General features: G+C 50.9%; 2 protein-coding genes and 1 pseudogene across 2 annotated transcripts; 2 read left to right on the top strand and 1 right to left on the bottom strand.

Annotated features, from left to right (window-relative positions):
* Positions 1-14,732: 14,732 nt before the first annotated feature.
* LOC131091663 (translocon-associated protein subunit beta-like) lies at positions 14,733-16,030 on the top strand. The gene is given in 4 exon segments (XM_058037849.1): positions 14,733-14,754; positions 14,855-14,970; positions 15,127-15,204; positions 15,890-16,030. Coding segments are annotated over 4 exon segments (327 nt in total). The 3' UTR covers positions 16,001-16,030.
* A 5,335-nt stretch (positions 16,031-21,365) lies between these two features.
* Positions 21,366-24,994, top strand: LOC131091486 (cilia- and flagella-associated protein 45-like). Its single transcript, XM_058037585.1, is given in 12 exon segments — positions 21,366-21,517; positions 21,519-21,630; positions 21,632-21,780; positions 22,098-22,239; positions 22,589-22,759; positions 22,907-23,085; positions 23,220-23,349; positions 23,584-23,730; positions 23,856-23,969; positions 24,174-24,367; positions 24,521-24,745; positions 24,916-24,994. Coding segments are annotated over 12 exon segments (1,794 nt in total).
* Positions 24,995-29,511: 4,517 nt separating this feature from the next.
* Positions 29,512-68,995, bottom strand: LOC131091662 (Fc receptor-like protein 4; annotated as a pseudogene).
* Positions 68,996-71,271: the final 2,276 nt, after the last annotated feature.

Here is a 71,271-nt window from a genome sequence, read left to right as displayed (position 1 = left end):
GATACAATCTGCTCACTGTTCCCTGGAACAGAGGCTATTTCTATTCAATGGTTTGCTTAGTGTAAACAAAACTGAATGCTGAAAATCCTCTACCTACCTTACATAACTTGTTTCTTGTCGTTGTTGACGCGGTCATGACAGAAAGCAGAGACCACAAGCAGTCTCAGTTGGCAACTCTTTATTATTGAACATGGCTGACCTTTTATACACTTTCCAATTGTTTATGCTTCTTCTACCCTAACTATTGGCCACAATAAATCAATATAACACTATTGGTGAAAAGTTAGAGTGGCTTCAACTAACTTTCTAAAAATACTTCACTGTTGCTTTTCTTTCTCTCCCGGCTGATTTATGACCGGAGATAGCTCAGGGACGCCACTTGTCGGTTTCTCGGCTGTTTAGGTGGCCTGGAAAGGCCCAGGTTGGCCTTGGACAGCCCGCGCTTCAAAGGACGAGAAGAGACTTCTGATCTTTTCTCGGTCTCGGTGTTTATTAATTGTTTATCTAAAAGATTTTCTTTCAGCCCAACAGAGGTCTGCACAGCAAGCCAGCCATAAGCACACTGCGAGCCCCCGGGGCGGTCACCTATCTTTATACCCGAAGTTACGTATACAATATTTATAATTTTTCCCCAATACCTTCTACCCTTATTAACCGGTGCACTTCTAGTAATGACCAATCCCAAAGTGCCACCATCACCACAGAAGATGGAGGCCAAGAAGAAGAAGAAGAAGGACAGGACACGCCCCAATTCCTCCATCTTACTTCTTTAGACCCCCCTGTACAGAAATCCTAAACCCTGTGTTTTATACTCTAATTAACTTATCCCTTCACCATTCACCCCAATGAAATCCCCCCATCCTCATACAGGTGTCGTCTCCTGTGTAGGATCAAAGTCCAGCCACCAGACACTGCTGGCAAATTCCAGGACTCCCGAGCCCCCCAAGGGTGGTCTCGGCCACTCTGCACCTCCGTCCTGAGGTGCTGAGATCCCACACTTCACCCAGATGCAAAGTTCTCTTCTTATCTTTCTTCAATTCCTCGCTTCTCTTGGTCTCCTTGGTTACAGCCTTGTAGAGAGCTCCTTATCAGTTTCTTCTTGCTTCTCAGCTTCTTCTCGCCCCTTTAGCCAACAGGCCCACTGTTAGCCCCTTCCACAGTTTCCTTCCCTAGTTACTGCATCACTTGGCTTATAATTAGGTTGCATTTGAAATGCCTAATTCAGTTTCCTTCGTACAGCTAAAACTTTATTATTTTCAATCAACCTCACTCTATATATCTTTAAACATGATATTTGCTTTATTCCCCCCTTGCTTTTTATTTCTCATTGGGAGCTGCTAAGTAACTACCTCAGCCTAGAATCCTTTAAAAAAACCAACAATTGCTTCAGAGACATGGTAAAAACTGTGATCTGAGTTGTCTGCATGTCTTTCACATGGTTTTTCCCTTCACTTCAAGAAGGATGAGCCCAGAAGCTTCAGGTCAAACATTGTGCAGTGGTTCTGTACAATCACAGCTTGGGCTGGACTAGTGCAAGATACTCAACTTGCCATAGCAATGTCTGGGCATGGAGTGGCAGGAAAGATCACTGCTGCTTGAAGTATGGGAGATTCTGATTAAGGAAAAAAGTGTTTCACTCAAAGGTAATTAACCATGTTGCCCAAAGAGCTTCCAGGATTTTTTTCTTTGCAGATTTTCGAGATCCAACTGAATAAAGCATGCTGGTTCATTTGCTCCTCTGAGTTGATGTCAACCTAACAGCTGCTCCAGCAGGTGCTGAGCATAAACCACAGGGATACACTAATTTTAAAGTGGTGGACAAAGAACCCAATGTGCAGAGTGAATGAGGATGTTTAGAGAACAGAGTTATGTAATTAATCTGTTTGGGGGATCAACTATCCCCCAAGTTCTGGAAAAGGTAACTGGGTTGGGCTATTTATAGTCTACTCCTGCAGTTACAGCAGAACAACAGAGCAACATTCAGCTCAAGCCACCTTCTCTGTGCCACAGGTGAATTTATACATCACAAATGTCTACAGATCTCTCAGATACAAAGAGATTCAGGAGTTCAGGATGCACTCCCACCTCAGCATCTGTTGGCACATTAGCATGCTCTATTTCCTATCAGCTTCTGACCATGCCTTGGCTTTTCAAGTCATTTGTATTACAGACACACACAAAGATCCCTTTCAGGTCTCCTGATGTAGGAAAGAGGAGAAGGGATACAAATCTTGGGAAAAGTAATGCAGCAATGGCCTGAATTATTCTGCTCTGTAATTTCAAAAGGCTGCTAGGGAAGCTGGCTTAGGATCCTTCCTTCACATGATTCTCTGTTTCTAAGATGCATTTATAGGATCACCGCAAAAGTATGAAGCCCGCTGTTACTGCTACAGGATGATAATTGTGCAGAATTAATGAAAAACTACAATCTGTACTCAGAGTCCTCAAACTTGAAGTCATACAAAATTGTACAAATTACAAGAAAAGAAGGAACAGTTTATAGAAGGATTTCATAGGCTTGGACAGCTTCTTACGGATTCTGTTTTTTAGATATAAATATTTGTGTATATATAGTAATTGTTATCTTTTCTTAAATGTTGAGAAGCAGCCATTTGTTTAGGTAGTGGGCAGTGAGAAAAGGGCAGAGGAGACAATATGAGGAAAGTTATCAGGGTAATGGTGAAAAGCCTGTTCCTAAGAGAGATTTACCCAGAAAAAAATAATATAAGGACTGGATTTCATAGGGTTCACCATTGTAATAATGACTGGGAACCATGGAAAATGAAGTGATTGCTTGGGCAGAATTGGTTAATTCTTACCCTCACTAGTCTATCCCATGAGACAGGGAGATCACCATGAAAAGAAAAGAATAACAGAAAATGAAGACAGAAATATAGGGTTAGGTCCTCAATTACCCATCACTCTTGTTTGTCATTCATGCCCAGTGCAAGCTATGCAAATTTTGATTTTTACCTAGTTCAAACTGCAGAGATTAAACTGACAATGTGCAGTGCATGCAAAAGGTGATCTAGGCCTGTTAGAAAAAGCAGAGAAAATTAAGATGAAGAGCCTGAATGTCATATGGAAGGAGCCACAACCTATGAATAGATTTCAGTGGAGGTTAAGCAAAGAAAAAAGAGTTAAAGATGAAAACTTTAAAATTGAGATAGTCTGTATATCATTCATATAAGGTGCTATACTTCTTGGTGAACTAGATTGTCAGAATTACTGTGATATTTTCATGTTAGTACTGATATTTCAGGGGATGCTAGGAAAAAAAATTAGTTTTGAGAAAATTTCTGATCAACACAGGAATATTTTTTAAAAATATAATGACAATGATATGCCTGGATTTAAAATTAAGAAAATTATTAGTTCAAGAATTTGACTTTGACAAATATTAATAGTCAAGGCAATAATTTAGTGAAAAGACTGTATTAAATAAAGCAGGGAAAATACAGAAAATGTGTTATTCCTCAAGCAAATAATGCAAATGGGTGTAAAAGTACATTAAGTGATTATCACGAAGAAACTTCAGGACAACATATATATCATGTAGTTAATTTTTGATAATTATTCACCTAGAAGTTTTCATTTAAAGGGGTTTATTTCTGGAACAAGGTCCTTAATATATAAAATAAAGCATTTTATTTGCTGTAATTTATTGCTCAAATAATGAAAAGCTTTGCATTAAATACAATATATTTTTCATTTTTACTATCACCTATTAGAGGGTCTGCATCTCCTTGTATCTCCTGCATAGCACAGCATTTTCTTTCAAAACCCAAACAATGATTTATGCCAGTTCTGTATGTCTATGAATTTTTCAGCAGCCTGTGGACTAAGATTTTTTCAGGATAGTCACTGGATTGCAGGAAAGGTCTGAAATGTCATCTTTCTTTTGTGAATTGCACTCGTCATTCCTATCAGATTTTATCGGGCTCAAGACTGCTTGCTTGGGTTCTATCTGCTCATCTGCAGTGGCTGCAAAAATTGGGAAATATGAACTTGAGCTATCTTTTCAGAAGGAAGGACAGAAAAATACACAGCTACCTGCATAAAACCTGCAGACCTTCTCTGTTTTATCCTGTATCTTCTTGAGTCTTCATGGTTCTTTTATACATAGCTGGCACAATCATTCTTACACTAGTTTTGGTAGGTCAAACCTGACACTTGCAGGTATCTGCTGTTCCTAATATGAACTACTCAAACCTTTTTTAGTAGATGTCCTAAATGCTTTTTAAATGTTGATTTTTATAGGATGTGCATGTATGTGATTGTGTGTACAGATTTTTACTTAAGAATTTTTACAGATTTTTCACTTCCTGAATCCCAAAGGCTTGAGTGAAGTGCTTGAGACTGGCCAAGGAATGGGAGTGGATTTTAAACTCATCCCTGTTTCAATATTAGATGCATTTCCCTCTGGGATTACTTGTGCTCCAAGATGTGCTGTCCTTGTGTGGCTTGTCAGGAATGCCATGGTGGGTTCAGGGATGACACAAAAGAACCTGAGCCCTCATTAGAGCTCCGAGTGCCCTGCATGGCACTGGAAGGGAACTCAGGCCTGCCCAAAGCACTCAGCGCCAGCAAGGGCCTGGAAATATTCTGGCCTATATATAGATATGTGTGAGTATGCATGTGCATAATCCAGTTTGGTATTGTTATGTACGCCCAATTATCCCATCATTAAAAAAAACAAACAATATTAAAGGTAGTAGCAATTTTAATTGAATAGTTAAAATAAAAAAAAATAAAATAAAAAAATATAATTTGATTAAAATAAGGGTTAATTTGGTTCCAATAATAGCGCATAAGGAAAAGATAACCGTGAGGTATGGAGTGCAGGGTTCTTGGACCCGTGCCACCTCACGTACAAGCTTGCCAAGTGAAGATTCCCCCCTTATATGCCATGTGTCAATGCCATCTCCTCCCATTTTCAATTCGTCACACCTCTACCTCCGCCCTCAACACCACCTTTACCACGCATGCACCAACACTCATTTTGGTGGTCACCCAAGTCTTTGGGGGTCGTCATTGATGAAGATTTGTAGTCTTCCCTTTGTCCTTTAATTCACCTTTGGGTTACATGTGCGCTTCAAGCCAGTACAATGTAAGCCAAGACTAACATATTTCTACATCTAAATATCAAGGCAATACATCCCTTATAATTAGCATTTTCCTGGGACCCAACCAGATTGTTCCTTCTTTCTGTTCATTTTTAGTAACCACATCTTCGGCTTCTTCCTCCTGTCCTTGAACATCTGCCGGGAGGGGGGATGGAGCCCCTCCTCTCCCTTTCTTCTTTGGCATTACAACTTTTAACTGTTTTATTATTCCCAAATATTAATTACTGTATCAATATTGATTACTCTTTCAATTTTATCAGCACAAATCATACCTATTTACCAGAGTATTATCCCTAAAATCCAATGATCCAACAGCAGTTTTGAGTATTGTACCAGCTTCCTGTCTACTGGAAAAGGTCATAAAGTACTGTATTGTTCATTATAGCATTGCATTCAGCAGAGCATTTGATAGCATGGTGTTTCAGTGTCATGAGGGCCAACATTTATTGATTACTGACTGTAAAATAAATTACCAGAACTTTAAAATCCAAATCAAAACCTACACTTACACTGAAAATTCTATAAATACTTAAATATTTAGTGTACAATTCACTAATATAACTTTTAAAATGTGCCAATACGTACTTGTTGAAACTAACCATGGCTTTTCTTATTGTTTAGGATGCTCAACAGCATTTTTGTTACTGACCAGTGAAATACATAGATGGTAGCTCTCCCTCATGGCTTCCCTGGACAGTCATTTTAGCATTCCTTCAGACTGCTCTGGGCTGCTTCACCAAGCTTCAGATTCTTCTCATGAGAGACAGATGAGATAAACAGGACCTTCCATCTGGTCTTCAAAAGATCCATGTAATGCTCTGTGACATTCTACGCAGCCATCATACAGGGTGGCATGCAGACAGCAAGTGCACTCCTGCATTCCTGATCCCACCAGAAAAGCCTGTCATGCACATGAGAAGTCAATAGGGAAATTCTGGAATAAACTGGACATGACTGAGTTACACTGAGGGCAAAAGGAAGTGTCCATTCATTGCATGTGTTCCACTGAATTATCTAACTCTAGAAATAATTTGGGTCACAGCTATCATGACAGTGCTCAGTCCATCTCCCCAGGTAAGTGAACTTGAATTCAGGTGACTGGAACTAGAATCTACCAGCTTCTGTTCCCTCTATGATCTTTCTCTCAGTGATGTTAGCAATTAATCCATCTTTGTCTAAATGTCTATAGCCTAGAAATAAAGTATTATATATTAAAGTATATACTTTAATCAGAAAGAAAACAGGGAGATTTGGGAACACTGTGATTCTCAAGTGAAAGATTTTATGTAACTGGAGAAAAGACATACTGGTAAGCAATTATGTCCAAATGCACAGTTGCCAGTAGCTGCTAAAACCAAAATGTATGGACACAAATTAGAACTGTGATAGGTGATCTTTTGAGAAATCCTTGTGCTGTTTTTTATCCAGTTGGAAACAGTCATGGGCTTGAAGCTTCATCTGGCTGCATGAACCCAAATCCCACCTGAAGATGCCCAACATTGCTTACATAAATTACTGAACATGCTGCTGTAGTATTTGAAAAGCCACAAATCTTGTCAATCAAATGAAGTTCTAATGAGTTTACTGATTCTCACTTCTAGTCATTTTCCAAAACACAAACTGTTTATTTCATCTCTCAATTTAGTCCCCAGACCTCTAAAAAGCCAAAACCGTTAAAGGCCCTAGCTGTTTTCACAGATGGCTCTGGGAACTCACACAAATCTGTCTCTACATGGAAAGACCCCACAACCCAAAAATGCGACTCAGATATTGAACTGGTTTATGGGTCTCTCCAAATTGCTGAAGTCGCTGCAGTCATTAGGGCCTTCTCCAAATTCAAAGAGCCTATTAATTTGATTACTGATTCGGCATATGTCTATGGTGTACTACAGCGGGCCGAAAATTCAATTTTAAGAGACATTTCTAATCCCCAACTAGATGATTTACTTTCCCATTTAATTTATCTTTTGTCCCACAGACAACACCCGTACTATATCATGCACACAAGACCTCATACCACCCTTGCTGGATTTATAGCAGATGGGAATGCTAGAGCAGATGCCCTAGTGATGGTTGTCCAAAACACCCTACCTAATGTTTTTGACCAGGCTAGGATCAGCAGCCAATTCTACCATCAAAATGTTCCTGCACTAGTCAGGATGTTTAAAATTACTTGAGACCAGGCAAGATCCATTGTAGCCACCTGCCCAAATTGTCAGGAACATGCCCTTCTTCTGTCAGAGCTGGAGTCAATCCAAGAGGACTACAGAGTCTCCAGGTCTGGCAGTCAGACATCACATACTATGCTCCTTTTGGGGGACTAAAATACACCCATGTCTCATCGACACCTTTTCTGGTGCAGTTTTTGCCTCTGCCCATGCTGGCAAAAAAATTAAAAGATACTATAAAACATTACTTTTTAGCCGTTTTCACCTTAGGAGTTCCACAGGAAATTTAAACTGATAATGGGTCTGCTTATACCTCCCAACGATTCCAACAATTTTCTGACCAGTAGGGTATAAAACATGTCACAGGCATACCACACTCTGCCACAGGACAGTCCATCGTCGAGACAGTCCACCATTCCATCAAAAGGATCCTTGATCAACAGAAAGGGGGAGTCCAGATATTATCTCTCATTGAGAGCCAACTCCCTCAATCATCAGGCATTTTACTAATTCTACTGCAGCCCAATTAAAAGAAAAGCCACCTGTGTTGATTGAAGAGCCTGAATCTAAACAAATTATGGGCTCTTTCCTATTAATTACTTGGGGAAGAGGATATGCTTGTGTCTTTACAGCAGCAGGCCCAAGATGGATTCCAGCAAAAAACATAAAACCGTTTCTGGGAACAGCAAGGCAAACACCAGAGCGTCAATCAGAAGAACAGAATGAAAGCCTAAGAGAGACAGCAGCAGCCTGGAAAAGAAGAAGGAGAAGGACAGAACAAGATCTCCTAAGCAGCATGGACCACACAAACCAAGACCAAGATAGCTCAGACATCACTAACCAAGAAACATGACTTAGCATTTGTAAAAACTATGTTTTAGCATTGATACGTTTCTTCTAATAAGCTGTGTTCAAACCCTTGGCTTACAAAAGAGAAAGTTTAGTGGGACCAGAATTTAAGTTTCACCTGTTAATCTCTTTATTTGTTTACTTTTAGGCCACCCAAGCCTCCCGATACTAAATTAGCTACAGTCAAAGCATGTCGTCGTTTGTTGCCACTGCAGCAGGAATCTGTACACTCCTCACTGTGCTGCATGCCTTCAGCTGGGTGGTTCCACAGCCAAGCCACAATTTCTTGCCCACAGCCATGTCTATGGCTGTCTGACATTTGAAGGCATGTGTTTTTCCAGCCTGTTGTTGCAAAGCGAGTGAATACAACAGAGCAACCAGCTACTAAAAGACTGAGTAAATAAGATCAAGACTGAAGGCAACGACTAGCTCACTGGACTTTTCAAAGACTGGGGGATGAAAGGCTGGCTTTCATCTTTGGTTAAAACTGTTTCGTAGACTTGGTTTAATGCATTCATTGCATTGGTTATTTTATCCATTTTTGTTAAATTCCTGCAATAAACTAGAGCAGAAGCCTTCTTTTTTAGAAAACAAAAAGAGGGGAGTTGTGGAGGCCCAGGGGCCTACTGTTGGAACTTTAACCTCAGGGCAAAAAGAGACAACTGTCTGAATGTAACAGTCTTGCCCACGGGCATTTGCAGACTCATGTTGATGCAGTAGGTTTTGTTGGTGCAGAACAAAACTGGGTGCACAGTGGATACACCCAGTTCAACTGCAGTTATTACCTTATATGTACTCCCCCTAGAATGTTCTCCCCCCTCTTGTCCCCTATTTGTCCTGGCTTAGTGGATCGTTCTGCCCCTTTTTCCCCCCATAAAGAAGCCAGTGTTCTCAGCCCCATTCTGTCTCTTTCCCCAGACCCCCTCGAGTGCAATTAACAGCATTTGGAGTTCCACACAAAGACTCGACTCTCGCCTCATTCATCAGCAGTTTAAGCCAGAGTACTCTGGGCTAATGAAGTGCAGGTCGCTCAGAGATACTAGTAGCTGACATGCTGCAACACTAGGGAAATGACTTCTTTTTCCCATGGAAAATGGCCTCCACTTGCAGCCACTCCACAGGCAGACCGTCTGGGGCCAAGCTAGAAATTTGCAAACTTTGCAGGATTTCTCCAAAACTAAAGCAGCCAGCAACAAGGACCCTGCAAGTCCTTAGAGCCGCAAAGGCCACCTTTAATCTAATACTCAGACTGGTTGAACAAAAATTCTGCTAATTTTTTTTTTGAGAAAAAGGTTACCACTGTTGCTGCTGGGGTGCTGCTTGTGTGTTATGGTAATTATGGGTCGTTGTCGTTAATAGTTGTTTTTGTATCAGTAAAAGCCTAACTGGGGCCGAGTTAATGGCTCTTCTCTGAGACAGTGAAGGGTGGGACCTCCCCAAACAGTGAGGAGAAGAGACTTGGGGGAGGGGGATATGCAAAATAACTCCAAGACCAGGATGCCATAAGAAACTACTGCTTCTAGCTTGCTAAAAAAGACCCCAAAACAACGAGCCAACTAAGAGTTGAGAGATTAGAGTGATATCTGGACGTCAGGAATGGAGTGCTGAGCCTGCAGAGATGCTGAACACCTTTGTAGTCCCTCTCAGCCTGAGCACGGGAGTCGTCCCGACACCGGGAGTGGGCCAAGAGAGGCGGCAGATGTGACATCCGAAGCGGTCACCACGCCCTAAACGCTCCCACGAGGACCGGACCCCCAGCTCTGCCCCTAGTGGACAAAGCTGTGCATATCCTCCTCCTCCTCCTCCTCATCACCCTGACCGAGACGACGGGAAGCTGCAGACCCATCCAAGCTGCCCAATCCTGAGCTGATCACTTGAAATAAAGGCATCAAAAGGAGAAAAAGTCTCCTGCCCTGTTTATTTCACAGACCTTGGGGAAAGGACTTCTTTTTCCATGGAATATGGACTTCGTTTGCAGTCACTTGCACTTGCAGATCATGTGGTGCCGGGAGAAATTTGCAAATTTTATTGGATTGCTCCAAAACTAAAGCTGTCAGCAACTAGGACACTGCAAGTCCTTAGAGCCCCAAATGCCAGCTCTTATCTGGTACACAGACCCTGGTGAAATGACTTCATTTTCCACTGGAAAATGGCCTCTGTTTGTTGCCAGTCGCCCTGGCAGATAATGGGGTGCCAAGCTAGAAATTTGCAAACATTACTAGATTTCTCCAAAACTAAAGCTGCCGGCAACCAGGACCCTGCAAGTCCTTAGAGCCCCAAACACCACCGCTTATCTGACCCCCATACCCTGGGGAAATGACTTCTTTTTCCCATGGAAAATGGCCTCCGTTTGTGAATGCTTGCACTGGCTGATAGTAGAGTGCCAACCTTAAAATTTGCTAACTTTTCTGGATTTTTCCAAAATTAAAGCTTACGGGAACTAGGAGCAAGCATTTCCTTAGAGCCCCACATGCTACCTTTGAAGTGATATCTAGACCCTGGAGAAATGACTTTTTCCCAGAAGTAAAATGGCCTCTGTGACCACTCACACTGGCTGGTAACGGGCTGCAAGGTGAAAAATTTCACAAACTTTGCTGGATTTCTGCAAAACTAAAATTAGAGGGCAGACAGAATAAAGGGAATAGAAATTTATATATTTATCGAAGGGTCTTCACATACATTAAGGGCAGATGAAGCCTCCCCAAGGGGCTACATCTAAAATTGAGGACAGCCAAAAATTTTTCAACAGATATAAGTTTGGTCTATTTATATATCAGTGGTTAATCCTCCAAACACAGGTTCAGGTAATGAAGTCATATACCCCCAGTTCCACATGTGAGGAGCAAAATCTGTACAGAGGAGGATCCTGAGGCCTTTCTCCCACTTGAGGTAATCTGCTTGATAGATACAGGCACAGGGGAACTCTCAGGGATTCCTGCAGGGCTGCAAACACCAAAAGCTGCTGGCTTTGCACTAGGGAGGTCAGGACACCTCTTGTTCCACGGCAGCAGAAGACTGCAGATTGTCTTCGGGCAGTGAGTCAAGCAAGGAGTACTGATTGCATGAAAGGAGACCCTGGGGTTCTGTGCACCCGATTCTTGGGGAATTTAGCCCTACTCCTTCTCCTTCACTCCTTCCTCACTACTCTACACATTCCCCGCGGACCTGGGCAGGCTGCTCGCGTGGCCAGAGCTACTTGTCGTGCCGAGATACATCTGCTGCTCTTCTACAGAGCCTTCCCACGAGAGCCCGGCCCAGCGCGGCACGGCGCGCGGCCTGCCACTACTTCTGCCACTGAGGGCAATGGGCAGCACAGGAAATGTGCCCTGCGCAGGCGCGGAGTCCCTTCGTGTTCACGAGCCTAGACTCCGTTTCCCAGGAGGCATAGGGCTTTCCTGTGTCACCGTTCGTGTGCGTTATTTCCGCCGCGGTTGCGCTGATTCGTCTTTGCAGCGTTGGTGGCGGGAGAGACGATGAGGGGTGGGAGGCTCAGGGCAGCTGGAGTCTGTGTCCTCGGTCCTCGGGACGAGTCAGTAGGAGAGGATCGCTCATGAGCTCTGAGGGGCCAGGAAGGACCAGCCGGTTTCTGGAGCTGGAACGTCAGAGCCGGGGTCTTCCGCGGGCAGTGTGGGTGAAACCCGACGATTTCCTGTTGGGAGGTGTCCTTGAGGCCCTCTGGGCCTCTGGGCTTCGTGAGTGGGCAGGAGCAACCTGGGCTGCATGCGCTGCTGTGCGGCTGCAGCAGGGCACGACTGGGGGGAAGGAAGGGGCTTCTGGCACCCACGCTGGGACGGGCTGGGCAGGCGGGTCCGTGCCAAGCCCGGGAGGTTCAGCGAGGCCAAGGGCAGGTGTTGCACCTGCATTAGGGCAACCCGAAACACAAATAGGCTGGGGGAGAATGGATGGAGAGCAGCCTTGGGAAGGATGTGGGGGCATGGGACATTGACAAGAAGCTCAGCACGCTGTGGCAACGTGCATTGGGAGCCCAGAAAGCCAACACTCTCCTGGGCACATCCCCAACAGCGTGGGCAGCGAGTGAGGGGGCGATTCTGCCCCTCTGCTCTGCTGAGACCCTGCCCTGCAGAGCTGCCTCCAGCTCTGGGCTCCCCAGCATAGGGAGGACAATGAGCTGCTGCAGTGAGTCCCGGGGAGGCCACAGAGATGATCCAGGGGCTGCAGCCCCTCTGCTCTGGACACAGGCTGGGAGAGCTGGGGGTGTTGAGTCTGGAGAGGATTCCAGGGGGACCCTAGAGCCCCTTCCAGGGCCTACAGGGCTTCCAAGAGAATTGGAGAGGGACTTTGGACAAGGGCCTGGAGTGACAAAACAAGGCTTCCCACTGCCAGACGGCAGAGTTAGATGGGATGTTGGAAAGAAATTGGTGCCTGTGAGGGAGGTGAGTCACTGGCACAAGTTGTCCAGAGAAGCTGTGGCTGCCCCATCTGTGGAAGCATCGAAGGCCAGGTTGGATGGGGCTTGGAGCGGCCTGGGCTAGTGGAAGGTGTCCTTGCCCATGACAGGGGGATGCAATTGCATGGTCTTTACAGTCCTGTCCAATCCCAGCCACCCTGTGACTGTGGAAGGCAGAGGCCCTGATATTGAAGCAGTTTTTGCTTCACAATTTTTGAAAGCCCCATCAAGTGTCCTCACTGGTCACATCTGTAGTGTTCCCGTTGTCTCCTTGTCCTCTCAGCAGAGTGGCTGCAGAGGCAATGTGTTTGGATAAGTCAGACCACGTGGCCTGAAGCAGGGACATGTGCAGAGGATCATAAAAGCCACTGGAGGGAGTTGGTGGTTCTCAGTGGCTGGAAATAGGGAAGAATAATGTTGGAAGTGAGGAGCTGTGCTTTCTAAAAACTAATTCTGTTGTGTAAGACAGCACTGGAAAGTTGCCAGGCTTTCCAAGGGCAATTAACTGTTAGTTGCTAAAACTGATGAAAGTAGTAACTGATGAAAGCTTTTGCTCTGGAAGTTACTAGAAGAGGCTTAGTGATTGGAAAGCTTTGCCCGTTAGTGAGATGTGCAGGGACAGGGCTTGGACTTGATGATCCTTTTGGGTGCCTTTCAACTCAGGATGTTTCAGGATTCTGTCAAAGGGAGTGGTACTGGCAGGGCTTTGAAAGGGGACAAGACCGTGAACTTTTCTTCCATGGCTGTAGATTTGGGACAGTGCTGTGTCTCACAGGCAAGTGTTCAGAGATTTCAAATGATCAGTGACATTCCATTTATTTGTGTTTCTAGATGAAGCTCCCACTTCTTGCTATGTTTGCTCTGGTGTCTGTGGCTCACTGTGAGGATGGTGCCAGGCTCCTGGCCTCCAAATCCCTGTTAAACAGATATGCAGTGGAGAGCAAGGACTTGACTTTGCAGTACAGCATCTGCAATGTTGGCTCCAGGTAAGCCCTGTCCAGGCTTCAGTACTGACCACGAGCAAATGTTCTCTGTGTGGCTGCAGGGTTGGCAAGGCAATTTCTGAGCTCCATGATGTGCTATTGCTTTTTGCTCCCTCTAACTCTGAGCTTTCGAGCACTGCCTGAAGGATTGACCCTGAAATTTGCCTATTCCTTCCTCTTCCCTGCTTTCACCTCATGGCTGCTGAAGCTGTCAGTCCAGCATGATATAGTTCCTGTGGTGTCCTGTGACACTCTGTTCCCCACGCATGCAGCTCTTTCTTGGCTTTGTAAGCTGTTTTTCACATTTATTCTTTTTAATGAAAATTCCTTTTTGCTATCAGGATTAACTCAGGACCTGTCAAAGATAAAACAGAACTTCCACCATGCTGGTAAAAAGCGTCATTTGCAGAATGAAAAGCTGACTGAAAAAATGCAGGACACTATTAAAGGGCTTTGAGATTTTGGTTTTTGATATTTTTTTTAAGGCAGAATAATGCATACTGAGTGCAGTACTGCTAACAGAAGAATATATGGTGCTGTAATGTTGAATTGATACAACACTAATGAGATCCTGTAATTTTATATGTGGGATTTGGTTATTATTTAGGCCAGCATGTGTATCCATAGGATGGTATCTGAAGTTCAGCAAACTGCCAAATTGTGTTGTGGAAAAAATGGTGGTTTTCCTGTCCTTGTGTTTGTTTCTCTCAGCTTTGCCTTCCTCCCTCTGCAGTCTCCCTGTATGATACCTCAACTCTCCTCCCTATCTTCTACTGGTGACATTTTATCTCTGAAAAACCAATTCTTCGATTTGGTCAAGATGGAAGTGTGAGTGCGCTTTGCTGCAGAGCCTATGAGCAGATGGCAAAGCTTAAGATTCCTGTCTCATCCTTCTCTTTGTTGTGTTCAGTGCTGCCCTGGGGGGATGATTCTTTCCCCCCAGAAGGTTGTGGCATTGTCTCTGGCATGCTCAGCGTCAAGTGGGACAGAATTGCTCCATATCTTTTCATGTTTTGAAATTTCTTCCCACTCTCTTTCTTGCCCCTGAGTATCCTGCAGCTTCATCCTATCTTCATCTGCTGTCCCTGAAATTCCTTCCAGAGCCTGGAAAGTTCCTTGCAGACAGGACCAGGTCCCGGGGCAGTTCCTCTGCCTGTGGAGGAGCAACTGGGTCAGCCTTGGGTGGGTCTGGCTGTCAATGACCACGAGCACTCAGATCTGTTAGCAGCACTGACTTGTTCACCTGGCTCCTGGTTGCTCGTTCACATCTCCTCACTTTTCTTCCTGGGCTGAAATATCACAGTGTTCCTTAACGTCCAGCTCCCAGAGCCAGCAACGTGTCCCACACCGTGATTCTACGGCCTCTCAAGGCTGGGTACTTCAACTTCACCTCTGCCACCATCACGCACCTGGCACAGGAGGGTGCCCAGGTGGTGGTAAGTGGCTGATTTATGGGATCCCTGCAGACACACCTGACCATGCTCCCAGAGCTGCACGGTTGCAGCGATGCATGTCTGTGTTGCTCTCACCCTGGCCAGTTCTGGAGCGAGCAGGAAAGGTGGCAAAGCCTGTCTTTTCGATGCCTTTTCCAGGTTGGCTTCACCAGTGCTCCTGGGCAGGGAGGAATCCTGGCCTAGCGTGACTTCGACAGGAGGTTCTCCCCTCACTTTGTGAGTACCTTTCAATTGACAGTGGAAAAGTGCATCACGGCAGCTGCAGCCCAGTGTGGTGGCTTCCTGCTTGCACATCGTGTCTGTGGCTTGCCCTGCAGTCACCTGGAGAGCTCCAGAGGGGGCTGGAGTTGGTTCCTGTCAGTTCTCCAGAGAACTGTCACAGAAGTGGCTGAGTTTCCATCCCAGCTCCCTGTGTGAAGGAGCTGCACTGTGGCATTTGAGGCAGAAAATCTGAGAGTAGACTCTTAGAATCTCCTGTGCTGGAAGGGACCCACAAGGATTGTGGAGTCCAACTCCTGGCCCTGCAGAGGACAACCCCAGGAATCCCAACCATGTGCCTGTCAGCCCTATCCAAACTCCTTTAGCTCGTGTCAAGCTCGGTGCTGTGACCACTTTCCTGGGGAGCCTCTTGCAGTGCCTGGGAGAGCATCCTCTGGGAGAAAGAGCCTTTTCTTAATATCCAGCCTTAATGTCGGCTGTTCTGACACAACTGCAGGCACTCCCTTGGGTCCTGTCACTGGTCACTGAGGGCAGACGTCAGTGCCTGCCCCTCTGCTTCCCCATGTGAGGAAACTGCAGAGAGTGTGAGGTCTCTCCTGCCTCTCCTCCTCTGACCTCATTGCTTTAAGACTCCCCTGGCCTGGATTGTTTTGACTTTTCTCTTAACAATTTCTCCCTCTAGCTGAATTGGGTGGCATTTGGCGTGATGACCCTGCCCTCCATCGGGATCCCTCTGCTGCTCTGGTACTCGAGCAAGAGGAAGTATGACGCCCCCAAGAGCAAAAAGAACTGAGCAGAGTCCAATGCCAGCAGCAGCCCAGAGCTCGGGAAAGGACACCCCGGAACCCCCAAGAAGAGCATCTGGGTTGGGATGGCCCGTCCCCTGCGAGGTGCTGCCTGCATCGTGCTTCAGCCCTCTGGGCAAAGGATTCAGTGGCTGCAGCAGCAGCTGTGAGGTGTCCTCTGTGTTTGAATGGAGAAACAAGCAAACAGAAAAAAGAACAACCAGAAGTCCCAAACTGCCTTGTCCAACCCCTTTGAAGGCAGAACCTCTCTCTCCTCTGCAGCTGCAGCAATCCGAGCAGCGAAGCATGTTAGTGCCCAGAGGGGCCTGTCTGTGGGGCTCTGCCCCCTGTGCTGCCTCCAGCACCCATTTGCCTGCTGCAGTTATCTGCAGGGTGTCATATCTCAGGGTTCCCTCCAGGTGCTGCCTGCCCTGTGGGACAGATATTGCTCTGGTGACACCACAAACCTGATTTGATAGAGGATGTCACAGCTGCTGCTTTTTCCTGTTGATACTGTTCTCTGACCCACCAGCCTGCCCAGGTCCATGGTGGGCTTGTAAAGCCATGAGGGTGGAGTGCAGGGAGGAGGATCAGGGTTAAGTTCCAGAAGAATCAGGTGCACAGGTTGGGAAACTCTCCCTGCACTGGGAGAGTTAACTACTCTGCTTAACTACACCCACCCACAGCCCCATCCACATGACAGGCTCCAGCTTTCAGGGGATCAGGACATGTTCTCTGCCATCAGGTCTTTTCCTGTGCCATTCTCTGACCCTCTGTCCCTTTGGATGACACTGAACCACCTGGGACACAAAATGGCCGTTGGTGGCTGAGGAGGGCTAAGGGCCCTGCTAAGAGGGGACACTGGAGTCCGGGGCATGGGCTCAGTTGGTTCCAGCAGCAGCTGGATCCAGCATTCCCAGTCTGCAGGAGGGGACTTTGCTGAGGCACAGAGCCGGGGTGCGGAGCTGAACCACAGCAGCCTCACCAAGCCTTGCTGTGTCTTGAGCCACTACAAGGCCTTGGGGGGCTCTCCCTTCTTATTTTCCATAATTCCCAGGCCTGGTGGACATGCCGTATTGTCTCTTAAATTCTTGTGGCTGTGTCAGGGGTCTTCCCACTGCAAGACTGAAGACCTCATGTTTGCGGACAACCCTTCTGGAATTCTTCTGCCAGTCCTGGCAGCACGGTGTCACCGTGTCCCCCTCCAGCAGTGCCTGTACCAGCCTCTGCAGCACCAGCCAGTCTGAGGGACATTGGACCTGTCACACCTGATGTGACCAGTGACCACCCATTGGATAGCATCCAGCACATGGATGCTCTGGGATGTCCCCAGAGCAGGGGACAGGCTCTGGTCACACCAGGGGGGTGACCCATGAAGCTGAGCCTACCCAGAACCCTCAGCGTCCCCACGGGTGCCAGGCTGGGGACACAAATGCCCCTCACCATCTGAGACTCACAGGGAGGCTGACCACTTCCAGGTCTGTCACACATGTAGGTGTCACTCTCAGTGACAGTGAAGTTGTCATGTCCCTCCTGCCCCCAGCACTACCCATCCTTGTACCAAGTGGTGGCACCAGTGAGCCCTGGCAGGTCAGTGTCACCGGGTCCCACAGCACTGGCGTCCAGGGAGGCTCCACCAGGAGCTGGGTGGTCTGCCTGCCTGTGGGTGACAGGGGACAGCAGCCTGCCAGAGCCAGAGTGGGGCTGGGACAGCGGGATGGAGACATGGCATCCCCTGAGGACTCACCAGCGAGGCCGAGGGTCTGGGCTGGAAGGGAGAAGGGACAGGGCTGGGTGGGGGTGGCACTGTGGGGACAGAGGCAGAAGGGCATGGGGGGTGGTGGCTGTCCACAATCTGTCCTTGTGTGGCTCGGACCCCTCGGAGACAGGGACACTGTGGCCACCCCTAGTGAGACAGGGCATGGGGATGCTGTGGACACCCCCAAAATGGGGACACCATGACCACGCCGTACTGTCACAGGTCACCCCCACCAGCCCCCTGATGCCTCCCCGAATCCCTGTCCCACCATTAATGTCCTCATCTTCCTGCCCCTATGACCCCGGTCACCTCACGCACAGGCTCTGCTGGCATTGGGGACTTAAGGGAACCCTGCAGTCCCCCTGTGCCAAGTCCCCTCCCTATCCCAGGGGGGCGAAGCCCATGCCCAGGGTTCTCACCCCACAGGAGCAGCGCCACCTTCCCGACCATCCCGGTGTCCCCAGCCATGTGCACTGGCTGTCACTCGCTGCTGTGGCCACTGCTCCACTGGCTCTTCAGATGAAGAGGAAGGAAGCAAGGTCACCTCTTTGTCCCCACGTGTAGGTGGCCCTTGGTGAGGGCAGGGTGGGGACCTTGTCGGACATGGGGGTGATGGTGGTACATGGTGGGGACATGGTGTTGCCTGAATTTGGAGGCTGAGGTGGTGTGGGGAGCCAGCGATGGGTGTCCAGGGGAATGGGGTACCCAGGGATGGGGGTCCCAAGGGTTGGGTGGACTCAGACATGGGGATGAGGGTCCCAGAACAACGTGACCTCCAGGGATTTCTGATCATGGGGTGGGGGCTGAGGGATGGAGATGCCAGGGGAAAGGATGGACCCCTGTGATAATGGGGGTCCTGGGGGAATCAAGGGAAGGGGTGTCCCAGGGTCTGGAATTACCAGGAGGGGGTTCCTTGTGAATGGATATCCTGAGGAATTGCAGTCCAGGATTGGGGGCCCCAGGGAAGGGGAGACAGAAGGAAATGAGGTTCCATGGTTGGGTTCCCAGGGGAATGGGGATGCCAGGGATGGGCAGTGGCTGGGTGGGCCCATGGGTCACAGCTTCTTCCTTGGGTGCCTCAGATTTTGGGCATGACCCAGGGCCTAGCATTGCCTCCCTGGGGTGCTTGTTTCCTGTGCATGCATCACATGGGGGTCCTGGGTAGCTCTGCCTCTGTGCCCTCCCCTGCCCTTTTCTTCTCTTTCTTTCTCTTTTTAAATTTTTCCTCATTTTTGTGCCATGTTCCCTCACCCCCAGTTCCTGGCTCAGCAATCCCGGGGAGCACCTGAGCAGGGAACAGGCTGGGGGGACGCAGGGGAGGGGGAAAATGGGGAGAGGTGGTGCAGAGAAGAGTGGGGAGGCCATGGGGGATGGACGTGTTTGGCTGTGCCCTCTCAACAATTTCTTTTTCCTGGACAAGAAGGAAGAGGCTGTTTGTGCTGAGAGTAAGATGGGAAAGGGGAGCAGTCCTGGGAGGCACATCTAGGGGAGTCCTGTCCTGGGAGGTCCCTGTTCTGGGGTTCACCTGGGGGAAACCAGTCCAGGGGTTGACACATCATGGCGTGGAGGGTCCTGTCCCTGGGGGTGGTGGTGCCACCTGTTGAAGGGATGGCATATCTTCTGGACCCCTGTCAGTGTAAGGGTGGGGCCCAGCCATGGCCCAGCCCCACTGCACAGGGATGGCCATTGCCCAGCCCCAGGTGGCAGCCAGGACCTGAGGGTTCCCCCTGCCCCCTTGGCTTTGATTCTGGCAGCTTTAGAGCTGCTGCAGAGGTGAGAATTCTGTGGGGGAAAATGGCCTGCGTGTGGTTTGCTCAGTCTTGCAAGAAGCACAAACCCCAAAGGGAGCCCAGGCCGTGGCTCTGTGAGGGCCTTTGGTGGTTTTCAGAGCAGGGCTGGCTGGAAAGCCCCCATGCAAGGGCAGCTGTGAGGGAACCAGTCCAGAAATGCAACAATTGATCATTTGTTCCCTCTTGCCAAGGGACTGAGAGAACCACAAAACTACTGAAATCCCACAACAATCTGTTCAACAACCTCACCTGGACCCTCCTTCCTGCCAGATGCCCTGCACCCACCACAGCCGTTCTCTCACTGCCCTCCACACCTGGATGGGGAGAGAAAATTGAACAAAAGGTTCCTGGTTTGAGACAAGGACCAGGAGAGATCACTCATCAAATCCTGTCACGGGAAATGCAGGCTCAGAATTAACAACATGAATTGAATATCTGCTGACAAAATCAGAGCAGGATAAGGAAAAGTCAAATAAACCCTTCAAAAAACCTTCCCCCCCACCCCAAACTCCTTCCTGGGCTCTCCCTCCTCCCTCCAGCAGCACAGGGAAATGGGAAGGGAGGCCCCAGGCAGTTCAGCACAGGTTGTTTCTGCTGCTGCTCAGCCAGAGTAGTTGCAGTCCTTGCCCTCCTCCACCAAACTGGGGTTCCTGCCTTCCACAGGAGTCTTCTCCAGCGATTTCTGCAGCCGGAGTCCTTCCTGCGGGCTGCAGCTCTGCCCCAGCTGCTCCAGGCTGAGGCCCTTCCTTGCCCATGCTCAGTGCCCCGGGAACTGCTCAAGCAGGGGCTTCCCACGGGCTCACAGCTTCCTTCGGGCATCCTCTGCTTGGCCGGGGCTCCTGCAGGGTTGCAGCAGGGTGTCTGCTGTCTGGGGACCCCCACAGGCTTTGGGCGAATCCCTGGAGACCCTCATGCCCCTCCTTCCTTCCTGCAGGGCTGTTCCTCTCGCAACCTCAGAGTGAAAACCACGTTCACTCTCCTGTGAAAATTTAAAAAGTTTAATAAAGGACAATAGGAGACAAGGACCCTAGAGCAAAGGTTGGCACTCAGCCAAGAGCACACTGTTCTCTTTGGGGATACCCCTTAAATATCTTTTCCCTTATATCAATCAGCCTTTCGCGTAGTAAACTTTTCCCCCAAATTAGTTTACATGTTCCAAGAACTGTTCAGCATATCTCCTCCTTGGATCCACCTTTTTAGAGGATGCATATTCCTGGGTTGTTCTTTTAGTCCTTTTTTATCATCGTCTTCAGTTTTGGGCCTTGGTCCACACTGTCTTCAGAGGATGGGTGTTGATAGTTGGCATATCTGTAGCAGGTGTCTTCATCCTGCGTTCACTGGATGTTATGCAATACAAGCAGGCATTTTAATACAAGCATACTTATATCAGCTATTTCAATACTATGTCTAAGATTAATTAATACTAGAAATAAAAATGATATCTTTATAACAAAGCTACTTTCACATCGCACATATAAAATCCATTTTAATATTTGCAAAAAGCCAATATTATAATATGTATCTATAACACTCGGGTTCCTCTTGGCTGCCGCAATTCCATCTCTGCCTTCCCTTGGATTTGCCCTTCTCAGCTCTCGGAGCTTTCACACCAACATACCCGTCCCCCATCTGCTCTAGGACATCCTGTGAGTCCCGGAAGCTGTTGGGGGCGCTGCCATGGCAACAGTCGGTCCCGACATGTCTCGACAGTGGCTTTGGGCTCTTTGTCACAGTCGGTTCAGACACGTCCCAACCGCTGGTCCCATCACATTGGAATGTCGGCTCCAGGACATTGTCACACCTCCCGCACTCTATGAGAGTGCCATGGCAGCCGCGACTACCGGCTCAGGATCTCAGTCCCTCTGTCCGGGAGACTCCTCCCGGGGATCCCTCCTCCCGCGCCGTCGGCAGCTTCGCCCACCAGGATTTCAGTCCCTCCTTCCCAAGGTCTGCCCCCGGTCTTCGCCTCACCCCCAGCCCCTCCGGCCCCTTTCGGTCGTGCCCCTGAGGGCACGTCCCGACTGAGGGTCCAGAGCTCCTCCCAGGATCAGTTGGTGTCCAGGGAGCACTGTGTGGGGATTTCGGATCCCTCACATCGTCCTTTCCCACAGGTCACGGGCTCCAGCAGCCCCATTGTGATCCTTCAGGATGTGCCCAAACCGCCTGAATCACAGCTCTCTGTCAGATACAAACCAAAGACCACCAGAATCATCACCAGGGACCTGATCCGGGACCTCGTGTAAGGCTGTGCCCGAGTCCTGAGCGGTTTTGGGGGAATAGGTGTCAGTGCAGCATCCCAAAATCTCTAGGGAGCAGGGACTGGCAGTGTGCCCTGGCCACCCCCGGGGATCCTGCCCCCTGCATCCCTGCCTGGTGCCATTTTCACCACACTTTCCCTTCCTGCCTCACCCCAAAACAAGAGAGCCAGGTCTCCACGGCTTCCCCAGCACTTCCCATATTGATCTGGGCTGACATGGTGGCTGAGTGGGCAGCTCAGGGAGCACAGGGACCTGTTGGGGTCACCATGCCACTAAGCTCTCTCCCTGTGCTCCCCAGCATTCCCCAGGAGAAGCCCCAGCCATGTCTCATCATTGGAGAAAAGGAATATGAGAAACTTAAGGAATCAGCTCGAGCCCTGACTGAGGTGGAGCGTTGGGACAGGCTGAAGACGCTGAGAGCCAGACAGGACGCTGCTTTTGTAGGCATTTCCCTTTCTGCTTCCCCCTTTTCCTGCTCCACAGTTGGGTTTGAGGGGTGGTGGCTCCCGCAGGGGGTCCTCCCTCTGTCCACCACATTTTGGGGCGCAGGGTAGGCTGCAGGGCTCAGGGCTCACTGAGAGCTAGGCAGCATCCCTGAAATTGTGCCCAGCACTGCCAGCCTTCAAAGGGCATGGGGTGTCTGCCCAGAGGTGTGGGGAGGGGTGCCCATGGACATGCCAGGAGCCTGACATGTTCCCACTCAGTGTCAGGAGGGCAGCACCTGAAGTGTGACCCCTGTGAGCCCTTGGGAAGGTGGCCAGGATTGGGCAGCGCTCTCTGTACCCATAGGAAGCCCTAAAAAAGGCCCAGATCGAGGAGCAGAGAAAGGCAGAGCTGGAGGACAAGAGGAACCGCTGGAGAGACATGGAAGAGGAGCTGCAGCAGGAGGAGCAGAAGCTGCTGCAGCGAGCGACAAGGATGAGGCTGGAGCAGGAGGAAGATGTGCGGGAACTGAACGCGGTAGGGCCGGCACTCCCCTCTATCACCTGGCATTGCTGAGTCTCCCCTGCTCCTTGTGCTCCCAGGCTCTTCCTCTCCTTCCCTGGCCCTCCCTGCTCCCTGTGTCCCAGTGCAGCTCCGAGCCACAGACACCTCTTGTCCCCACAGCTGTTCCTCAATGCCAAGTGCAACATGATCCGGGACAAGCAAGTCCTGGAGAAGCAGATGATCCTCAAGGAACTGGCAGAGGAAGAGAAGCGTCTGGACAAGATGATGGAAATGGAGCAGGAGAAGGGCATGGAGGTCCAGGAGGAGCTGGAGCGCCAGAGGAAGCAGGAGCTGATGAGGTGAGCAGGAGGCTCCCTCTTCCCCATGGAGGCATCTGGCCCATTCCAACCACACCAGCCCTGTCCATGCCAGCATGCCCATGATGGGGAGCAGGATGAAGCCATAGGAAACCCTTCTGCTCTTGTATTCCTAGAGCCCGGCAGGGCATTGTGAAACAGATGGAGCAGAATGCAGAGGAGCGGGCATTGAGGGCTGAGGAGCTGTACCAGGAGGGCCAGAGGCAACTGGAGCGACTGGAGCAGATGAAGAGGGAGGATCGGAAGGTGGGAGCAGGGAATAGGGAGTTGCAGGGAGGTTTCCACGTGGCTGGAAAGGGATTGGCAGAGCTAGATCAGCCACACTCAGGGAGTGGGGACAGCAGGCAGCAGGATCAGAGCTCTAGTCCCTTGGGGACATTGTGACATCCTAGGGAGGTGGCCCAAAGCCTTCCTGCCCTGGGTGACAAGGATGGAAGAGCACTCGACTTGGTGATCTCCAGCCCTGCATGGCATTTCCAGGCCTGGGAGCAGAAACAGGAGCGACTAAAGCAAATCCATGCTGATATTAAACGTTTCAACATGGAGAGCCAGAGGCTGAAGGATCAACAGCGGGAGCAGGAGAGGTTGGAGGATGAGCGGGTGCTGGAGCAGCAGCGGCAGAAGGCTGTAAGAGCAGTGGGCTCCTGGTGGGGTGGGCAGGGGCTGCAGGAGCTGTCCTTGCGCTCTGTCCCACCCTGGGGCTCTGTCCCACCCTGGGGCTCTGTCCCACCCTGGGGCTCTGACCCCTGTAGGAGCGTGAGGCCGCCTTGGAGGCAGAGCAGCAACAACTGCGTCTGGAGAAGGAGAAGGAGCTGGCCCGGCTCAGGGCCACACAGGAACGGGCCCAGGACTGGCAGGCAGAGCAGGTGAGTGGCCCAGGAACAGGTGATGTGCTCCCCTGCCACCGTCCCTGTCCCCAGACTGGTGAAGGGGCAGCACCCCTGGATGTGGGGGGTCTGTAGGACCAGCCTCTGGAGCCAGGGGACGTCCTGGAGCAGAGCCAAAGCCACGGCCAAGGGCTTCCAAAGGTGCCCCTGAGGGAAGCTCAGCACTGTCCCCTATTTGGGCAGGATGCTCTGAGAGCCAAGAGGAACCAAGAGGTCGCAGACCGGGAATGGCGGCGGCGGGAGCTGGAGAAGGCGCGGAAGAAGGCCGAGCTGGAGCAGCAGCTGAAGCAGGACCGGCTGGAGCAGGTGGCCCAGAAGGAGCAGTACCTGGCCATGCAGGTGCAGCAAGACCGCCAGGAATTCCAGAGGGTGCTCAGGTGAGGCACATGGGACTGAGGGATGGCTGAGGTGGTGGCCAGGGGGCTCCCAGTTCCAGCTAGTTGCTCTAGGGGCTCCAGTGCCAGCCCAGGTGCTGTGCCAGGTGTGAGGGGCTGTGGCAGGGTCCCTGAGCCAGCCCAGCTCTTCCACAGGGCCCATCAGGAGCAGCTGGAGCGGGAGAAGCTGGAGCAGGAGCAGAGGGAGCTCCGGCAGCGCGCCCATGCCGAAGATCTCTGGCGGCAGATCCAGGAGCTGCAGCAGCAGCGGAAGCGGGAGCGGGCGGCCGTCATTGAGGAGGGCCGGCGGCTGCAGCAGGAGGTCCGGCAGCGCAGCCAGCGCCTCACCCAGTTCAGGCAGCAGAAGCTGCAGGAGTTCAGGTCAGGGGCTGCCAGTGCTGCTTCCCTGGGCTCCTTGGGCTCCCCGAATCCTTCCTAGTGTCCCAGCCTGGGCCACCTCCCAGCTCCCTCTGCATCCTCAGCAAATGGGACCTGCTGTGGGGCCAGAGTCCCAGATCCATTGGGAACCTGATGGATTCTTTCCTCTGCAGAGCCACTGGAATGCCCGAAAAGTACTGTGCCCAGGTGGAGCGCAAAGCCCAGAGCCAATCCAGCAGAGCCCCCTCCTAGGCCCAGCCCCACCAGGAACCAGCTCCAATTCCCCACGGATTTGGGACTCCATTTGCATTGACTAAATTTTCCAATAAACAATGTTTCTGAGAAGATGGTGTTTTCCGTCCTTCCCTGGCCTCAGGGCTGTTTGGGAGGAACTGCCCTCAGGGCTGGGAGAGCCTTGAGGCTCCTTGTCCCACATGTCCCACTCTGGGGTTGTGTTACAGGTTTGGGCTTATTAGTGAAGTTTTGCCATTTGTCAACTGAAAGATGATGGAAGAAAGAGGGGGTGATGCCCCAGGGATGGATGGCAGGTGAGTGAGTTAACAAAAGAAGTGAGTGATCACTCTGGCTGACCACCTGTTATAAACAATCCAGACCCGAAATGGGAATGAGTTATAGAAGTTTTACTGAGAACAAAAAAAATCAGCAAAGCAAAAGAGACTGTGCTTGGGAGCATGGCAAAATGCCAGAGGCTCATGCACAAAAATGATGGGTCCATCTTTTATACCCCTGATATTGCATCAGCTTTATGCAGATTTATGCATATTCCCTGACTGGGAAGGACTGGCAGAAACACCCCATTCTAAGTGGCCCAGATGCCCTATGGATCCTGAGCATTGACTACCCCAGGAACAGGTACTTCGAAGACCCAAAGGGAAGTTGATGGGCTTTTGGAATTGCTGCTGTGGAAACAGAAGGAATTGAGCAACTGAGCACCTTGCCAAGATTGTCCAGTTGGTTCTGGACATCACCAAATGAGAGAAGTGGCCAAAGCTCTCCCTCTGCACTGACTCATGGATGACAGCCAATGCTCTGTGGAGGTGGCTGGACAGATGGAAAGAGGCCAATTGACAATGTAAAGAGAAACCCATCTGGGCTTCTGAAATGTGGCAAGACATCACCATCCAGGTGGAAAAGCCGATTGTGAGAGTCCACCATGGAGATGCACACGTGCCTAAGAGTCAAGTCAACAAGGAACATTGGAATAACGAACTGGCAGACCAGGTTCCCCCAGTCAAAACATCACAGGTTGATCTGGACTGGCAACACAAGGGAGAGTTGTTTCTGTCTCCATGGGCCTCAGGTCATCAGGGCAGAGATTTCACTGCTCAGTGGGCACAAGGCTAAGGGGTGGATTTAACCATGGACGCCATCTCCCAGGTTACCCATGAGTGTGAGATGTGCTGCCGTTAAGTAGGCTGAGAGAGTAAAGCCTCTGAGGAATGGTGGGCGTTGGAATAAGTAGAGGTAGGGAAAGGCCTGGGAGTTTGATTACATTGCAGTGCCACAAACCCGCCAAGGTAAGTGCTATGTGCTCACCATGGTGGATGCAATCACCATGGCAGGAGCTGCACCCAGTGCCTCACACTACTGCCCAGCACGCCATCCTGGGCTTGGAAAAACAAGTCCTGTGGTGACATGGCACCCCAGAGCTAATTGAGTCAGATCGTGGAACTCATTTCAGGAATAGCTTATTTACCACCTGGGCAAAAGAGCACAGTGTGGAGTGGATGTATCACATCCCCTACCATGCACCATCTGCTGGGAAGGTTGAACAGTGTCATGGATGGTTGAAAACGACTCAAAGAGCTTGCATCGGGGGACCTTTGAGCACTGGGATCAGCATTCAGCAAAGGCTACATGGCCAGTCAACACCAGAGTCCCTTCACACTGTAGATGGAGATAAGGTCCCTGTGAAAAACACCAATCACTTGTTTATTTATTACTATTAAACTTAAAAAGTTTAATAGTAATAAAATGATTATAAAAATAGTAATACAATTAGAATAATAATAATTTGGACAGTTTGAATTAGGACAATATGAGACAATAGAAACAAAGAGTTGCGGATGTCTGGGTACCTTTTGCTGGGCAGCATAAGTCCAAAAAAGGACACCCCTTAACAAAGGATTAACCCTTAAAAACAATAGCCTGTTTCATATTCATACATCTCATACATGATGCATAAATTCCATTAAAATACAGGATTCTGTCTGGTCATCGTCAACTTCTTCCTCATAATCCTAACAGTGTCATCCTGCCCAAGCGAGGTGGGCAGAAGTTAGTTTCTCCTGATAATGGAGCAATAAATTCTCTTTCTTTGAAAGATTTAGGTGTCCTGTGTCTGCTGTCTTGGTGAGAGTTCTTTCTTTGGGAAAAATGTATCCTACGTAGCATAGTTTCTATTTTAACATTTTGTTATATCCTAAAACTGTATTTAACACAGTACTTAACAAAATTAATACAGCATTACTTTCTAACACAACACATATAATATTCATTTTAATATTTGCGCAAAGCCAATCATAAAATATGCATTTTTCACAGTCTCTGTGGTACAGCTGAGAGGCCTGTTAGGGAAAACAGTTTGGATTAACCATGCCTCAGGAAATGACAAACCCACTCATGAGATTGTTTTTGCTCAAGGACCAGGTTGCACCTGGTTGGTGACACAAAAGGCAGAGAAACATGGTGTATCCCTCAAGGAGATCTTATCTTTGGGTGAGCTGTCCATGATGCCACTGCACCTGTAGCTGTATCTTGATGTGTATATATATATATATATATATATATATATATATATAATTTGAATAATGCAAGTATGTATACAGTTGAAAAGTCTTAAGTTCAATGTTGATATGGGAAAAAAATTCAGGATGGGTAATGTTATGGGTTTAGGGTTCTCAGTGAATTTTTTCCCATTGTCATGCTGAAGGTGCTGGGAGTGGGAGGGGGTGACTCCTAGATGAACAGCCAGCAGTCAAGTCACATGGAAAGAGTGGCTGATAGCCCTGGCATTCCAACAGAATCATTTGGAGGGGAATAAACCTTTTAAATTTTAAAAGTGTTCAGTTGTTTCTCACAATGGGGCACTCATCTGGGATATAAAATCTCTTTTATGGCCCAAGAGATTTCAGATGAATGACACACCCCTGCTGATTTTATCAGATAAGTGAGTACTAGTGAGTGTAAGAGCTAAGAGTAATGCTTAAAGTGTGAGTGAAGTAGTGTGCTTGGGGTGGGTATGAGACTTAGAAGATCCTCATAAATATTTTTAGCCAGATTGAAATTTCCATAATCCAGATGTATAAAAGTCAGCTTCAGACAATTAACTGGACCTGTCCTGGTCTGTTGAAGCTTTAAGATATTGGATGGTCGGATGAAAAAGAACGGAAGGACGTGTGGTGGGGGAAGAAAGTGGGGACCCTGTCACTGGTGGGATGTGTGTGAAAGAGGGAGTTAGAAGCTGCAGGCAGGATGTACAGAAGAGGAAAGCAGGGAACCTGTGGCCAGCAGGATGCATGAAATTGAAGGATTTGTAGGGGCCAGAGAGCACCTGAGGGTTGCCAGATTGAGAGTCACAGTGTTAGAGTGAGGGCGAATGTCACCACTTAGTAGAGACAGTGCTCAATGTGGAGGCGAGTAATCGAGGCAACTTTCCCAACCCGCCAGCATGACAGGGGGTGGGGAGAGCTAAAGATATGAAAGGTAGAGCATCCATTTTGTAGAGAAGCACGTGGCTGGTGGTCACAGGGACTCCCAGTGCTGAAAACTTTTTCCTTATTCAGCCATTTTTTTTGTTAAGGTTTAATAAACATTTGAAATTTTAAAAGTGAGCAATCGTTTCTCACACCCTGGAAACCCAAGCACTTTCCCCTCCCAGGGAGCCTTCCCCCTGGCCTGTTTGGAGCTGGGTGTCATGATCTGATCCGATCCGATCGCCTAGTACAAGTGGGGGTTGTGATGGTTCGTTAACTGATCTCAGAGTGCAAAAAACAACACAAAGGGGATTTCAGTACTAATCAAAACAAATTGCACCTTTTACTGAGTGCCCACAGCAAATGCGATAGAAGGATTAGAAAGGAGATAAAGAATAGAGAGAGAGAGAAAGAAGGGGAAGGGGAATATAGCTACCAATGGAGAGATGAAATCCTCGTGGTCCAGCCAACAGATCTGTCTTGTCACATCGAGGAGAATCCCAAAGCCTTGGTTGACTCAGGAGTCTATTATAGTCCTCCGCCAAAGGGGGAACAGGTACAGGACCATGGAGAATAAGTCTGTAGAGAACAAGTACAGACAGTCCAGTTTGGGACCCTTTGTTCCAGGAATTGTTTATATGGGAAGCAGTCTTGGTCCAGTGAACACACCTGCAGGCAACACCTGGCAAACATCCTGCTTCAATCAGGCCAGCACCCCCTGTGTTAGAATTATAGGGGTCTCAGTCTCAGTCCTAGGGAGGGAGCTTCAATCTCCGTCTGTCACAGTGGTTGTGAGGCAGATGAGGAATTTTCCATGGGGGATCACCAAAATTACCCCAGAAAGATCATTTGGCCAAAAGGTGGGAAAATTCACAGGCTATTGTGATGAGCGGGGTTTGTGAAGCAGGCGTAAGCTTACAGAGCAAGTCACTCCTGGCCAGGCCCTGCTTGAAGCAGTGTGCCATGGTGGCACAGCAAACACACTTGTACACAATCACTTGGCAAGCATCCACCTCAACCAGGCCCAGAACTCTAGTCAGGGTCTTCATGGTCTTAGTCTCTGTCTTTGCGATGATCTTGAGGCAAATGAGGGAAACTTCAGACCGTCTCTTACACTGGGCTGCAGCTACCCAGTGGTGCTTTTTCTCTACCACTGCCCCAAGGTTTCTTTGCTACACTGTAGTCCCCACACCCCCTGCCCTGGTGGGACGCCCTAAGGCTCCTGCTACAGCTACAGAGTTTATGATAGATCTCATCTACCACTCTGGGACTTTGTTCACCCCTGCATTCCCTGTACTCACCCTCTGCCTGCTCGGTGCCCACAATGTCAGTGTTCAGCACCAGCACCTCCCCCTCCTTTGAGTGGGGGGGGGCAAGGGATCCAGGAGGGCCCTGCAGGGATAAAAAGGATTGGGGGTATGGTCTGGGGAGGAGGGAAAGGCCAGAACTGCCTACTCACCTGTCCTGGGATTTCCTGGTGGCTGCAAGGAAAAGGAGATTGGGCTGTGACTGTGGGACCCCCAGGGCATCTGACCCCCCAGTGACCCCTGAGCTCTCACTGTACCCCTGATTCCCTTTAAGACCTCTGAGCACCACCGAACCCACTGTAACCCCAAACATGGCAGGGAGGGAAACTCCCCCAGGATCCCTGAAGACCCCCCCACCAACATTCCTGCATGATCCTACAGCAGGGATCTCAAAGATCCCAGGATCTCCCATTGCCAGCCCAATATTCCTTAAGGGTGTCCCTTCCTGGGACACCCCAGAACACTCCAAAATGCCCCCAGGTCCCCCCTGAGAAAAGACTATTGAGGGCTCAGCCCCACCGTGTCAGGGCTTTGATCACTGCCCCATTGCCCCCCAAACCTGGGGACTTGCCATTGCCCTTCAGGAGCCCATCCCCCTCCTCGTTACCTGTGGTATTGCACTAAATAGTTATTTAGTTGTTTGCACCGGGTGTTGGGAAATATGTTATTGGGTCACGTGGATGGTATATTCCTCCTCACATGGTTTCTCCCTCACCCCCCTGGTCTCTGTATCCCTGGTGGTCTGCCCCACGGGTGGTCCCTCCCCTCGCCCCTCCCCAATGTTATCCCATTGGCCGCGGTCCTCTTTCACCACCCTCATCACCTGGGGCATAAAACCCTACCGCAGGTGAGGCTCCCTCTCTTTGCTACCTGGTGGTCACTGACCTCGGAAGTGTCCGTGGACAAGCAAATAAACTGGATACTGTGACAGACATCTTTTGTGAAAGGTCCTTTCTTTGGGATTTTTCCCCTTTCTGGGGGGCTGTGGCCTCAGCAGCAGCTGTGGATGGTGGTTGTCTGCTGCTGTGGAATGCAGCGGGTGCATCTGTGGTTGGTCTTCTGTTAATGTTTGGATTTGCTGACCACTCACGGCGGAGCTGTTCTTGCTTTCTGCCTGGACACGGAACTTGTTGTTGGTTCCTTTTCTATTCTTAGCTTGCTAGCATTCTGAGATCTTTCCTTCTATTCCTATTAGCATAGTAATAATGTGATATATATCATAAAATAATAAATCAAGCCTTCTGAACATGAGGTCAAGATTCTCGCCTCTCTCTTCACCCTGGAAGACGCTTGCAAGCCCTGTAACAGGATACTCATCTCCACGTTGGCAGAGAGCGCTTTTCATCTTTTGTCTTGTTCATGCAATTCTGTGTGGACTTTAGTGTTGAGCAAGCCGGCTCTGGATTACAATTAGCCTAGAGACCCACAGTTATTGCAGTTACCCACCCCGGCAGTGCCACAAATGACAACCTGTGATGACAGCCAGGAGCAGGAGCAGGAACAGGAGGGTCCTGCTGATCCCCACAGCTACTGCTGGAAACAGAGAGGGACACGTGACACATTGGGGTCACCTGTCACCTCAGGGGTCCTGCAGCCCTGGTGACCCCGCGTGACCCCACCTGTGTCCATGTGTGCCGATGGTGTCATCTCCAGGGCCAGGTCTGGCCTGGAACACATGGTGCCTGTCCTGCTGGTTGGTGGCCACGCACTGGTAGGTGCCTGAATGTCCCATGTTGATGTCCCCAAGCTCCAGGAGGGGACCTCGGACCACGTCCCGGCCGTCTCACAGCCAGGTGAAGGTGACAGGGGCTGAGCCCACCTGCACCGAGCAGCGCAGGTTCACGGGGTCGCCTGCACGCACCTGGTGTGGCAGGGGACCAGGAGTGATGGTGGTATTGGCCACGGGCACTGTGGGGGAGAGATGGGGCTGAGGCTGGAGGAAGGGGCTAGCACCTAGTGTTGGGTAGGGGTACAGGGATGGGATGGAATGGGGAAGGTATGGGAGACTGTGGGTGAAAGACACCCAGAACCAGAAGGTCCTGCTCGCACAGAATTATGTCTTGTGGTGGTAGTGGCCATTACTTAAAGTGGGATGTCATCTGTGGGGTGCGGGTGGGATGGCTGCTATGAGGGGCAGCTGGGATGGTGACATTCAGGGGAACACTCTCGGCCACACTGTCCCCTTCACTGGCCTAGCAATGATAGCAGCTACTGTCATTGTCCCCAAAGTGGCACAGCTCCAGGCAGGGGCTGGTGCCCAGTGGTGCCTCCAAGCCCCGCCACAGTGCCAGGAGAAGGACAGTGGCGATGTCCCTGCAGCCACCATGCAGCTCAGCACCAGGCAGTCCCCCAGTGCCACCTGTCCCCCGGGGGGCTTCACCCACAAGGACACCCCTGAGAATGGGTCCCCTGCGGGGGGAGATGACATGATTAGGGGATACAGGGAGATGCAGGGGAGGTTGGGGTAGGAGGGGAGTAAATGGGAGCTCAGTGTGGGAGAAGGGACCCCAGGGAGGGCTTTGGTGACCCAGGCAGTGACAGAGAACAAGAGAACTGACAGAAGGGATTCAGGGAGAGACATGGTGGGCTCAGAGAGGTGTGGGGGGTCTTCAGGGTTGAACGAAGGCACAGGGGAAAGAATGGAGAGAATATGAGGAGGCTTTCAGGTAGGGCTGGTAGAGATTTTGGTGTGAGGCCTCATGCCTATCATTGCACTCACTGTGCACTGTGACGTGGAGCTGGGCACTGCTCTTCCACACAGCACCCCTGACTCAGAGCGCACCTGGCAGCTATAATTCCCCGAGTGGGAGACCTCCACAGTGAAAAACAGCAGTTGTGGGGACCCTTGTGGGCCCCCAACACCTGGCCCATCCCAGTAGAACAGGTGTAGGAAGGGGGAATCAGGGCCACAGGGGTCTGGGGGAGCTGCGGCAGTTGAGATTCAGGGAGGACTCCTTGGTGGGCTTGGAGGGACCCTCCAGCACCGGTATAGGGAAGAGGTCAGGGCAGGAGATTAGGAGCAGTGGGGACGGTGACCCCAAGTCCCTGGGGAGGGGCTGTGGGGGTGTCGGGGTGGCGGCTGTGGGTGCTCACTGTGCACTGTCACTGTCACCAGCAGGGACTCCTGCAGCCCCCAGGATTTCACCTGCCTCTGCAACTGTAGTGGTCACTGTGGTTCAGCTGCAGAGGGGACAGAGACAGCTCAGTCCCATTTGGGAACACTCCCAGTTCCTTGTCCTTATGGTAGAATGACACCGAGGTGATCATGCTGTTCCACCAGCCCCAGCAGTGCAGTGTCACCATGTTCTCCTCCAGCAGCACCTATACTGGCACCTGTTGGGAATTTAGCTGACTAGAGAATGGAAAAGAACAAGACCGTGGCTAATTCCAAGTCCTGCACCTGCAAGATAGCGTGTCCTTGGGCCTATCTGTAGTATGATAACAAATAGTGAAAGAGACATGAGAAAAGAGAGATGTAACCCCTAAGGAATGGGGAAGAGCTGATGTTGTGGTGTGGCCAATGGACGGTGTAAATTACAGAATATTCATGAGCTTATTACTTGCTGTATAAGTGTCTGATGCTCTCTTCAATAAACGGAACTTGCTTATCACTCATATTGAGTGTCCGAGTCTCCCCTCACCGACAAATGGCTCATTCCCGACAAAGGCCTCATTCTCCGACAGGCACTTTCAGCGCCAGTGGGTCTGGGGGACAAGTGGGTCCTGTCACATCACAAGGGCCCCCTATTGGGTCACATCCAGCTCACCAGCAGTCCTGTTATAAATGGTGTTCAATTTGAGTTGAATTGGAGCTGGGTTGGGAATTGTCGTTTTGGGGTGAGTTGATGGGTGTTTGTTGTGGGCCCCGGGAAAGGGAGGTCCAGGGTTTGGTGGGGGTGATAGTTGAAGGGGGGTGGGAAGTGATTGGACAGGGGACTTGACAAATCATTCAACACACTGAGAAACTGATTGGTCCAGAATAAGTACCAATAAGGACCAATGAGAACACCGAAAAACGACCAATCAACATGCAGATCCAAAACTCACAAACCCTGGACCTGAGAGGGGTTATAAAATGAGGGTTTCAGTTGGGTTCAGGGTTCTTCTCCTTCAGAGGGACCTACTTTTTCGGGGAGAACCCAGCATGTTTGGGACACGTTGTTATCTTTAGGTTGTTGCGTGGGAGTTTGGGCTTATCTCAAACTCCCTGTCCTCTGTAGTTTGTTTTAATAAACGAGAGCTTTTTTCCTTCTCAAAATCTGGCCTCGTTCAAATTCGTCACAGTCCAGTCCACTGAGATGCTCTGGGATGTTCTCAGACCAGGGAACAGACTCTGGTCACACCAGGTGGTAACCCATGGAGAGAAGCCCACCCAGAAACCTCGAAGTACCCACAGGTGCCAGGTTGCAGACACCCAAACCCCCCTCACCCTCTGAAATGCTCATGGGAGGGCTGAGCCCAGTGCCAGGTCTGTCCCACGTGTAGTTGCCACTCACGGTGATGAGGTGGTTGCATCCCTGCTGCCCCCAGCACTGCCCGTCCTTGTACCAGATGGTGCCACCAGTGGTCCCTGAGCCCTGGCAGGTCAGTGTCACCCGGTCCCACAGCACTGCTGGCATCCAGGGGGCTCCACCAGGAGCTGGGTGGTCTGGGCACCTGTGGGTGACAGGGAACACCAGCCTGCCAGGGCCAGTGTGGGGCTGGGGACAGCGGGGTGGGGCCATGGCATCCTCCGAGGACTCACCAGCGAGGCCGAGGGTCTGGGCTGGAAGGGAGAAGGGACAGGACTGGGTGAGGGTGGCACTGTGGGGACAGCAGCACCTGGGATACAAGGTGTTGTGACTGTCTCCAAACTGTCTTTGTGGGGACAGCAGTTCTTGTGAGAAAAGGCATGAGGGCGGTCCCCAAATGTTTTGGAGAGGCAGGGAGACATGTCTGTGTCACAGGCACCCATGCACCACATCCCTGTGCCACGGCCGCCTTGGGAACAGGGACACAGAGGCCACCCTGGGCTGAGACAGAACATGGGGACACTGTGGACACTCTGGGCATGAGGACATCACAGACACAGCTCATGCTGGCCCAGGTCACCCCCACCATGATCCCATCCCCATGATCCCATCCCCATGGCTACATCCTCATGGTACTTGTCCCCTTCTGTCCCTGCATCCCAGTTCCTTTGTCTTTTTCCCCAGAGTTACCTGAGCCCAAAGGTGCCAGTCCCCACATTCCTGTCCCCACATCCCCATCCCCAAATTCCTGCCCCCTGTTCCTGTCCCCAAAGCCACCCTACATCACCAGTCCCACCCAGGTTCACTGTGGGTAACATGGACTGGCACTGCTGGCATTGGGGACCTCAGGGGACCCCGCAGCCCCCCTGTGTCCCCTCCCCTACTGCTCTCTGCTTCATCAGGGCCCATCCCCAGGGCATCAGGCCCATGCCCAGGGCACTCACCCCTCAGGAGCAGTGCCACCTTCTTGGCCATTTTGGTGTCCCCAGCCGTGTGGACTGGCTGTCACTTGCTGCTGTGCCCACTGCTCCCCTGGCTGGCAGCTCTTTGGATGAAGAGCTGGTTACTATCCGGACTAGACATGCAATTGCACGTAGTAGGAATATTACACTTGCTAGTGCACACACCACAAAGAAGGCTAACTTCTTCCACCATTGGCCATTCCATTACCATTACGATGACTTCCATTACCATTAATCAGGTGAACAAGTTGTCCCACCAATTGGATTTTCCAAACAAGGGGGCCCATTTTTATGTTCCAACATAGGTTAGTTTTCTAATATTTTGAGTAATGTTTTTAATTACATGACTTTGGTCATCAATCTCTAGGCAGCATTCTGAAGCATTAAATTTACCGCAGAATTTACCACAGATCCCTCCTTCCTCTGCAAGGAGGTAGTCCACTGCCAATTGGATCTGATTGGATCTGATTGTGTTTGTTGTCGCTGCTGGTTTAAGAGATAAATGAATCAGAGTTTTTTGATTGGACATTATTTCAAGTACTGTTTGTAAACGGATGATTCAATTGAGCATATATACTAGGCTTCTGTACCCCCAGGATCCATCTTGGGCCCCAGTAGCCGGGTCATAAGTATCGATAATCTTTTGTGGGGTCCAAATTTCATTGTTCCAATTTTGGGTTCCGCCAAATAAATTTCTTTTCTTTCTGGCCAGATCATCATGTACTGGGACTCTCAAGTTTGATTTCGCATCCTAAGGCAGTAAGAAAAAGGATGGTTTTATTGCTCCAATTGTGTAACTCTCAGTCCACCCTCCCACTAACTTCACATATGCCCTGTTAGCACAGATCCAAAATAAGTTTTTAGGTGCATCCCAGAAATTAGAATCTTGATTTGTTGTATGTTTCCAATATTTGGATAGGGTTTCTATTGCCTAGAATGGGTTAAAATAATCTCCTAAGTATTCAAACATTTTTTCTTTTTTCCTGTATACACATCTACTTTCAGTTTTTTCTATCGACCAAATATGAATGGGGGGGTTTCTGGGATCCACCTGGTGTGTGTGTCATTTGCTGCTAGATATCTTTTGCATGGCATTTGTCCTTCTTCTATAGTATACTTTTTCCCATTTCTTGATAAACACTCTTCCCCTATTATTGTTGATTTAACTTCCACTCTCCTTCCCTTCTTTTTGGAGCTACCATGCTTTGTCTTGATGTAATCCATTTAAAAATGTCTAGGGAACCTAAACTGATACCTTCCCATGGCCAAATCTCACTTAAGTGTGTACCCCCCAACAATCAGTCAAATTAAATTACTTTGTAATCTTTTCCACCATATTGATGAAAAGATTCTTACCATATATTTGTCCCTCTCTATCCCTTTGTCTTTTCAAGTGCATTTCATTGTCTTTGAATGTATCCTCTAAGTTTGTTTCACTTTCTTGTTCGAAACATACCCATCTTTCTTTCATAGGGCAATCTCCTGACATCTTCTGGGTTGGATTTGCAATATTTTTAGCTAGCCAATATATTTTATTATCTTCTTTACAGGTTGTTAACTGGGAGTGATCAATACATTTAGGATTCATGTTTGTGTGTACTCTGATCAATACACTTACTGTATCTCCTCTATACAAGGGATAGTAACACTTCTCACAAGTGTTTCCTCCACTTCCTCTCAAGTGGATGAGTAGTAGCATTGCCTCGAGCAGGAGTCTGGTACAGGCTGGCCTCCTCATCTCTCAAACCACAGGGGTTTTCTTGGTGCCCAGACAGTATTTCCTGCAGGTAGTTTGTTGAAGTGAGGGGAGAACGACCAATCCTTTGATGCATCGAACTCGATTTATTGATCGATCAGTCAGCTTAAATAATAGTGTTAACGAACTTCATGCATATTCCAAAATACAGGTTTATGATAGGCTAACAGAGAAAACTCTAACCACACCTTTTGTTTTACTACACCGTTGATTGTTTACACAAAACAAAACCAGTGTTCTCACTGTGATATGAACAGTTCCCAAAACTTCCACATCTGTTCTCAGGGTGCCATCTTTTCCCAGAGAGGGTGTTACACTTGTTATGGGAAGACTGCCTGAGAACTTTATTGTTTATACAATGATGCCTGAAAGAGTCTAATTGTTTATAGAAGTCAGGCTGGGAACTGTTTCACAACTACCTATTACTTTTCTCTCAATTGCATGGCTTCATGGCCTTTTTCTTCAAGCCATGCCTGAACTAAACTCTCCACAGTAGTTCCCAATCCAATCTTACCTCCCACGTCTAGTTTTCCTTTCTTCTGGAGACATTCTGCCATGACCCTTATCATACTGACTCCCTTCCCTCAATTTGGTCCCGATTCGGGGTGCAAGGAGAGTGCTCTATGGAGCAGTATTGGAAAGTGAGATGTTATTTTGATTGTCAATTCTTAGCTAAACAAAACTTAAACTTATACTATAACTATAACAAACATTAACATACTTTAAGGATATAAGGTTAACTATGTAGATGTTTCCTGTGGCAGGGTTGTGTTCAGGGTTGCACTTCTTTTGGTGTTTTCCTCAGGACCAATTTAAAGTCTTTATCATCTCTGCTGCCTATAGCCCATTTGCTTGTCTCAGCTGGGGGTTGTACTGGACTCTTCACTCAACTTGCACGAGTCCACCCCCACTCCTTTGTTCTTGCTGCAGTGTTTGTTGTAAGCATGACCTAGAAGGGGCCTTCAAAGCAAGCAGGAGGGTTCTTCCATTATTTAATCAATACCCAGTCTTCTGGATCAATACCATGTATTTTACAGTTCAGTGGGGAAGTTTGGGGAAGGTAGCCCTTTTTCCTTAATTCTTCTAGGGTTGTTGTTACTGTTTCTATATATTTTTGCATTGTCGTTCCCCCTCCCCCCCCCCCCCCCACCTAGATGTTCCCCAATATTGTATGGGGTAAGCAAGAAAGGCAGCCCAAACAACATTTTTTAAGAAGAGACCCCTAGATCTGTTCTGGGTCTCGTTCTTATTTGTAATAGGGCTAGTGGTAAACATTTGACCCAATTCCACTGGGAATTTTGTTAAAATATTCTTTAAGGTTTGATTCACCCTCTCAATCCTCCCAGAACTCTGAGGGTGCCAAGGGGTGTGCAACTCCCACTTTATTCGCAGGGCTCTTATTGCAGCACACTGGTTGTAAAGTGGGGGCCATGATCCGAATCAATAATATTTACTAGCCCGTATCTTGGAATAATTTCTTCCAAGAGAACTTTTGTCACAGTTTGGGCTGTCTCCCTTCTCATGGGGAATGCTTTAACCCAATGGGTTAGATGGTCAACTATGACCAATAGGTGTTCATACCCTTGGGCTGGAGTTAATTCAATAAAATCAACCTGAGTACTCTGGATAGGTCTTATGGCTAATTTCCTCCATCCAGGAGTGGTTTTTTGCATCACATTTTTGTTGACTTTTTGACAGGTTAAAGATTCTCCTCTGATGGATCTGGCTATTTCATATATTCCTATCCCCATGTAATATTTCAGTAAATGATCATATATTCCTTGTGTTCCCCAGTGAGTTAATCGGTGTATCTCTTCCATCTCACCTGGTTATTATTCTGTTGAATATTTGTCACCCATCTGGGGTCCACCACTTTCCATCCTCTGTTTTTACCCCTCCCATTTTCTCTATTTCTTTTAGCTCATTGTCATCGAAAATTGGTACCCCCTCTTCCCTTATTATCCCCTGGTTGTCTTTTACCATTAGGACTATGACTGGATCCCCCATTTCTAAGGCTGCTTCTTTGGCCACCAGGTCTGCTAATTTCTTTCTCTGGACTCCAGGGGTATCCTCTTTTTGGTGGCCTTTAATATGGACTATGGCAATTTCTTTTGGTCCTCTGAGGGATTCGAGTACTTCCCTGATCAGACTTTCATGCGCCAGATTTTCCCTTTTAAGGTATCCCCTCTCTTGCCAGATTTTTCCAAAGGTATGAGCTATCCCAAAGGCATATTGAGAATCTGTGTAGATTGTCCCTATATTGTCTGCTAATAAACCTAAACCTCTCTTTAGGGCATACATCTCGCAACTTTGTGCAGACAAATTTGAGGGTAATTTCCCTTTTTCTTGATTTCCCCTGCTTCAATAATGGCATATCCTGATGCCCTTTTTCGCATTACAATTCAAAAGGATCCATCTATATACAGGACTCTTCCATATGGTAAAGGGTCTTCTTATAGGTCTTCTCTTACTTTTGTTTGTATGTCAATTAGCTCTATACAATTATGCTCTAAATTTTCCATTGGTTCCCCACTTAAGAATTGAGCAGGATTTAAACATTTTGAGGTGACAATCTCTAGATTCTCAATATTCATTAGGGTTATTTCATACCTTAGGATTCAGATGTCTCCTAGAAAGGGAGATAAAAAAAGATCTGGAGTTCCCAAAGGTACGCATGTCATTTTAAGGGGAACGATCCCCACATGAGTCCAGCGCTGTAATAAACATACTGGCTTTACACCTTTCACAAAAGTTGTGGAGTTTGTTTGCTTCCACAAATCAATCCCCACAACTCTTTCAGGACTGAGCGTTTTGTACCCTTTTCCAATGACTTCTGCTCTTTATCTTTTTTTAGTTTGTATACCTTAGAATCTCCTTTTAAGAATTTGACCCAGCAAGTAACATACTTTACTTCTTCTGAATTAGGGCTTTCTTGTTTACACACTTGCTGATATAACTAATTACATAACCACTTATCTCTACTTCCAGGCCCATTTTAAGGATTTTTGTTGTAATTTCCTCTTTGGCCAATGTTCCACACAATAATAAACCATCTTTACTTGCTCTAACTTTTTAGCTGTTTCCCACTTATTCCAGTCATCTAGTCTATCACCAAGGGGGCTTCCAGGAGGAATGTTCTCATTCTTTTTCTTTGATTGCCCGCCTCATTCACTGTGGGTCTGACCCCTATTGACTTTTAGTTACTATAAGCTTTCAGGCTGGTAAATAAAACTGCTTACTGTTACTGGCCCTTTAAAAGTTCTGTTTTACTCTTTTTTTAAACTGAAGTAAGAGAAGATCTCTTTCTAATCTCTTTCTATTTATGCAGAAAATTCTCCTTGCAGCAATGGGCTTTGGTGCCCCTGGGCATTCTTATCTGGTGTTCTTATCTAAGGAGCACTTACTCCTTGTCACACACACACTCTGAAGGAAAGATACTCTTATCTCACATTCATTCACACCATTCATTCACAAATCAGGCCTGTTCATTCATACATCTTGACTTCTGCTTAGCCAAGTTTTTGGTTCTTGTACCTCGCCCACCCGGACTACACAAGGTACCCTTTTTTTCTACACCCGAGAACCTCACATTTCTCAACTGACCTCAGTTCAGCACCCTAGAATTTCCCTTTTACTTTATTGGGCAGAGGAAGGAAACATTAGCAAACCTCTTAGAATTATACAAAGCGGATCCCTGTTGCCAGAGAATCACTGTCTGTGTAGGCCCCCACTATTGGTATTTACCCATATTGCAGATGGGACGTGCCTTGGCTTGTCTGGCTCTTACTGTTGAACCAAATAGCAGCAACTGTGGTGTTTGATCTCAGAGACACTTTTGGTTAGCTGTGTGCTGCAGCTGGGCACGTGAAGACAAGTCCAGTCATGCTAGGACTCCGGTAGTGGTGGGATGGAGTTTTCTTCCATGGAGGGTCCACTCCTCAGGTTTTCCTCTGATGGAGAAGCTTTAAGGCAATGGTGAAGGAAAGGAGTTGGTTCTGATGGAGGGTGTTGATCCAGAGCTTTTATTCTGGCCTACAGGCCTCGGAATCTAGCAACTGCTCCAACAGACCTCCCGGACTGTGTGGTTGCCCGCCCACTTATCCAGGGGAAGAGGAGGAGGGAAGAGGTAGGAAGCTCACCAACCAGGTAAGAGAGGAAGTCTTAAGGGACAAAAGACACCCGGATGGCCCAGTGCTCCCCCAGGGGATAGAGGGCATCCTTTGGTTCTGGCAATCACTTGAAGCCCTTCTGGAATTCCAGGATTGACAGACAGTGTTCGACAGGGCTCAGGGAGGGGAAAGGAGAGGTGATTGACACACCTGGGAGGGAATCTTCAGGGGAGGGACCCAGAGTTCTGAGGCAAACCATGAAATCTCACCGCAACATCCCACCCTGAGCCCTTCCACCTCCCCTGAGGTTTGGCTACCCCTCTTCCCTAGAGATAGCCTCAGAGTCAGGGGTTCAGACCTCCGCATCTTGCCCAAGATGGACTTCCCACCCCCCATACCCTTGAGGGAATGGGCCACATGACTACCCCTTGCAGCCGCAGTGCTAAAAGGTCCAATGATACTGTAGCCCCGCCTCGCCTTGCGGTCAGCCTCTCTGGGCTTCAGTGCCACCGGCCCGAATCTGGTCACCTCTGGTGTCAGGTCATCTGTGAGGTTGTCTGCGTGTGACTCACTCTCTCTCCCCACAGTCCCCACATGTCCCGGGAACAATGGCTTGTTTGTGGATCACATGTGGTCGTGTTCGCAGGGGTCCCAGGATGAAGGAAGAGATGAGAATCTTGACTCCATGTTTCAGAAGGCTGATTTATTATTTTATTATATAGATTATATTAAAAGAAAATTATATATTAAAAACTATTCTAAAAGAATAGAAGAAAGGCTTTCATCAGAAGGCTAGCAAGGAAAAAAAGGAATGAAATTATAATAAAATCTGGTGACTGACCAGAGAGTCCGAGACATCTGGATTTTGGCCACTAATTAAAAACAACCACATTAGACCAATCAAAGATGCACATTGCACTCCGCAGCAGCAGATAATTATTGTTTTCATTTTGTTTCTGAGGCTTCTCAGGAGAAAAAATCCTAGCAAAAGGATTTTTCATAAAATATGTCCGTGACAGTCACACACACCTTTTGCCACAACCCCCCACTCACCCGGGAAGCTGAAGCTGATTTTGTGTGTGACCCACTCTCACACACACACAACAAGACAACAATAAGGTACCTTTAACTTTCAAATTACTTGTTAAAATGTCAGATGTTATTGGCCATTTCATGGTGCTCTTGGATCCCACACCCCTGGGTCTCTAGTGTTTGCTACTCTCAACCTAGCAGCTTTTAAGCCTAGATGCTCTTGAGTTTGCCACTTTCTGTTATGAGTAAATAAAAGGTTACCTTTTTTTTTTTTTTTTTTTTTTTTTAAGATTGCAGAGTGAACAGGTTGGACCAGTTGCTGCCAGGGTGGAGTTCTAACTGTTTGTTATTGTAATCACCAGTCGTTTTCGTTAACTACTCCCTTTGTCAGTACCACCCTGACTGCTGCCAGGTGGATGACCCTCCTGGGACAGTGAAAGGAGGGGACATGGAGGGGGGGGGATGACATTGGAGAGCATGCAAATTACCTCGGAACGAGCAAGCCATGGGAAAGCCACCCCACCAAACTTACCAAAAGACCCCAAAAACAATGAGCCAACAAAGAATTAAGAGATCAAAGTGATGTCTGGACGTGAGGAACAAAGCCCAGAGCCTGCAGAGACGCTGAGACCCTTTTTTGCCCCTTGCTCTAGCCACGGAAGGACCTCGGCTAGAGGCAGGACACTAGGAGTAAAACCTAAAAAGGGAACAAGGGATTTTCCCCATGCTCTCATGAGGACGGAATCCCCAGCTCTGCCCAGAGAGCAGCGGACAAAGCTGCACTCTTCCTCCTCCTCCGAGCTGTGGTAAATAGGGCCAGGAGACCAACTCCTTCGAAAAGGCCTTTATTAAAGACAGCTCTGGGTGGGGAACCCGAGGGGTCGCGCACACCGCCACTGCTCCCACTGGACGACGCTGAGGAGGAGGAGTGCTGCTTTGTCTCTCAACACAGCTGCCGCTTCCGTCCGCACGAGAATCCTTAAGCAGGCAAGTATTGGCTCGCAGCCGAGGGGTATCTTCCAAGCCGGGTACTATGCAAGTTATGGTGACAGGACAGAGTCCGGCTCTAGCCAAGAGTGGGCGACTTACTGTGGTTCTGATGGGCTAAAGTCAAAGTTTGTGTGCTAATTTGTTGTTTTGAGAGGGTTCATATAGTTCCCACAGCCTCTTATTTAAATTCAGTCTGGGTGTAAGTCCTTCTGGGAGCAGGGGAGTAGGGGAAGTGTTTCCCGAGGAGAATGGATACAAATCCAGGGTGAGATGGAAAGGGGAACAAATGCAGAGCATGACCGGGAGAGATACAAATACAGGGTAAAAGAGCAACATCTAACAGCGGCAACTGAAGGCAAGTCCTAGAACTCTAACATTCAATGTTTAACAACAGATCAACACTTCAAATTAAGACCTTATCAACTTCATTAACGTCAACTACCAATTACTACTCTGAAAAAGGGCTCTCATCTCCAGGATTTCATTCCTCACACGAGTCACTCCTGGGAGCAGCGGCAGCGTGAGCGTGCACCCATCGTTTCTCCCCCCAGAGCTCATCACTTTTAATAAAGGCATTAAAAAGGAGAAAAGTCTCCTGCCCATGTTTATTTCACTTTCAGCCTAGCAATTTTTAAGCCTAGGTGCTATAGAGTTTAGCACTTCTGAGTCTCTTGTGTGGTTTTAGACCCTCAACCAACAAATTTTCTAGGGGCCCCCTGCACTTTTTATCCCGTTTTCAAAGTGGATTTTGCCAGGAAAACCCATGGCTCCCTCTCTCCCAGGAGCTCCACCCCTTCCCTGTGACCCAGTCCCAGTTACCCAGGAGGATTCTCTCACTCCTTTTATCTCTCACTTTCTCTCTTTACTGGCATTTTTTCTCGTGAGAAGACAGAACGGCAGAGGAAGACTCCTCACTCAGCAGGTCTGGGGTAACCAGCCCACCTTTAATTCACACACACATTCATCCCCCCATACCTTCCCCCCCAAAAGTACTTCCAATCCTTTTTCCTTTCCGGGTCTTCGGGTACACTACTACTCTTAGGAGGCCAATTACCATGGTTTTAGGGAGCCTTTTCCCTTTTCTTTGTTTTATTGTCTCTTTTTGTACACTGGGTAAAAATCTGCATTTGCCGATCATGCCAGAAGAAGCAGAGCAAGGTCGCCAAACTTGACAGGGCACCCCTTCCTCACTCAGAATTCTCTGGGGTTTCAGCAGTGAGCTGTTATATCCGGGTCACGACACCAATTGTGAAAAACGCCATGCAATTGTGTTAAAATTGTAGAAATTAAATAATATTAAAATAGTAATAAAAATAGTAATAATTGGTCAGTGAGAGACAAGAAAAAGCAAAGAATTATGGACATCCGGGTGCTTCACACTTTGCCACAAAGCACACCTTGCTAACAAAGGATTACTCCTTAAAAGCAATAGCCTATTGCGTATTCATATATCTCATACATGATTCAAACACTCCTTTCAAACTAGGGTGTTTCTGCCTAATTTCAGCTTCCCCCCCCTCATCTTGTAAATCAGTTTTCTTGGTTCCTTGAAGTGTGAGTTTTCCTGATAGAGGCAATAATTCTTTTCTTGAAATCTTGGTGTCCTGTTGCTGTTATCTTTGCAAAGAATTTCTTTATTGTCTTTTCCATTCCTTGAATTAGTTACAAAAAGTATTTTACATCACATAGTTTCTATTTTAATATTATGCTATAGCCTAAAAATTATATTTACTACACTACTTAAAAGGGATTAATACCGCATAACTTTCCAACATAACACATATAGTATTCACTTTAATAGTCGTGAAGACCCAATCGTATAATATGCATTCTTCAGACTGTGCACAAACACACAGCTCTGCTGCCTCTCCTGGGGATTTTGGGATGCTGTGGCAGCATTGGACACAATTTGGGAATCAGATGCCCCTAGCTCTGCCCAGAAGGAGCTTTTTTAGCTGCAAGGAAGATTTATTGGTGGGTTTTGCTGGTGCTGGGGACAATTCAGTGCCTGTGCCATGTGGCTGCTGCTTCACACTGGCCGAGCAGGAAGGCCGAGCTGGAGCAGCGGCTGAGGCAGCAGCGTCTGGAGCAGATGGCCCACAGGAACAGCTGTGGTGGTGTTTGCAGGGGTCTCAGGATAAGGGAAGAGATGAGAATCTTGACTCCATGTTTCAGAAGGCTGATTTATTATTTTATTATATAGATTATATTAAAAGAAAATTATATACTAAAGCTATAGTAAAAGAATAGAAAAAAGGACCATCAGAAGGCTAGCAAGGAAAGAAGAGGAAAGGAATGATAATAAAATCTGGTGACTGACCAGAGTCCGAGACAGCTGAACTTTGATTGGCCATTAATTAAAAACAACCACATGAGACCAATCAAAGATGCACCTGTTGCATTGCACAGCAGCAGATAATTCTTGCTTTTCTTTTCCTCTGAGGCTTCTCAGCTTCTCAGGAGAAAAAATCCTAGCAAAGGATTTTTCAGAAAATGTCCGAGACAAACAGTACCTGGCCATGCAGGTGGATCAGGAATGCCAGGAATTATGCAGGGTGCTCAGGTGAGGCCCACGAGGCTGTGCCATGGTGGGGCACCACTTGCCATTCCTGCTCCCCCCAGATTTTGGGACAGAGCAGTGACACCCATCGGGCTCCCAAACCCCTCAGGGCTCAGGCACAGCCCCACAGGAGGTCCCAGTCCAGGCCTTTGGGATAATTCAGGTGCTCCTGGGCTCATTCCTGACAAAGGGCAGCACTCCAGGAGCGGCTGGCACATACAGAGGGATCAGCCCAGTGTGGCAGCCAAAATAGCTGCTAATGAAGTGCAGGATAAGGAAGCAAAACGGGCCTTTGCATAGTATCAATAGATGTTTAATTCAGCCACGTTGTGAGATGTTCATAGCGGAAAGGCAGGACTCACGGGGAGAGTCCAGGTTTGTGTGTCTTGAGAGGTAGGGGCTGAACAGTGGTATCGGGGCAGTACAAAGATGGGGGCCAATGGGGAAATAGGGACGGAGTGGCTCAGGGACATAGGAACAAGGGAAAGAGCCAATGGGGTATAACAGCTTTCGAGGGAAGCTTCTTCAGTCTCCTTAACCCACAGTGTCTCCACAGGGCCGAGGTGGGACCCTGAGTGCTGCGGGCAAGGACAGCGTGAGGGAGCCGGGCCCCGCTCGGCCGGCGCTGCCCCAGGAACGTCTCATCCTGCAGGAGCTCGGCAGCCTCTGCCGGTGCCGGCCCCGGGGCTGTCGGGGGGCGCGGCCGGAGGGGCCGGGGGACAGCGGGTGGGAGGGGCCGGGATGGAGGGACCGGGACCCCACTGGGGAGCCCCGAGCACGGAGGGAGCGAAACGGCGGAGGGGAGACCCTGGGACAGGGGGGAGCAGAGACCCTGCGGTGGGGTCTGCGGAAAGGAGGGACAGCAATGGTGGTCCCGGAGCACCAGGAAGGGGCCCAGCTGCCATCGTGCTGTGAGTGCTGGGACGGTCACGGAGTGTCCAAACCGACTGTGACAGCGTGTCCAAAGCCACTGTCGCGATGTGTCGGGACCGAGCGTTGCCAGGGTAAGGCCCCCACAGCTCCGGAAAGTGGAGGGGTACCCTGGAAGGGGTGCAGCAGGTGTGGAGCAGAGCCCTGTCTATTCCCTGTGCCCTGTGCAGGTGAGGCGGGCAGGGATGGAGCAGCTCTGGGGCCACCTGGATCCAGACAGGGTCACTCCTCACAGCCCCACCATGGCTGCAGGGCAGAGCCCCAGCTCGGTATTCCCACACTTTTCCCTCTCTTCTGGCAGCTAAGCCTGAACTTAAACCTTCCTTCCATAAGGTTCCAGAAGGCTACAGGTTTTGTTCAAGAAGGAGGGTTCAGAGCAGGTTGTTGAGCAGATTGTTGTTGTCCTTGCAGTAGTTCTGGGGCTCTCTCAGTCCCTTGGCGAGAGGGACAAAATGATCAATTGCCGCATTTCTGGAATGGTTCCCTCGCAGGTGCCCCTGCAGGTGCCCCTTCCAGCCAGCCCTGCTCTGAAAAACGTCTAAGGCTCTCACAGAGCCATTGCTTGGGCTGCCTTTGGGTTCTGTGCTTCTTGCAGGGCTGAGCAAACCACAGGCAGGCCTTTTTCCCCCACACAATTCTCACCTCTGCAGCAGCTCTAAGGCTGCCGCAGTCAATGCCAAGGGGCAGAGGGGGACCCTCAGGTGCTGGCTGCCCCCTGGGGCTGGGCAGAGCAGGGCTGGGCAATGGCCATCCCTGTGCAGTGGGGCTGGGCCATGGCTGGGCCCCACCCTTGGATGGCCCCTGGCTTCAAGGAGCAGGAGTTTGGGAGCTCCTTCCTGCCTGGGGCTCTCTTCCCAAGCTGCTCTTGCTGGCTCAGATCCTGCAGGGGATGAACAAGAATGGAGAAGTCTGGAACAGGATTTCTCCCAAAACCCAACAAACTCAAATCATCCCAAGTCCCAGGACATAAACCCCATAGGGGGAATTATGGGGAGCAGGAGAGGGAGGGGCTAGCCCTAAATAGCTTCAGCACCCTCCCCCCCACTCCCCCCGTGAAATAAATAGGGCAGAAGACCTTTTCCCTTTTTAATTGTCTTTATTAAAAGTGATCAGCTTGGGTGGGGAGAACCGATGGGTGTGCACTCACGCTGCTGCTGCTCCCAGGAGTGCCACGGAGGAGGAGGAAGAGTGGACTTTGCCCGCTGGTCTGCAGGGAGAGCTGGGGGCTCCATCCTCATGACAGCATCAGGAGATTCCCTGCTTTTTGGTTCAACATTCAAGGTCTTCTGTCTAGCCAACATCTTTTTAGGTTAGGGGTAAAAAGGGTCTTAGCGGATACTAGATTCTGTTCCTCACGTCTCGACATCACTTTGATTCATCAATTTTGTGTTGGCTCATTGTTTTTAGAGGTTTTTGTCTAGGTTTGTTGGGGGGGTTTCTCCCATGTCATGCTGGATCCAATGTCATTTCCATGACAACTCGATGCCCCAGGTATGTTACTTCCAATTGTACGAACTGTGGCTTTTCTTGGGAAAACTTTAGTCCTTTTTCCCCCCCAAAATTTAAAAGCTTAATACTAGTTGTTCTGACCTGATCTTTTCTCTTCCCTGACACCATCATGTCATCAACATATTGCAGAATCTGTACTTCCTGTTCAGGAACAAACTGTTCTAACAAACCCTCCAGGATTTGTCCAAAGAAGTTGGGGGATTCAGTGAACCCTTGTGGTAATTGTTCCACCTTAGCTGTTGTCTCCTTTTTGTACTTGGGTCTTCCCATTCAAAGGCAAACCAATCTCTACATTCTGTTGCCAAAGGACACAACCAGAAAGCATCCTTCAAATCTATAACAGTGAACCAAGTATGTTCTCTTGGAATTCTGCTTAGGAGACTATACGGGTTGGGCACCACTGGATGTCTGGCAATGGTCCTTTTATTGACTTCCCTCAGATCTTGCACAAGCCTATATTTCCCTTCAACTTTCTTAACTGCCAGTATAGGGGTATTGTGCAGTGACATACAGGGTTCCAAAATTCTTTCTTGCAACAGTTGTCCAATAACTATAGCAAGCTCCTTCTTTCCGTCTAGGGAAATCGGATACTATTTAACCCATATGGGTGATGTACCATCTTGCATTTTTATTGTTATCGGTTGAATATCCAATAAGCTCTGCTTTCCCCTTCAGCCCACACTTCAGGGTTTATCTCTGCGACATCTCCTTGGGATAACTTCATTACTTGTACTACCATCCTCCCTTCTCTTGGGACAATCCCAACCCTCAAATGAACTCGCCAATCTCTTCCTAACACTCTTTTCTAGCTTAGACAGGTGACTAAAATTAGCTTCACACTGTCTTGAGTTTCCAATTATTTTTTCATCTTCAATCACTGGGACTCTAAATGGTTTCCCGTCAGCCCCTAATATCTCACAAAGTTTTCTACCAATTACCATACCTTCTGGTACTTTGTTGAGACAGGACTTATCTGCTCCTGTATCAACCAAAAATTCAAATTCTTCATTTAGGGGTCCCACCTCAAAGTTTACCAAGGGCTCCTCTACATGTTGCATCGGGTCCCCTAAAGTGTAAAGCCCCTGACACCCCTAATTGTCACCTCTAAGAACCCTCTCTAAGGCTTCTTGTTGCCTTGCTATTGCCTCATCGAGACTGAGCTTTTTACAAACCCTCCTAACGTGTCCAGTTTCTCCATAATAATAGCAGTGCCTTTCGCTTATTGGGACTTGAGGTCTCTCCATCCCTCTTGTACCTGACAGTACTGGCCTATCCTTGCCTCCTCCTGGTGGTGGACCCGCCTACTCTTTTGTTACCTTGGATTGTGGGATAGAGTTGCTTGCCCCCACACTTTCTCTAGCTACCACAACCATGATCCTAGCCTTGGCCTGTGTTCTTTCTTCTTCCCTCCTTAAATACTCTTTCAGTGCTTCTCTCAATAACTCATTAATGTCCTTCTCTTGCCAATCTTCAATCTTTTCCAGTTTTCTCCGTATATTGGGCCAAGATTTGGTAACAAATTGGACCTTTATTAGCACTTGACCTTCTGGGGTGTCTGGGTCTATTTTAGAGTACAATTGGAAGTTCCGCTTTAGGCAATTAAGCCAAGTAGGAGGAGTTTAATCCTTTTCTTGTGTACCTTCAAATGTCAATTTGGTATTAGTTCCTTTGGGAACTGACTCTGATCCCTGAATTATCTAAGACCTATATTCTATCATGGTCTTCCTCCCTTCCTCCTGATTAGGGTTCCAATTGGGATCTGTTAGTGGCAATTTCTGTTCACCTGATGGCACTTGGGGTCCTGGACGGTTCTCTTTCTCCCAAATTCTTATGCTAGCAGCTCTAATCATCCGGATCTCTTCTGAGGAAAATATTATATTTAAAATAGAATTCATTCTCCCCCAAGTGTAGATATTTGGACCTAAGAATTGATCCACTTGATTGGCCATGCCCACTGGGTCCTCAACTAAATTCCCTAACTCTTTCTTGAATCCTCTCACCTCAGAAGCAGTTAGAGGAGCATACACAAAGCCAATACCTCCCACTACTCCTCCCATAGGAACTTCTCTGAGGGAAAAAAGTCTCTCTGCTCTGGAGGTCCTGGATCGGGTACCACAGTATGGCCCACCTGCAGATACAAAACTACTCATTTGAGAGGTATTAGCATTACCCTGGACTTTCTGTAGATCCACAGCTGTATTTGGTGGTAAGAGTTTACCAAGTAAGGAGGCATTTGTGTCCCAACTAGGAGGAGGTAAGGGGATAGCAATAGGAGGGGGAGAGGAGCCTGGGTGCATGTTAATTGGAGCTGGAGAAGGGGTGGAGAATGCAGCAGGTGGAGTAGGCACTCGTGGGAGTGCAGAAGGAACTGGAGGAGCCGAAGGGGGTGGTGAGGGAATGGCTACCAGGGGAGATACCGGGTCTACCACAAAGGAAGGCAAAGAGGTAGAAGGAATTAGAGGGGGCGGTAATGGGGTGGCAGCCAGGGGAAAAGCCGGATCTGCCATTTGAGGTGCCTGAGGAAGAGGATGAAAAGGTGGAGGGGCATCAGGAGGCAAATAGTCTAGGGGGTCCCACCTTTTACTACTCTCTCTAACACTAGCATCCCCTCCTTCATTCCCCTCTTTCTTCTTCTGCACTTTACAAATTTGCAAACTTTCATCCACAATAGCACTCTTTAACTAACAAGCTGCATATAATAGTTGCTCAGGATCAGTATTTCCTCAAGCTGTCAGATAGTAACTCAGTTGTTGACACATCCACTTGTCTTTTTTCCCTCATCATGGCCATCCTCCTTGCACATCTAACGCTGGCCAGACTTCTACACAGTAGTGAATCATCTTTAACCTTATCTAATCACTCCATGGCCTCTACAGAATCCCATCTCTCTAGCAGTTCACCTAAGGGACTGTGGGGGGTATATTCTTCAATCTCTCACCTCTCTTTTTACTATTACATCCTCCCATTTTTTCAAGTCTCAGCAGAAAAAAAAAATCACAAAGGTGTCTTTACTCAAAAAAAATGTACTGACAGGTAATCTCAAGAAAAATTCGTATTTGAGGAGTTCCAGCCTCCTCCACCGCACTTCAGATTTGCCTGAGCACTTAGGACTTTACACAAAAACCACTGCCTGATCTCTAGTTTGCCTAACTTCCCCAAATGCCAGGACTTACTGAGGCAAAGTGAAAATTTTCCAGGATAGAAATCCATTTTAATTTAGGTGAAATGTACATTTTTGAGTTGAGTTCTGGTTAGAAACCATAGTTATTTAGCCAGACTGCAAGGCCTAAGCTCAGTGAAGTTACTTCAGTGAAGGACAGAGATAAAGGGGGGGAGACAGAAGATGACAGAGAGAGACAGGGACTGCTGTAAGGGCAAGTTGACCTGACCTTGGAATTCTTTCTGATAAAAAGGAACTAGTGGTAAAAGTCACACGAAACCCATAAAAATGAATATGTATGAATCTATTGTGAAACTGTATGCATATGTATTTGAGAGAGATAAAAAGAGACCTGAAGTTCTCAGAGGTACGCATGTCCTTTTTTGAGGAGAGCAATCTCCGCATGTGTCCAGCGCTGTAATAAACATACCGAGCTTTACAACTTTTACAAAGTTGTGAGGTTTCTTCTTTTCTCCCCAAAACATTATGTATCAGGATTTAAAAACACGAGACCCTGACCTCCTTCGCCGGGATTCGTGCCTGACCCCTTTGTCAGGACTTAATTTGCCTGCAGGACTTGTGAGCTTGCCTGAATCCTTCTTGGGACTTGCAATCTGCCTGACTTCCGTCTGTCAGTACTTTTGAGATGTGTGCCACTCATACACTATTTCCTCTGCAGGCCCAGAGGGGAGGGCCCTCTTTACCCCTTAGGAGACAACTCACACTGATTCTACTCGCTTCCCCCCATTTGCAGCTGGCCCCCTCGCAGGGGTTCGGAACCACAGTACTAGGAGGTCCACACTTGTGCCGAGGATCCAAGCTGCCAGCCCCCATCTCACTCACACACACTCGCTCGCCCCCTACTCCCGCCACAAGATACTTCTCACCAATCCAACGCTCCTCCGCGTCACTGGTCCCAAGCCCATCTTCTCTGGTCCTGATAGCCAGCTGTCCTGGGTGTCCAAGATGGCGAGTCCTGGTGTCCTCTTTGGGCGTGGCTATCCCGGATGATTCCCCAGTGAAATAAACACAGGCAGGAGACCTTTCTCCTTTTTAAAGGCTTTATTAAAAGTGATCAGCTTGGGTGGGGAGAACCGATGGGTGTGCACTCACGCTGCTGCTGCTCCCAGGAGTGCCACGGAGGAGGAGGAAGAGTGTAGCTTTGCCCGCTGGTCTGCAGGGAGAGCTGGGGGCTCCATCCTCATGACAGCATCAGGAGATTCCCTGCTTTTTGGTTCAACATTCAAGGTCTTCTGTCTAGCCAACATCTTTTTAGGTTAGGGGTAAAAAGGGTCTTAGCAGATACTAGATTCTGTTCCTCACGTCTCGACATCACTTTGATTCATCAATTTTGTGTTGGCTCGTTGTTTTTAGAGGTTTTTGTCTAGGTTTGTTGGGGGGGTTTCTCCTATGTCATGCTGGATCTGACTTCATTTGCATGCCGACTCGATGTCCCTTCCTCTTTCTGACCGTGTTCACAGGGGTTCTTGGATGAGGTAAAAGATGAGGATCTGGCTCCATGTTTCAGAAGGCTTGATTTATTATTTTATGATACATATTACATTAAAACTATACTAAAAGAATAGAACAAAGGGTTTCATAAGAAGGCTAGCTAAACTAAGAATAGAAAGGAATGATAACAAAGGTTTCTGGCTCGGGGCTCTGTGTCCAAGCCAGCTGGGCTGTAATTGGCCATTAATTACAAACAACCACATGAGACCAATCACAGATCCACCTGTTGCATTCCACAGCAGCAGACAATCATTGCTTACATTTTGTTCCTGAGGCCTCCAGCTTCTCAGGAGGAAAAATCCTAAAGAAAGGATTTTTCATAAAAGTTGTCTGTGACAGCTCTTCACTGTCTGGGTGCCATCCTCCAGGAAGCAGCAGGATGTCACTTGACAAAAGGGGGAATTCTTAAACATCAACGACAGGTAGCCAATGGAAATGACCGGCGATTACAATAACAAACAGTTGGAACTCCAGCCTGGCAGCAACTAGCCCAATCTGTGAACCCTGCAACCTTTTAAAAAAAATGGACAGTTTTCCTACTCATAACATTCTGTGGCTGGAACACCAAAATTCCTAAAGTCCCTTCCCAGTGGACTCAGAGCCACAGTCCTCACCTCCTCTCTTCTTCCCAGAGCTCTTCACAGTGCTGCTGCTGCCAGCCCCTCCCTCTGGCCTCAGCCCTCTGTCCCCACAGTGCCTGTGGCCAATGCCACCATCACCCCCAGTCCCCTGTCACACCAGGTACACACAGGTGACAACATGACCCTGAGCTGCTCAGTGCAGGTGGGCTCAGCCCCTCTCACCTTCACGTGGCTGCATGACGAGAGGAGGTGGCCTGGGGTCCCATCCTGGAGCACGGGGCTGTTGATGTGGGTCATTTGGGCACCTACCAGCGTGTGGGCACCAACCAGCTGGACAGGCACCACATGTTCCAGGCACGCAGCCCAGAGCTGGCCCTTTTGGCAATCCCTGGCTCACCCTGGGTTATAGGTGAAGTAACACGGGGTTGCCAGAGTGTTCAGGACCATTGGGTTTTGTGGTGACCCCAATGTGTCCCCTCTGTCCCCAGAAGTGGCTGTGAATGTCAGCAGGACCCTCCTGCTCCTGCTCCTGGCTGTCATCGGGGGCTGTCACTGGTGGCACCAGCAGGGTGGGTGACAATGGGGGGACCTGGGGATTTGGGGGGAATTTGCAGGGTCTTGGTTGCACTCCAGGGTCATTCCTGGGTTGGCTTTGAGGAACTTTGGGGTGGCACTGGAAGCTCCTGGAGGGTTTGGGGAGATCTTGGAGGGCCATGCAGGGATGTTGGAGGATCTTTTTGGGGTCCTGGGAGAGTTTCAGGGGTGCCTCTCTCTACCAGGCTTGGGGTTCTCGGGGCTCAGAGGTCAGGGACACCAGAGAGGTTGGGGGCCCTGCAGTAGTGCAGAAGTTCTGGGGGGTTCAGGGGTGCTTGGAGAGTCCTGAATCAGGGGTCCAGTGGGAATAAGGGCTGCAGCGGGGATTTGGGGGTCCTGTGGGTGTTTGGGGCTGCCGAGGTTCCCAGGAAGATTCAGGGGTCCCAGGGTCCCACAGTCACCCCCTCCCCTTTTCCTTGCAACTGCCTGGAAACCCCAGGACAGGTGAGTGGGGGACTTGAGCTGGGACTCCCTTTTCCCCCTCTTAAGACACCATCCAGACCCCCCACCTTATCCCCACAGGATATTCCTGGAGGAGAGGGTGGTGCTGGACCTCCATATCATAGGCACCGAGTGGGCAGGGGGTGAGTATGGGGGGTGTCAGGGACACGTCACCCTGGTGTCTCTCACAGAGCCCCCTCTGTGCCACAGCTCCCCAGGTGACCAATGTGGAACTGTCGGGACCCCGTGGATGACAGTGGGACCCTGTGACATCTGCAAGACTGTGCTGTGACACTGGGGCACGGGGGCATTGGGGGTTCCAGCCCAAGGACACTCCCCATGTGAGTGCCCCTGCCCCAGCTCCCATGGGTGCCCACCATCCCCAGGGGTTTTCTGCACCAAAACTTTACTCAGGTCATTCTGACTTGCCAAACTTGGACCTATATTAGCTGGAACGCCTTTCAGAGTGAACTTGGAAATCTTATCCAGGAATGGTTCTCCAAGCCCTCACTCTAAAATGAGGCTTGCCAGTATCTACAGACCCTAGGGGTGGTACAGTATTTAGGGAATTGATAATGCATTGTTTTAAATCACCCTTCTGTCTCTCATGTACTACTAATTGTACATATTATCTGATTTACTTCTGCTTAGTGTAAGTTTATTGTTTTGCTGCATATTTTGTTTTTTTATGTTGCCTTCATGTTCATAACAAGAGACACATGTTGTTAAAACCAAAAGACGGGAGAGTATGGCTCCTCAAGAGTGTTTACACTAATATTTACACAAAAAATTTTGAAAGCAAATAAAATCAAATTTGATCTTTTGCAGAGTGATACTGCTTTGAAGATTTGCATGTGCAGAGGCAATTTCTAAAAATTTCTATATAGAGATCTTCAGTTGAGTGTACAGTGAGAAGGTCTAACTCATTTACTAACCTAGAGAGAAGGTAGGCATGTGTTTTACCACCAACAGGTCCGAAAGAGTTACCTGCTCATCTGGACAAATGTCGACGGCCTCCAAGAGAATGAGACCCAGAGAAAAGAAAAATTCCCTAATTGCCACACAGCTCTCAAGCAAGACAAGAACAGAAGTAGGACTTCCAGGACTACTGGCTGTGAAGCTTTGAAGGCTTATGCTGTATCAATCTGTCAGACCACTCTCATTCTATCCACGCTAGCATACAAGCCCTTCAACAGAGTGTAACTAAATTGCAAATTAGCGATGGGGATTTTCTTGGACAAATACTTGAGGGATGAGGGCTTACTGGCTGGCTTAAAAATTTAGTTAAAATAGGAATTTATGTTTTAGCCGTAATGTTGCTTATGGTAATTTGTTTGCCATGTGTTTTGCAATGTGTTCAAAGACTAATTGATAAATCGATAAAAAATATTTTACTGGTGGAAAAGAAAGGGGGAGATATGGGAATACAGCCAGAAAGCAGGACTGAAAGTACTGCTCAGCTTGTAACTGACACGGACATTTTAGCCCTTGTAGGCCGCAAGCCTTGGCAAGAAAAAGCAGAACCTTGAAGGAGGAAGCAAAAGATAACGGTGTGCTTGGTATTCTTCGTTTGAGAGAAATCATGCAAGACTGTACGTGCCTCTGTGAGCCTGTGCAAAGCTATGATTAAGAGATATTACCAAGAAATGTAAACATTGTGATTGCTGCTAATTGTAGCTATAGCTGAAAAGGTATATAAACGGAGCTTTCCAAATCAATAAACTGGCTTCATGCATGCAAACTACGGGATGCTGTCTCTATCAATGCCCACACCGGCCCTCACAGCGCAATGCCAGCCGCGACCTGCGACAGTGACCCAAGGCCGGGATTCAGTTCCTGCAGTGCCTGGGACTCCTCCCCAGGGTTCCCAGTCCCCTCTGCCCTCCTGGCTCCTCCCGGCACCCCAGCCTGCCCAATGGCCAGGCCAGGCTGAGGCTCCGCAGCAGCTCCAGGCCTCAAACACTGCTCAGGGAGCACCAGGTGTGGGGTTTGGGCTCCAGGGGCAGCGTGCAGGGCTGGAGATGGGGCAGGCATCAGGGTGGCATCTGGGGAGACCCCCGGCCTCCCCAAGCTGCAACCCAGGGCTCTCATGGCCCTCAGGGAACTGCTGCTGCTGCTGGGCTCCACCTCGGCCTGAGGGGCTTGGCAGCTGCGGGGGCAGGACCAGAGGTAATGGGGCGGCACCGCAGAACATCCCTGAGCCCTTGGTCGGTGTCACCGAGAGGGAGCGGCAGCTCCTTCCCCTCTGCAGGGCAGCTGTGAGGGAACCAGTTTGGAAATGCAGCAATTGATCATTCTATCCCTGTCCCCAAGGAACTGAGGGAGCCTCAAAAATCCTGCAAATCCCACACCAATCTGCTCAACAACCTGACCAGAACCCTCCTCCTTCCCTAGCTGACCAGGCAGAGCTGAACAAACAAAAACCATTTCTCCCAGTTTAATCAAAAAGCTGCATTTTGAGTCCAATAAGAGGGACAAGGGAGCACTGGGAGCACTGGAACGGGAGCTCTGGGCAGGCCATTTGAGTCCCCCACTAATTGCCAATCCCCGGGCGCAGTGGGGACGCACAGGAGCTGGGGGCAGGATGACACACAGGGGCTGCCCTTAGTCAGGGACCTCCAGAGCCCCCAGTGTCACAGCACATTCTTGTAGATGTCACTGGGGTCCTGCTGTAACCCTTGGGGTCCCGACAGCTCTGTGTTGGTCACCTGGGGGGATGTGGCGTAGGGGGACCCTGTGAGAGACACCAGTTTTGGGGACCTGGGTGGGGGGGTGCCCCCCATGGGTGACGTGTCCCTTTGGCCCCCTCCTACACACCCCTCACTCATTCGATTCCCATGACTTGAGGTCCAGCACTGCCCCTTACTCCGGGGAATCCTGTGGGGCTAAGGGGGCGTCTGGGGGGTGTCTGAGGAGGGGGAAAGGGCAGTCCCGGCCTGAGCCCCCCACTCACCCATCCTGGGGCTTCCTGGAGGCTACAAGGGAAAGGGGAGGGGGTGACTGTGGGGACCCCGGGACCCCTGAACCTTCCTGGGACCTTGGCAGCTCCAACCACCCATGGGAACCCCAAATCCCCACTGCAGCCCCGATTCCCACCGGACCCCTGATTCCCCCAGTATTCTCCAAGCATCTCTGAACTCCCCAGAACTTCTGCACCACCGCAGGGCTCCAAACATTCCCAACATCCCAGACCCTCTGAACCCTCAGAAACCCAAGCGAGGAGGGGCACCCCCCAAACTCCCCCAATAAAGATCCTCCAATATGCCTGCACAGCCTTCCAAGAACACTTCAAACCCTCCAGGAGCTCCCTGTGCCACCCTAATGTTCCTCAAAATCCAGGGATGGCCCTGGAGCCCAATCAAGACCCAGCAAATTCCCAAATTCCCCCAAATCCCCAGGACCTCAAACTGAGGTCACTGCAGGCTCAGTTTCCCCCAGCTCAGGGGCCCTGAGTGCTGCCGATCTCTGCCCCCACTCTGGGGGATCCCTCTCACTCCAGGACCCTCATCCCCCCCATTGTCTCCCATCCTGGCGGTGCCACCAGTGACAGCCCCCGATGACAGCCAGGAGCAGGAGCAGGAGCAGGAACAGGAGGGTCCTCCCGACATTCACAGCCACTGCTGGGGACAGAGGGGACACATTGGGGTCACCTTGAATCCCAGAGGTCCTGAACACTCTGGTGACCCTGTCTGACCCCACCTGTGACCCAGGGTGAGCCAAGGGTCGCCTCTAGGACCAGCTCAGGACTGACTGCCCAGAAAACACACGGTGTCCGTCCTGTCCCAGCTGGTTGGTGGCCATGCACTGGTAGATGCCCGAATGTCCCACATCAATGGCCCTGAGCTCCAGGAGGGGACCCTGGGCCACCTCCTGCCCGTTGTGCAGCCAGGTGAAGGTGACAGGGGCTGAGCCCACCTGCACTGAGCAGCTCAGGGTCACGTTGTCACCTGCACGCACCTGGTGTGACAGGGGACCGGGAGTGATGGTGGCATTGTCCACGGGCACTGTGGGGACAGAAATGGGGCTGGCACAGGGCAAGGTGGGATGAGTGATGCCGTGAGTGTGGTCACCCCCAGCCCGAGGGTCCCGCTCACCCAGGACGGTGACATTCAGGGGGACACTCTCCGCCGCACTGTCCCCATTGCTGTTCCCGCACTGGTACTGGCCACTGTCTTTGTCCCCAACGTGGAACAGCTCCAGGCGGGGGCCAGTGCCCAGCAATGCCCCCGAGCCCTCCCGGTGCCAGGAGAAGGACAGGGGACCTGTCCCTATGGCCACTGTGCAGCTCAGCACCAGGCGGCCCCTGAGTGCCACCTGTTCCCCCGGGGGCTGTGCTGACAGGGACACCCCCGAGGGTGGGACGCCTACAGGTGGAGGACAGCAGGTGACAGGGAGGGACCCAGAGGTGTCAGGGATGGGCAGGGGGAGCCCAGTGAGGGAGAAGGGGCGCAGAGATGGCGGGAGCTTTGAACGGAACCCCATGGGGGGATGGAGGGTTCAGGGAGGGGACACCTAGAGAGGGAGGGGGGCAACACTAGGAAGGGTACCCAAGGACCCTGTCAGGGGAGGTGCGACCTGGGGAGCGTGCACAGACCTCAGAGAGGGGTGGGGGTTTCTAGGGAGGGGTGAGGGGATGTGGTGAGGGATGGGGGGACACAAGCCAGGAATGGGGGACCTGGGGAGGAACCTGGGGCAGCAGTGATAGGACATGGAAAAAGCGTCAGGGAAGGATGGGGGTTCCCATGTTGAGCTGGGGGAGCCGGGAAGGGACCCAAGAAAGGTGGAGGAAAGCCAGGCATGAATCCAGGAAAGACTGAGGGCCATAGGGCAGGCATCAGGGAGGGCTAGGGGTCTCCAGGGAGGGCTGGGTACCTGAGGAGGCTGTGGGGGCTCCCTGAGCCCATCCCTGCCCTCATTGCACACTGTGACACGGAGCCGGGCACTGCTCTTCCGCACAGCTCCTCCTCAGAGTGCACCTTGCAGCTGTAATTCCCCGAGGGGGAGACCCCCACGGCGGGCACCAGCAGCTGCAGGGACCCCTGTGGGCCCCCACAACCTGCCCGTCCCGGTAGAACACGTGCAGGAGGGGGGCTCGGGACCACATGGGGCTGGGGTTGCTGAGGCAGCTGAGAGTCAGGGGGCACCCCTCAGTGGGCTCAGGGGAACCCTCCAGCACTGGCAAAGGGAAGACTTCTGGAAAGGAGAGGGGAAGTGAGGACTGTGACTCTGAGGCTGCTGGGAAGAGTCTTTGGGTCTGTCAGGAGATTGGAGTTCCAGCCGGGGGGATGTTCACCATGCGCTGTCACTGCTGCTGCTGATGACTGCCAAGGTATCACCCAACCCTTGCAGCAGCAGCGGTAGCGGCCACTTTGGTGCAGCTGCAGAGGGGACAGGGACAGCTCAGTCCCATAGAGGGACCCCCCCACCTCCTTGTCTCCATGGTAGAATCGCACCCCAGTGACTGACTTGTCCTGCTGGTCCCAGCAGCACAGTATCACCATGTCCCCCCCCAGCAGCGCCCATGCCAGTACCTGTGACAACAGCTGGGCTGAGGAACATGGGGTGGGGGGGAGGGGGGGGCATCCTGTCACAGCAGGGGGTCCCATTTTCCTGGGATCCCCCCAGTGGGTCACACCTAGGGCACGAGGGATCCCATATTCAAACACATGGATCCCTCCACTATCAGATGCTCTGGGATGTCCCCAGAGCAGGGGACATGCTCTGGTCACACCAGGAGGTGACCCATGGAGCTGAGCCCACCCAGATCCCTTGGGGTCCCCGCAGGCGCCAGGTTGGGGACAACCAAATTCCCCTCACCATCTAAGACTCTCACAGGGGGGCTGAGCCCACTGCCAGTCTGTCACACGTGCAATTGCCTCTCATAGTGACCTTGAAGTGATTGTGTCCCTGCTACCCCCATTTCTTCCCCTCCTTGTACCAGGTGGTGCCACCGGTGGTCCCCGAGCCCTGACAGGTCAGTGTCACCCGGTCCCACAGCACCGCCCGCATCCAGGGGGCTCCACCAGGAGCTGGGTGGTCTGGGCACCTGTGGGTGACAGGGAACACCAGCCTGCCAGGGCCAGCGTGGGGCTGGGACAGCGGGGTGGGGCCATGGCATCCCCCGAGGACTCACCAGCGAGGCCGAGGGTCTGGGCTGGAAGGGAGAAGGGACAGGACTGGGTGAGGGTGGCACTGTGGGGACAGCAGCACCTGGGATACAAGGTGTTGTGACTGTCTCCAAACTGTCTTCGTGGGGACAGCAGTTCTTGTGAGAAAAGGCATGAGGGCGGTCCCCAAATGTTTTGGAGAGGCAGGGAGACATGTCTGTGTCACAGGCACCCATGCACCACATCCCTGTGGCATGGCCGCCTTGGGAACAGGGACACAGAGGCCACCCTGGGCTGAGACAGAACATGGGGACACTGTGGACACTCTGGGCATGAGGACATCACAGACACAGCTCATGCCGGCCCAGGTCACCCCCACCATGATCCCATCCCCATGATCCCATCCCCATGGCTACATCCTCATGGTACTTGTCCCCTTCTGTCCCTGCATCCCAGTTCCTTTGTCCATATGCCCAGAGCTACCTGAGCCCAAAGGTGCCAGTCCCACATTCCTGTCCCCACATCCCCATCCCCAAATTCCTGCCCCCTGTTCCTGTCCCCAAAGCCACCCTACATCACCAGTCCCACCCAGGTTCACTGTGGGTAACATGGACTGGCACTGCTGGCATTGGGGACCTCAGGGGACCCCACAGCTCCCCTGTGCCCTTCACCTCCCCATCCCCGGAGTGTCAGGCCCGTTCCCAGGGCACTCACCCCACAGGAGCAGCGCCACCTTCTTGGCCATTTTGGTGTCCCCAGCCATGTGCACTGGCTGTCACTTGCTGTTGTGGCCACTGCTCCCCTGGCTGGCAGCTCTTCGGATGAAGGGGAAGGAAGCGAGGTCACATCCATCCCCATGTGTAGATGACCCTTGGTGGGGCCAGGCTGGCCACAAGTTGGGGATGGGCTAGGTGGGACAAAGTGGGACATGGGGTTCCCAGGAGTGGGGGGCTCGATGGGTTTGGGGAAGCAGGGATGGGGGTCCTGAGGGGGTAGAATCACCAGGGATGGGGGTGCCATGGGAATGGGTTTCCCCAGAGCTGGGGGGACTCAGGAATGGGAGTCCCCAGGGAACATGGGGTACAGGGATTTGGGGTCATGGGATGGGGCAATGGTAGGTCCTGGGAGAATCAAGGTCTTGTGGGAAGGAGCATTGCATGGCTGGAATGAACGGGAGAGGGTTCCTTGGGAATGGAGTGCTGGGCCATGGTGATCCTGGGAAATGTGAGTACTGGGATGGAGGATGCAGAGAGGGTGGGACATAGGGAATGAGGGTGCCGTGGTTGGGTTCCCAGGGGAATGGGGGTTCCAGGGATGAGCAGTGACTTTGTGAGCCTGTGGATCTCAGCTCCTTCCCTGGGTGCTTCAGATTTTGGGGTGACCTAGAGCCAGTACAGCCCTCACAAGGTGCCAGTGGCCTGGGGATAACCCCAGACAGATTACCTGGTTCTCTGGGTCTGTGCCCCCCCCAGCCGCCAGGATCTTTTTCCTCTCTTTTTTTCCATTTCCATCATTTTACCCCTCAATTTCACAAGCCCCCAGTTTGTGCCTTGATGGTCTTTGGGGGAACCTGAGGAGAGAACAGGCTGGGGGAAGCCCAGGGTGGGGGAAGCAGGGGTGAGGGGTCTGCAGGGAGGGCTGGGGAGGCTGTGGGGGATGGGGGTGTCTGGCTGTGCCTCCCCCAACACTTTCAGTTTCTGTCTCCTGTAGCAGAAAGAAGAGGCCGTTTGACACCTTTGAACACAGGGGGTGGGTTCTGTCTTGGGGGGGCATATCCAGGGGGCTCCTGTCCTGTGGGGATCCTGCCCCAGGGGGGACACATGCTGGACAAGGGGCTCCTGTCCTGGGGGATGGCAGCTCCAGGAGCATCCAAACTTCTCCATTCTTGCTAGTCCCCTGATGGATCTGAGTTGGCAACAGAAGCTGAGGAATGGAGCCCTGGGCAGGAAGGAGCCCTGGGCAGGAAGGAGCTCTCAAATTCCCCCTTCTTGAAGCCAGTGGCCATCCAAGGGTGGGGCCCAGTGTCAAGGTTTGACACTGGCACAAGGCCAAATGCCCCCCCATGAAAATACACTTTCTCTGGTGTCTGCTGTGAGATTTTGACCAGGAATAAACAAAGCAGGCTCCCACTTGAAAAAAAAGTTTATTAACTAAACTACAAAAACAATTACTAAACTACACACAAAAGAAAACACAAGGAAAATGAAAACCTCACAAAAACACTCTCCTCCTCCTCTCACCTAAATTCCCAATACAATACGTCTTCCAAAATCACCAATTCTGGGTCCAGCACCACCCCTTTAGAATGCTCACCTTTCAGTTCCTCAAGAGGAGAGGGAGTCCTTCCATGTGTCGTGGTGGCCTTTTCCGTCCTTGTTCCGGTGCTCTTACCACCGAACAAGAATCAGGGCTGCTTCCAGGGTTGTCTTTTTAAGGATGCTTTGTCCAGTTCCAGAAAAGCACAGTCTTCCACCTTTGGGACATCTGTCCCCCCCATATTTTATATACCCCCTGGGGCCAAGGGGTACCCACACTGAATCTTCTTTGGCTCTGGGACATTTCTCCCCCTGGACTCAGTCTCTGTATCACACGGAAACATGGCTCTGTCCATGGCTACACAAAAGAGTCCAGCATAAAATGCCACTCCATCTTCTCCGTTTTTCCAACATCTCTCACTCTCGCTCTCTCTGGTCCAGAACCTTCATCACTCATCTAGGAAGGGTTGATGTTCTGTGAAGTTTTCATTGTCCCAGAAGGGTTAAAAACTCCTCCAAGCGGCTGGACTCCTGGCTGCACACCCCCCCATCTCCTCAGCCGGGCTGCCTGCTGCCAGCACATGTTTACTAAATTTCAAGGTAACGGCCACAAACGCAGGCTGCACTCTCTCTCTGTCTGTCTCCAAGGGGGAGGGAAACAGGCTGCCCATTGCTTCCCGGCATTTCTTTACTTCTTCCTTCCACCCTTGGCGGGGGGCCAGGCCTACCTCTCCCGGGCCGGGTCGCATGGCTTTTCTCCTCCCCCCGCCGAGCCAGCAACTGGGCCGGGGGAGAGACCCAACTCCTTCCTGCCGGAAATCCAAAGAGAGCCTGCCAGGGGGAGAGCCCTGCTTTTCTGCCAGGGGGAGAGCCCTGCTTTTACCCTGTGTTCCCAGAGGTGGATCCAATGCCCAGTGGTTGGGCCAGATGGCAATATTCAAATCTGAGCACTCATTGGCCCTATCTACAGCATCCCAGAAATCCTGTTTCCGGGTCAAACCATGACACCCAGCCATGGCCCAGCCCCACTGCACAGGGATGGCCATTGCCCAGCCCTGCTCTGGCCAGCCCCAGGTAGCAGCCAGCACCTGAGTGTCCCCCTCACCCACTTGGCTTTGACTGTGGCAGCTTTAGAGCTGCTGCAGAGCTGAGAATTCTGTGGGGGAAAAAGGCCTGGCTATGGTTTGCTCAGCCCTGCAAGAAGCACAAAACCCAAAGGCAGCCCAAGCAATGGCTCTGTGAGGGCCTTAGATGGTTTTCAGAGCAGGGCTGGCTGTAAACTCCCTCTGCAAGGGCAGCTATGAGGGAATCGGTCCACCAGTTGATCATTTGCTCCTCTTGGTAAGGGACTGAGAGAGCCCCAGAACTGCTGCAAAGACAAAAACAGTCTGCTCAACAACCTGCCCTGGACACTCCTTCTTGAGCAAAATCTGCAGCCACCTGGTACCTCATGGAAGGAATGTTTGGGTTTGGGCTGTGGCTGCAAGCGAAGAGGAAAAAGTGTGGGAATATCAAGCAGTGGCTCTGCCCCGTGGCCGTAGTAGGGCTGTGAGGAGTGACTCTGTCTGGATTCCAGGCATCCCCAAAGCTGCTCCACCCCTGCCCTCCTCACTTGACTGAAAGGCTGAGGGTTTGCAGGAATTGTGGTGTAAAGTCACCAGAGTGACTGGTGTGAACCCGAGACATGCTGGGGTCAGGTGCTGCCTTCCTTCCATTCGGGATCATGGAGAGCAGTCGTGGGCATTGAGCAGGGCATTTACCAGGCCACGGAACACTGCTATGCTGCCAGTGGACGCTGGGATCCAACCTGCTGCCTTGGTGGCTTCTGCCCGCTGCCAGTGGTGGTGCTGGGACCGATTGGTGCCCGTGAGTTTGCAAAAGGAGCGATTTCCCCTCCTTCCTCCCGTCCGAGGCCGCCATGGCCCCTGAGGGGATGGAGCTGGACCGGGGCGCCCCCTGCTGGCTGGGAGTGCTCCCTGCAGCGCCCCCTGCTGGCCGGGATTGCTTCCTGCAGCACCCCCTGCTGGCCGCAGTTAGAACTCCCACAAAAACCAACAGCACTGAGCAGGAGGGAAAGTTCTGGGTTTGTGTTGTTTGTTCTGTTCTGGTCTATAAATTTCCTAGGAAAGAGATGTATTCCTTTTCCTACACTTTGGCCTGGAAGCCACATCATTTTTGAAATTAAAAAATGTTGTAGAAGTGGGTATTCTTTCCATTGCAGGAATATTCCCACATTTCTAGGCAGATAATTCTCTTTTAAATGAGTGCCCAACTCCTGGGTTCCAATGTGGAGGAGGCAGACACCTCAAGAGAAGACAGGGTCAGGGACTTGGCCACCTCATGCTCTGCCTTTTAAGTCAGTTGGGCCACCAAGGGCCCTCTCTCCAGGTGGCATTTCTGGTCACCTGGCCACTCAGGAGCTGGCTTTGTCAAAGCGTCACACTGTCCCTATGTGCCATGGCTGACAGACTAATTGACAGACAGGGCCCTGTCTCACCAAAAACAGAGCCTGACCCACCCCTGCCAAACATAGCTGCTCCAAAATGTCTACAGACATCAAAAATTCCTGTCTCTGACACCCCATCCTGTGCCATGGCCGGATCCTGACTTCCCTGGAAAAGGGGGAGTCTCCGGAACCCCCACAGAGCCTTAGTGACATCCTGGTGTGGGGAACATGGCAGAGGAGGGGTTTGGGACAGGGGACAAGGAAATCCAGAGCCTCCTGATGGCAGCTTTGGCCATCAGTGAAAGGAAGGTCAAGGGCCATGCCAGGTTCCTCTGGTGGAGGAAACATGCTGGGGGAATCATCTGGGATTTGCCTCTGTTTTAAGGGCTTTCCCTGGAAACCATTCCTTTGTGACTCTGGACTCTCAACCTTGTTGCTGTTGCTGTTGGGTTTATTCCCTCTGGTTGCTGTTTCAGGAAATTGTTCTTCTCTCAGCTCTTTGGGATCTTTATGACTCCATGGGGAGGGCGAGGGGCAGTTTTAGAGGCAGCACACACACAAGTGGGTCCCCATTGGTGGGCACCCTCAGTGCCCTCCAGTTCCCCCCAGTGTCATGGCAAAATCTCATTGATGTCACTGGATTCCCATGGTCGCCCCTGGGGTCCCCGCAGCTCCGCGTAGGTCACCGGAGGTGCCTGATGGACAGTGCTGCTGGGGAGCCCTGCAAGAGACAGTGGTTGTGGAGACCAAGGTGGGGGATGACACCAGTGGGTGATGGGTCACTGTCCCCCCCATCCACTGTACTCACACTGCACCTTTTTGCTGCTCACAACGTGGGTGTACAGCACCTCCCCCTCCAGTGGAGGGGCCAGGGGCTTGGGGAGGGCCCGTGGGGATAAGGGGGATGGGTGGGAGGAGATGGAGAGATGTGGGGGGGGGGAGTAATGGCTGGACACCCCCACTCACCTTTCCTGCTGCTTCCTGGCAGCTGCAAACAAAAGAGGGGAGGGGTGACTGTGGGGTCCCCAGGGCCCTGATGACTTTCAGGATTCCTGACCCCTACAGGACCCTCAATTTCCCTCAGGAACCCCCAAGCATCTCTGAAGATCCCCAGAATTCATGAACCACCCCAATGCCCCCGACCAACTCAGCATCCAGAACCCAAAACCCATCAGGCACAGACTCCCCCAGAAACCCTCAGGGCCCCTGAAAGAACCCCCAACATCCATGCAGGACTCTCCAGCACTCCCCAAACCCTACAGGGCCCTCAGCCAAGGTCACACTTCTGGGGCTGTGGGTGCTGCCCTATTGACCCCCAACTCTAGGGGCCTCCACAGCTCCCTGGGACGCCCGTCCCCCCATTGTCACCCACACACACAGTGCCACCGGTGCCAGGTCACAATGACACCCACAAGCAGGAGCAGGAACAAAAAGGCCCCACCGACCCCTGCTGCCACTGCAAGAACCAGAGGGGGACACATCAGGGTCACCCATCACCCCAGGGGTCCTGCACTCCCTGGTGACCCTGTGTAACCTCAGCTGTATCCCTGTGTCTACATGGTGTCACATTCAGTGCCAGCTCTGGGCTGAGTGCCTGGTGCCCATCCAGCTGGTTGGTGGTCACACACACTGGTATGTGCTTGAGTATCCTTCATCAAAGGCCCTGAGTTGCAGGAGGGGACCCTGGGCCACCTCCTGCCCATTGTGCAGCCACGTGAAGGTGACAGGGGCTGAGCCCACCTGCACTGAGCAGCACAGGGTCATGGAGTCACCTGGGTACAGCTGGTGTGACAGGGGACTGAGGGTGATGGTGGCATTGGCCACAGGCACTGGGGAGACGCAGACGGGGCTGAGGCTGGAGGGAGGTGCTGGCAGCCAGTATGAGGATAGGGATGAAGGGGATGGGTGTGAGGGGGTATGTCATAGATGGAGTCACACCATGGAGGGGTGACGGGACAAAGGACAGAGGCTGGGGAACCCAAGAAAGGTGTCTAGGTGACATGGAGGTACCCAGGCAGCGCACCCGAGGAGGCTGTGGGGGCTCCCCGTGCCCATCCCCGCACTCACTGCGCACCCTGACGCAGAGTTGAGTGCTGCTCTTCCACATGGCCCCCCACTCGGAGCACACCTGGCAGCTGTAATTCCCTGAGGGGGAGACCCCCACGGCGGGCACCAACAGCTGCAGGGACCCCTGCGGGCCCCCCACCACCTGCCCATCCCGGCAGAACACGTGCAGGAGGAGGGCTCGGGGCTGCAGGGGGCTGGGGGTGCTGAGGCAGCTGAGAGTCAGGGGGGACCCTTGGGTGGGTTTGGGGAGACCCTCCAGCACTGGCACCCAGACGAGCTTATGGCAGGAGATGGGGGACTGTGGGAATGGTGACCCCGAGTCCCTGGCGAGGCGCTATGGGGCTGTCGGGGTGGCGGCTGTGAGGTGCTCACCATGCACTGTCACCGTCACGGACACCTCCCATCTGTCTGATACCCCGTAGTTCACCCAGGCCTTGCAGTGGTAGTCGCCTCTGTGGTTCAGCTGCAGAGGGGACAGGGACAGCTCGGTCCCATTGTGGAGCCCTCTCAGTTCTGTTTCCTCTCAGTAGAACACCACCGAAGTGACCGACATCTCCTGCCTGTACCGGCAGCGCAGTGTCAGCGTTTCCCCCTCCAGCAGTGCCCGTGCTGGCACCTGCAGCACCAGCCAGTCTGTGGGGCAGAGGGGTGCCGTCACATCACAGGGGTCTGGAGGGTCCTGATGTCACCGAGACCCCACATTGGGTCAACGCCAGCACACCAGGTTTTCTCAATTTCAACACAAGGGTCCCCCCACAGTGGGATTCTGTGGGATGTCTGGTCACACCAGAGGGTGACCCATGGAGTAGAGCCCATCCAGCATCCTCGGGGCTCCCGCAGGTGCCAAGCTGGGGACACAAACCGCCCTCAACGTCTGAGACGTTCACGGGCAGGCTGCACCTACTGCCAGGTCTGTCACACATGTAGGTGACTCTCTCGGTGACAGTGAAGTGGTCGCCTCCCTCCTGCCTCCAGCGCTGCCCGTCCTTGTACCAGGTGGTGGCACCAGTGATCCCCAAGCCCTGGCAGGTCAGTGTCACCCGGTCCCACAGCACTGCCGGCCTCCAGGGGGGCTCCACCAGGAGCTGGGTGGTCTGGGCACCTGTGGGTGACAGGGGACACCAGCCTGCCAGGGCCAGTGTGGGGCTGGGGACAGCGGGGTGGGGACATGGCATCCCCTGAGGACTCACCAGTGATGCCGAGGGACTGGGCTGGAAGGGAGAAGGGACAGGGCTGGGTAAAGGTCATGGGGACACTGTGGACATCCCATGTTTGCACTGACCGCCTCCACCAGCCCTACAGCATCTGTCCCCATGGCCAAGTCCCCATGGTCCTCTGCCCATGATCCTGTTCCAATGGCACCTGTCCCCATGGCCCATCTGCATGGTACCTGGCCCTATTCCCTGTCCCTGCATCCCTGTTCTCCTGTTCCCACAGCTACCCCAGCCCCAAGGTTCCTTCTGCCACATCCTTGTCCCCAGATGTCTATCCCCCTTTTCCTGTCTCCACAGCCCAATTCTCCAGCTCCTGTCCCCACAGCCACCCCACAACTCTGGTCACACAGGGCTCCATGCCCTGCTCTGGCTCTGCTGGCATTGGGGACCTCAGGAGACCCCACAGCTCCCCTGTGCCCCCTCCCCATCCCCAAGGTGTCAGGCCTGTGCCCAGGGCACTCACCCCACAGGAGCAGCGCCACCTTCCCGGCCATCCCGGTGTCCCCAGCCATGTGCACTGGCTGTCACTCGCTGCTGTGGCCACCGCTCCCCTGGCTGGCGGCTCTTCGGATGAAGGGGAAGGAAGCGAGGTCACCTCTTGTCCCATGTGTAGATGGCCCTTGGTGGGGGCAGGGTGGGGATCTTGTGGGACATGGGGGTGATGATCGACATGGTGGAGACATGGTGTTGCCACAATTTTGAGGTGGTGTAGGGAGCCAGGGATGGGTGTCTGAGGGAATGGGATGCCCAGGGAGGGAGTCCAATGGGAATGGGGGTCCCAAGGATTGGGTGAACTCAGACTTGAGAATGAGGGTCCATGAACAACTTGGCCTCCAGGGATTTGTGATCATGGGATGGGGGCCATGGCATGGGGATGCCAGGGGATAGGGGGACCCTGTGTGAATGAGAGTCCTGGTGAATCAATGTCCCCAAAGGAAGGAGTGTCCCAGGGTCTGGAATTACCAGGATGGGGTTCCTTGGGGTTGGAGATCATGGCAATTGCAGTCCAGGGATAAGGGTCCCAAGGAAGGGAAGACAGAAGGAAATTGGGGCCCAAGGTTGAGGTCCCAGAGGAATGGGGGTGCTGGGAATGGGCAATTTCTGGGTGGGCACAGGGATCACAGCTCCTTTCCCTGGGTGCCTCAGATTTTGGGCATGACCCAGGGTCCAGCACTGCTCCCCTGGGGTGCTCATTTCCTGGCCAGGCATTGCATGGGGGTCCTAGGTAGCTCTGCCTCTGTGTCCTCCCCTGCCCCTGACATTTTCCTCTCTTTATTTCTCTTTTTTCCTTATTCTCCTTTCTTTTTGCCATATCTCCTCAACCCCGGTTCCTGGCTCAGCAATCCTGGGGTGCACCTAAGCAGGGAATGGGTTGAGGGACCCAGCAGAGGGGGAAAATGGGGAGCAGGGGGTGCAGGGAAGGGTGGGGAGGCTTTGGGGGATGGAGGTGTTGGGCAGTGCTGCCTCAACATTTTCACTTTCTTTTTCCTGGACAGGAAGGAAGAGGCCGTTTGTGCTGAGAGTCAGATGGGAAAGGGGGGAGGGAGTTCTGTCATCTGGGGGCACATCCAGAGGGGTTTTGTCCTCTAAGGTCCCTGTTCTGGAGTTCACCTGGGGGAAACCAGTCCAGGGGGTGACACATCCTGGCATTTGGGGGTCCTGTCCCAGGGGGTGGCGGTTCCAGAAATGTCCCTGCACAATCCTGGCCGGGTGCCTGTCCCAGGGGTGGCACATCCTGGGGACCCCTGTCAATGCAAGGGTGGGGCCCAGCCATGTCCCAGCCCCACTGCACAGGGATGGCCATTGCCCAGCCCTGCTCTGCCCAGCCCCAGGTGGCAGCCAGCACCTGAGGGTCCACCCTGCCCCCTTGGCTTTGATTCTGGCAGATTTAGAGCTGCTGCAGAGGTGAGAATTCTGTGTGGGTTGAAAAAGGCCTGCCTGTGGTTTGCTCAGCCCTGCAAGAAGGACAAACCACAAAGGGAGCCCAAGCAGTGGCTCTGTGAGGGCCTTTGGTGGTTTTCAGAGCAGGGCTGGCCGGAAACACCCCATGCAAAGGCAGCTGTGTGGGAACCAGTCCAGAAAGGCAGCAATTGATCATTTTGTCCCTCTCCCCAAGGAACTGAAAAAGCCCCAGAACTACTGCAAATACCACAGCAATCTGCTCAACAACCTGACCTGGACCCTCCTTCTTGAAAAAACCTGCAGCCCTTTGGAACCTCCTGGAAATAATGTTTGGGTCCTGGATGTGCACACCAGAAGAGAGAGGGAAAAGTGTGGAGATATTGAGCAGGAGCTGCACACGAGGGGCTGCGGAGTAGGGGTGTCATAGCAGGAGCAGGGAGTGCCCAGGCAGGGGAATTCAGGGCAGGCTGGAGTGGATTTACCAGGGAATCAGACCTGAGACACACATGGGCATTTCCACAGATTCCTGTGCACTGTCCCAAGAATGGACAGAGCTTCTCCCATTTTGGGAGCTGAATCCATGAGAAGTCAATCAAGTTTCAGGGTGGGAATGAGCAAAATGGGGAGAGTTCCTATATATGGCCCAACAAAAGGCTTCCTTAGGGGCTGTGTTGCTGCCCAGCAGGCAGGGAGCAATTCCATGGAGCTTTTGGACACTCAGGGAGATTCCACACTCTCTGTTATCCACAAACAAACATTGCTGTTGCATGCACCAAGGGGCTGCTTAATGGAACCAAAAAGTTCTCATTTCTTTGTGGTTTGTTTGTGGTTTTATTGTGTTTCTATTTCCACATATTTGTGTTTTTAT

The sequence above is a fragment of the Melospiza georgiana genome, chromosome 19, assembly GCF_028018845.1.
Source record: "Melospiza georgiana isolate bMelGeo1 chromosome 19, bMelGeo1.pri, whole genome shotgun sequence".
Classification (NCBI taxonomy): domain Eukaryota; kingdom Metazoa; phylum Chordata; class Aves; order Passeriformes; family Passerellidae; genus Melospiza; species Melospiza georgiana.
The sequence above is the reverse complement of the archived record's forward strand: the minus strand, read 5'-3'. Positions and strand labels throughout refer to the sequence as shown.